This window comes from Chenopodium album, chromosome 6 (assembly GCF_948465745.1).
Source record: "Chenopodium album chromosome 6, dcCheAlbu1.1, whole genome shotgun sequence".
Classification (NCBI taxonomy): Eukaryota; Viridiplantae; Streptophyta; class Magnoliopsida; order Caryophyllales; family Amaranthaceae; genus Chenopodium; species Chenopodium album.
In genome coordinates, this window is record NC_137839.1 from 8,851,519 (window position 1) to 8,923,607 (window position 72,089).

Below are 72,089 nucleotides of genomic sequence, written 5' to 3' on the forward strand. Positions count from 1 at the left end.
TTTGGATGAATAAGGGTCATAAAGTGACTTATGTGCTCATTTCTCTTCATTACTATCCATAGGCACCTAAATTTATTTGATATTAGAATGTCAGAAGAAAGAACAAGTCCATTTGATTGAAAACACCTAAATTTCAGCCATATAGGCAAAATTAGCTTGAATAATCAAGAATATATAAGAAACCTTACCTTATATTGTTGGTTGTTTTTTTTTTAACAATTTTTTTTTATTATCTTCAATATTTTGTAGGAGACCTACCAGAAGAAGCTCGAAGAAACAAGGAGTCAGGGGATTCAGAAGAGTCCCAATGAGTTGTACTGGGAGACGGTGGGTGGGCGCAATAAGAAGGGTCGTGTGAAGGGACTTGGCCAAAGTGCAGAGCTCTACTATGGCAACCGGATGGGTCGAGCTTCCCGTTCTTCACAGCAATACACGCCATCTATCATTTCTCAGATGCAAGATCAGATGGAACTTAGGGTGCAAGCTCTCCAAACTCAAATGGAAGTCGAGATGCAAAGCCGAATTGACTCCCGAATGGCTGAAATAGAGAGGAGATACAAGGAGAGTATGGATGAGATGATGAGTCGTTTCACCAACAACGACTCATGTTCCACCATTCATCCTCAGCATCGAGACCCAAGGGATGACCCGGGTAGTGGTGGAGCAGGCCAGGGTACCCAGGCGATTGCGTAGCTTAGCTTTAGTCTAGAAAAGATCCACTCTAACATAGCTTTTGTTTGGTATCGATACCAAATTATGGACTATCTTTTGTATTAGGACATAATTATTATATATATATGTAAATAAATATAATTTCGTAGGTCGGTAATTAATTTTTTTTAAAGAACTTCAGGTTTTGAAATGCCTTTTTTTTGTCGATTTATTATAAACAAAATTCAGGTTTGGAAATGCATTTTTTATCAAAAATTTCTGGCGGGTTGGAAGGTCGTTCCGACGGAATTTTTCCTCGCAAACTAAAAATTCCGACGGACTTTTTCCTCACAAATATAAAAATCCGTTGGAATTTTCCTCACAAATATATAATTCCGACGGAATTTTTCCTCGCAAACAAAATATTTCGATGGAATTTTTCCTCGCAAATAATTTTTTCCGACGAAATTGTTCCTCGCAAATAATTTTTTCCGACGGAATTGTTCCTCACAACCTTAAAATTCCGACGGAATTTTTCGTCGCAAAATATATTTTCAGACAGTAAATTCCGTTGGAAAATATATTTTCCGACAGATAATTCCGTCGGAATTTTAAGGTTGCGACGGATGTTTTTCCGTCGGAAAATAGCGACGGACCTTAAGTTAAAGTCAAATCAAATTCCGTCGGAAATGAGGTTTACGACAGAAATTCCGTCGAAAAATGATCAATTTCCTACAAAGTGTTTTCCGACGGAATTCCGTCGGAAACCTCATTTCCGACGGATATTGGATAACTTCCGACGAATTTTTTCCGTCGCAATTCTACTGTTTTCTTGTAGTGTGCATTAGAGAACTCAACAATGTATTTAAAAAAAAAACCAACGCAAATCCATGATTACCTCTTATCTGTCTGACATAAAGGTAAATCCAAGGCCTTCATTCTCATCTTTTAAGCCATTCATTAGGCTCTCTAGGAACCACACCTATGTTTCAGTGTTCTCTATTTCACATGTGGCCCAAGCAATGGGAAAAATGTTGTTGTTGTCATCCTTTCCTACTACAACAAGTATCTGGCCTGGGTATGGACCCTTGAGATGACATCCATCAACACCTATTAATGGTCTGCAGCCAGACAAAAATCCCTTTGCCATAGGTGCTAGGCAAACAAACATCCTCAGGAACAATGGGGGCTGAGGTTGCTCAACCCCATCAACTACAACAATGCATTTTGTCCCACGGTTATACTTCAAGAGAGCCTTCCCATAGTCCCACACTCTTGCATATTATTGTGATGCTGACCCATAGATCATTAGCTTAGCTCTTGCCCTTGCCATCCAAGCTTTGCTATAATTGATTTCAATGCCAAGATCAACTAAGACCCTCCTTATGAATCCCTTTAACTTCCACCCTGGGTCAGTTCTCCAATCCTCAATGTACTTATCAGCTAAAAACTCAGCAGTACGATTGAGATTGCTTCTCACCCTTACACACTTGTGCTTCAGATTCATATTCTTAATCTGCCAGAAATCTTGGTTCACAAATCTCCTTGCAACCACCTTAAATTGGCATCTCCTCCCACTAACACATGTACATCTTGGCAGCCTACACTGCTTAGAATTCCATGTGCACTGACACCTCCTCCTACACTGAATGGTTAACTTGCTGCTATCATTGTGCAAATACCAATATTCATACATATTCTCCACTACATGAATCCTCAATGCTTTCCTAATCAGTTTACTGTTGAGGAACTTCTGCCCTTTCAGCAAAACAATTGGTTACTTGAAGTCTGTTGAGGCATGAAACCATGGATACTTGTCTTCCTCATCATCAGAACATTTAGGACTATCCAACTCCTCAGAATCATAAGTGAACTCTCTCTGTAGAGTCACTTCTTTGCTCAGCAATTCACTTTCAAGGGCAAAGTCATTGGTCTGCACCTCATCATCTCTCTTGTCTTGCACACACTCTAAACTTGCATTGACATGTTGAATTATGCTCTTAACAGTGTTGTCCAAATCTTCTCCAAGCTCAGCATCCTCATCCAACCCTTTCTCTTCCCTTATATCCCAATCAGGATCAGTGTCATAGCTGTCAGAGCTGGAGTAGCCATATCCAGCTTCTGGATCCAACTCAACCTCTGTCTCTGTCTTCTTCTTCCCCTTACCCTTTGCTTTACACTTTGCCTTTCCCTTTCCCTTCAATGTATTTCTCCCAGATGGACCTTCTTGTTCCCCTTGCTTCTTCTTCCCTTTCACACTCTCAGAGAACAACTTTTTTCTTGATGATTTCTTCCCTTTCGCACTCACAGTTGGACCTCCCTCTTCAGTCTGCTGCTCAACCTTATCCTTTTCTGTATTTTCCACATTGACCTTAAACCTAGGGCTTCTCCTCACTTCTGTGGGCTTAACAATTTTGCTTTGAGTGTTTTGGGTGGGTTGTACAGTGCTGGGTTCACTACCACAAAATATGCAATAGAGGACGCCTAAATAGGCAATATTGAACGCCTTAGAGGCGTACTTCAAGTGGGGTGCCTTATAAAGTATACGAGACGCATCTTTCGAGCGTTCTATATTATATGCAAAATAGAACGCATATCCAATATAAGCGTCTCTAATTATACGTACAATCTATATAAAAAATAGGGAAAATAGAACACTTGTGTTGTGTTAGACGTTCTATATTATTGCATAAAAGAGAACGCCTATGTCAGCTAACAATTCTTTTTTCCTTACTTTTTTTATAAAAAAGAATAAATCTGGATAATATCACAGTGCAATATAAATACGGAGTACTTACCAAAATACAGAATTACGAGTAATATACAATTCGTATAGTAGTCAATTTAAAATAAAATTAAAAAAAAACCTTACCTAATACTGTATAAAGTACAATTCAAGTAAATTATACGAAGTAATGGAGAAACAAGAGATAAAATTTAAACAAATAGCTAATCTTCATTTCTTCCCAGCTATATCTGCATCAGTCAAAACAAAAAAACAAGAAGATAATCATTATCAAAATTCAGTAGATAAATAAAATTACAAAAACAAAAAATCGAACTCAATATACCAAAAAAAAAAGGTACTAGTCAGTAATGGAAATCAAAGGTCCTTACTAATTTCACTAGTATTAGCATATTCAAAAGCTAATTTGACAGAATTTAAGATGAAAATAAAAAAAAAAATACTATAGTTTTGATACCAAAGATGAACAATTATAATGTGGACAATATTTTCTCCAACGAAAACTCCGAAAGCACATCAACAAAAAAAAACCCAGTCTAATTCAAAGTATCCAATAAAGAATTACACACAATTGAATTGCAAAATCCTAATTGTAACAAAATGCACAGTAAGAGAAAGAGAACGACCTGGGTTGATGTCCGCCAGAAGTAGTTCGAAACCTTTGACTATGCCGTCATAGCAGAAACACGATGGGGCAAGGAGGAATCAAGCACTGCGTCGAGACCGTCGAGAGATTCGAAAAAAAATTGGGGAAATTGGGAATTGCAAAGATGATTATTTGGCCTCAGGACAGTTATGCAAAATCAGATATGGGAAAGGAATTGGGAAAATTGGGAATTGCAAAGATGATGAAGAAAGGAAATTAGTTTGATTTGTGGAGTGTTGATAGGGTTGAGAATTTGCGTGGCTGGCTGTGATGGAGTTCGTGGTCGAGATATAGGCCGGAAAGTTGCTCTTTGTTGTGGCGTGAAATTGAAAAAGGAATTGAACTCTACCAAGATCTGGGGTAAGGAGCGAGAGAGGAAATCTTTGAGAAGGAAGTCATGGGGAGGCGGTTGAACGTTCCAGAAATGGTTGAGACAGAGGAAACGGTGCTAGTTAGGGTTATATTGTTAGCTTTTTTTTATTTATTAATTTTAATAGTATTAAGATCAAATAGAACAATTAACTAAAAAAGGCGTTCTCTATGTAAAGTCAATTTTTTCATTATTACAAAAAATAAAATAGAACGGTTGACTAGGAGAAGTGTTCTATAAGTTTGAATGTACAAAACGCTCATCTTACAAAGGCATTCTATAAAATTCTATAGAACACCTATCCAACTTGACAGTTATATATTACGTGTTACTTATTCCACTTTTTATGGTAGTGGTTGTTGGCTAGTACAATAAACTACAACAAACCCATTCTTAGTCTTTGTATCCAAAAAGCCCTTTACATCATCTTCACTCAGAATCTCCTTTTTGCCATTTGACCAAGTCTTCCCCTTTTGTTTGTACCAAATATTCCACATGTTAGGCACTTTTAAATCTAGCTTCACAAACCCCCAAATGCAAGATTCCCTTACAAACTCCACTGACATATCACTCACTTTGCACTTATACCTCCAATATTCCCAGCCACCCTCATAGCCACACAAAGTCTTCCCTCTTATTTTTTTGTCCACAAAAACACCACCTAATCTAACCTTTTCATCAACTAATTCAACAGAAGCAGCAATCTGTACATGTAACAGCAAAATTTAAAATTTACACAATATTTGATTTCTTTAATAAACCCAATATACATAGCAACAATTAACAAATCCCCTAATTCACTGTCCTACACACATCCATACTTAAACAATTCACCAACAATTAAAGCATAATTGACCTCTATTAAATAATTCATTACAGTACAAATTGAACCCTAAATTTCAACAAAATTGCAATTCTACCATCACCAACCAAAACCTAACAAAATTAAAGGCAAGGACCAAAATTGCTTACCTCAGACGTCGCCATTGCACTCAGCAATTGTCAGGTGAATGAACTCAGCAAGTGGTCCCCAGAAAACGCCCTAAAAATGCCGACTTTCTCAGTCAACTTCCAAGCAAAACCCCAATTACACAGCAGTAACTTCTTTGCTGAACTAAAACTAACTATTTTAGGGTTTTAATCTGCAATTTAGGATTCTAATTTGAAGAGTGGGTGAGAATTTATGGAGATAGGTGGATTTTGCAGAGAGAATTGAATGAGAGATTGGGGAGAGAGTACACTCAATAGCTTAGAATAGAGAAATCGAAAAAAAAAGAAAAAAAATATAGGAGGGAAGTAACGACTGTGGGCCCCACACATCATAATTCAATCGGAATTTTCAAAAAGGTGGTAATCTGCGTAATTAATTAATTTAATGGGTGGTATTTTAAAATAAAATTTTTAACGGGTGGTTATTTACAAAATGACTCTATTTTTGGGTGGTAATTTAAAAAATTTCCTTTTTTTTTTTTTATAAAATGTTCAAAATTCGCGACAGTTTAGATTTTTTTACTAATTGTTCAAAAGTATAGGCGTGATGCATTACGATTGTTTAGATTTTTTAACTAAATGTTCAAAATTTGTTGATGTTCAGATGTTTTTACTACATGTTCAAAATTTGTAATTGTTCATATTTTTTTACTAAATGTTCAAAAGTATAGGCGTGGTGCACCCATTTCTAAGTTCACCATGGTGCATTTTAAAATTTGCGCATGAGGTGTTGTGGAAGCTGCAGCTGCTAACCCCTTCCCCGATAGCTCTAGTATTTAAAGCCCGGATGTGGGTATTATTAATATATTATGTATGGAACCTATGTCTTTAATTATGCTGAAGTGCTGAACTCCTAGCTCCCCTAACTAATACTCCGTACTACTACTAGTATTGCTACTACCAAAAAAAGAGAGAGAGAGAGAGAGAGAAAAGAATGTAGGTTGTTTGACTATTGCGTATAACGAAAGCATGGATTTGCTCTAAGAGCGAGCGAGGAGGGCTATCCTTAAAGTTGCAAGCCTGCAAGGGAAGAGGGACCAAGTGCATGAAGCTAAACATGTTAACGTATGCTACAGATTAGAGAAGTTGTATTTATCTAAGTACTTTTGTAATATAATGCCTAGTTTAGACTTGACTAATTCCGTGCATAGACATGCATAACAATTAATGTCTTTAGAGTCCGGATTCTATTTTGGATCGAAAGTACTTAGAGTAGAATAAAATCGTAGAATTGACCAATTCTAGAAATTTTGTAAAAATATGAAATTATACTAAACTTTTTCACCTATAATTATTTATTCCTCTTCTTCTTCTTTTTTTATTTTTATTTTTATTTTTATTTTTTTTTGGGATGTGAATCATGATATTAAATTCATATTTTAAAATCTAACCTGCCAATAAAATAGACAATGTTGTCAAACTTACCTATCTAAAGCCAATTTTTTTTCACTAATAATGATTTTTGAGCCTTGAATTCAAGCAGCAACAAATAGTGATGAAGTGATTAGCTCATGAACAGATGAATATAAGGGTTAGCAATGAGACGAGAGAGGAAAGACAGAAAGAGGAAAGAGGGAAAAGAGGGAAAAGAATAATTGAAATTAATAAAATAGAAGTGTTTTAAGATGGTGTAACAAACAATTAAATGCAGAATTAAATCAAGAACTAACCAAGATCGAAGAAAAAATCTCTACTAATTAGAGAGGCCTGTTATCATGTTAAACTCAAGGAAATATGGAGAAAACGGCTTGACCTTTGTATTGTTATTACTCACATATATTTATACACAATACAAATCGGAAACATAATTTGCTTAAAACTCCTAACAAGATAAACTTAACATAAATACAATATTAATAATTAACAAATATAACCAAACCGACTCTAATAGATGGAGTATACAACATGTTTATTTTTACTTGTACATGCAAATAAATGTACTATTCCAAATAAGGGTAGAAACAAGGTAAAAATTTGTATACATCACTTTTAAAATTGAAATTATAGATGCAGTATTACTTTATATTAATAAATTAATTAAGAATCATTTAAATTGCATAATAATCTTGATTTTCTTAATATTATTAGAAGCTTATTTCTTATTATTATGTGAGTAATAAATATTAGAAATAGGCTTTTAATAAAGGAATGGAGGGAATATTAAAGTTAAATCTAGCTTCCCTAACAACAACAACAACATATAAAGTATAAACCAATTCTTTTAACTCATAACTTTATATGCTAGTATATATCACTTTCAAATCTACTCTATAAATGCTAGTATACAACAAGGAAAAAAATTAGTGGAGTATACAACATATATACTTTTACCTGTAAACGCAAATAAATGTACTGTTCCAATTAAGGTAGAATAAACAAGGAAAAAAAACTACCGCGCACCCTATTCCAAAGTGTCGGTTGATCAAAATGGGAAAAGAAAAAACAGTATTATAGATCATAGTTTGTTGAATGCTAAACATGGAATCATTAAACCGACGCCTATGGCCAATAAGGCAATAATACAACAATGAATACACATAATTCCACGTACATTTTTACATGATTGACAATATATATAACTTATACGGGAACATATTTATGTACACAACACATCAATAGAGAACATTCAATTAGTGCCGCCAAAGATGCTCTTCAACTTCTTTGCTTGTGTAGCATCAAGTAAAGTAATCTTCTCAATCACGTCCGTAGGTAAGTCATTGGCAAATAGAGAAGTGGTAGTAGTTTGAAAATTAGGGCTTGCACTGTTCAGGCTAACAAAGGCAAGAGCGGGAGTTTTACCAACATTAATTTGAAAGTGAAGTAATGATTGAGGGAAGATCATAATATCTCCCTTGGTTAATGTTTTATAATATACTTGATCGTTTGAATCTATAAAACCCGCAAGTATCTCTCCTTCAATCACAAGGATAAGTTCTGATACCCTGTGTGAGTGGATCGGGACAACACCACCCACACCAATGTCTAGCCGCGACATGGAAAGGCCTAACCCATTTAAAGCGGGAAAAGTCAAATCGATTGCAAATGTCACAGCTACACCAAAGATGTTTGATGTGTTGCCCGCAACACCCAAACCAGAGAAAACAAAGTCATCTGCTGTTAAGTTTATCGGATTCCTACAAGGGAAACCGACTGGCGTACCTGGAAAATTAAAGTCTGCAACACAAAAATCAACAACACTAGTAGCAGACGATAGAGAAACAAAGAGAGAAATGTATAGGACAAATTTGAGAATCTCCATGTTTGAAGTATATAAAAAGGTAGGTTATTGGATTAACAATAGATGGATAGTGTTTTGTTTCTGAATTTTTTTCTCTTGGTTTTAGTAGTGTTGCCTTAAACTATAAAAATTAATGCTCTATAAATAGATCTAGTACGTGAAATTTGGTGGAACTTTTCAATTGAAGGGTTTTTTTTATTTATATGGTAATTCAATGTGATATGAGCTACTGTCACGGCTTACGTGGATTTCCGTCGTCGGGTTAATGTTCAACAGAGATGAAAAATGAATGTATTTTAGGAAATTAGTCACCACAATTCATCTAAATGATCATGCATAAACAAAGTTATTTAATATTAATTTAAAATTTTTAAAAAGAGAAAAATTTATTTACAAGATATAACTTCTTAATGATTGGATGAAAGTTTCAGTTATTCAAAGTTTGAACGATCTTTACAAAGATCTGGTATTGGTCATGCCGTCCTCCATATATAACGCAAATGAAGTTCTTGAAAATAATTAGTAATGAAAAAATACAGCTAGAAAATTAGACTAAGTTAATTGCAATAAAAAAAAATAAATAAAAAATAAAAAAAAAAAAAGTTGATTTGATCAATTAAAGGAAATTGTCAAGATTGATACTGATGTTATAAAAATTACATTTAACCGGATTTCTTTCATATATACTATTATTTTTTTAGATAAGGAGAAAGTGTTTTATCAAACTAGAATCTATCGCAAGTCAATTTAACCTAGTGTTAAACGAAACAATAACAAAAAAAGAAAGAGAAGGTATTGCGTGCGTATGGACGCACGAATTGTTTGGTGCGGGGGGATTGGCTGATATATCTTACTTGTTGGCTTATATGTTTCATGTGTTGGTTGATATGTTTCATTTGTTGGCTGATATGGTTTTTTGTGTTGGCTAATATGTTCTTTTTGTTGGCTGATATCAAACATAATTTGGCTTATATGTTTTTGTAGTTGGCTGATATATTTATTTTGTTGGCTAATATGTATATTTTAATTGTTGGCTTACATGTTGCTTTAATTTTGTTTGTTGATTTCGTCCATTTGTTGGCTGATATGTTTCGTCTCTTGGTTGTAACCCTAATGTTGACTGATATCAGAGATCAATTAACTGATATGTTCATTTTAATGGCTGATATACATCCTTTACTAGCTAATATAATTTATACGTATATTTTATTTCATTCTCTCTCCTCTTTCCCCCCTATTCCTCTCTTTCTTTGTATCTCTTTCAAATGAATAAGCCAATAACCAAATATATCATCCAACAACCAAAAATTTCAAAATCAAACTTGCGTGCTCCCTCACTCTCCACCACCACCACCTGTGCCACCTTCCTGACCCAATTCACCAACCCAACAATAACAACAACTTGCAACAACAATAACCGTACATTCTCGACACAATTCACCAACCCAACAATAACAACAACCTACAACAACAACAACCACCTAAAAACCAACAAATCAACCCACATTGTCACAACCTCCACTACAAAACAGCCGCAATTACCCAGCCACGCACCGCAAGACCGCAATCAACTAACCACCACATGCAAATACCCTACCACCGCAATTATCCTAGCCACCGCAAATACCCAGTTGTCGTAATTAACCGCCACCGCAATTACCCACTCACCACAATTAACCGACCCATCACTACTACAAAATTGGCCAAAGAGACCCGTCCAAATTAGCCAAAGAGACTGCCTTAGAGGCGGTCTCTTTGGTTAAGAGACTGCTTCTATAGAGGCGGTCTAAAGTTTCAAAACTTGAGACCTGTTATCTTAGAAAAACAGTCTCTTTGGATGGTTGAAATATTAAAATTATAGAAGCATAAGAGACCTTTTTTGTCAGAAAAGCGGTCTCTTGTTTTAAAAATTAAGACCCGTGAACTTACAAAAGTAGTCTCTTTTGTGAGTTAAAGAGAGACCACTTAGGTTAGATAGGCGGTCTCTTGCTACATTCTATTTAAAAAAAAAATTACAAAAACAAATATACGATTTCAATTAATTTCATTCAAAAAATAAATACATAATACATATGAAGTATAACATTTACATATTAGATAATTTATAGTATGTACTTCGTATTAGATAATTTATCTAGGTACTATAATCTATTTATCTGTAATCATATAAAAAAAAAGTTAACACTAAAAATGAACTATCACCAACTTGTTTCATTGGAGTGTTTCATCTTCAGCATCCTTTATCATCCCTTGTCAACTTCATATCATCATCTCCATTAAACATTAGCTCATAGATAACCTATAATAAGACCGAACAATAATAAGGTAAGATTTACATCAAACACAAGCAATAAAAAAAATTAAAGATTTAATTACCGTTAATAGAATTTTACAGAGTTAAAAAAAAATTCAAAGTCATAATACAATGTACTAATAAATAATGAAATTAAAAAGCAAAAATAGAAAAAAAAATAAATAAACCAAAAAAAAAAAATACCAGTAAGAAATTACCAGTTTGTATAATCACAAACAATTTCAAAATTTACAATCGAAATAAAATGTTAAAAAAATAACCAAAAAAAAGAAACAAAACTGCGATAAGATCTAAAAAAAAATCAGAAAATTAAAATGAAAACTATTTCTTGAAATCGGAATAAAAACGCAAAAATAAAAATTGAAAAATTAAAATCGAAAACGAAGATTATAAAATCTAAAAACGAAAATGAAAAAAAAAATCTAAAGAATTATTTTAAAGTTATCAAAATTGAAAACAAAAATCATAAAAGAAATTAGATTTCCGTTTTCCTTACTTGTTTCAACCAATTTGGATCTTCCTTCGTCCAGAATCTCAAGTCCACATGATGGGCACCTAATTTTAGTTTTAAAAATGCAAAAAAATTAAAATGATTAAATATAACTCGTATGTATCTCTAATCTAGATGAATAGATCTTAATCAAAAGTTTTTGAAAACGATATTAGAAGAACATAATATGAAGAAGAAAAAAAATTAGCAAAAAATTAATCAGATCTCTAAGATAAAATAGCTAAGACCTAAAAAACATACCAGAAATTTAACAGAATATGTTATAAATGACTGTTAAACCCAAAATTAAAACATCTCCTATGAATGCATGCTCAAATGGAGATGTTGAAAACTTGAAACCCACAAATAGCTTCAAAGGAGAAGAGAAAAGGCTTACAACTGCTTCATTGGAGAACTAAGAGGACACTTCTACAATCGCAACCTCTCCTTAGATTTTTTAGATTGTGAGAGTAGATGGGAAATGGAGAACAATGAAAAGGAAAAATCTGGAGGAGAAAGTGAGGAGGTATGGTAGGTGAAGGGGGCAAATGAGAAGAGAGAGAAAGTGAAGAGGCGGGGAGTTAAAGAGTTAGGGTTTTGATGGTTTAGGAAAGAATGTAGAGAGACTTGTTAACTAACCAAACATGTATTAAATCCGCGAGAGACCTGTTATCTACACCATCGGTCTCAAGTTGTTTTTATCATTAAAAAAAATATTAAAAGAAAATCACAGAGACCCGTTATCTTAAATAACCGGTCTCTTGAGTTTTTTTACCACGTAAAGAAATTAAATGGGAGACACGTTATCAATGATAAATGGTCTCTTGGACCAAAGAGACCTGTTATGTAGATAACAGGTCTTTTATGTTAGGTCTCTTTGGCCAATTTTGTAGTAGTGCATCGCAATTAATCCAGGCCAGCCATCGCAATTTACCACCAATTCGAGCAACTTATGCGTATGGGATCTCAATTCAACCACGAGGAGATAGAAGAAAATGAGTAACTGATGTCGCAATTCGAGCAATTAAAACATCACCGATTCCGAACCATTTGTATGAGATCTCGTGGAAGAGTAGCAGAGCAGGGGAGTGAGAAAGTCCAGTAAAAGAAGAAAAGGGGGATTTTTGTAGATGAAGAAATGGTCTGCCCCACGAATTGTTGGGTGCGGACGTCCGCACCCAATAGTTTTTAAAAAAGAAAAAGAAAAAAACTAACTTAAACTTCACTCACATCATCACGTGTAAAAACTAATTAATAGATAACCCGGGCAAATTTGGCCATGTGCTTAATAGTTTGTATAGATAAAAAATTCATGTGGAAATCTAAATATCAAATTGACTTGGAATTACAGGATTTCAGATAATGCTGATATGGATTGTGTTTTCCGATCAGATTCAGTTGGTAATGACAAGATACCACAGAGCGCTGATATGGAATGTTCGTGGTTTCCAATCAGGTTTAGTTGGTCATGACAGCATTTCAGAAAGTGCTGATATGGAATGTGATTTTAAATCAGATTCAGCTAGTAATGACAGGTTGTAAGTCTTTGCCACCTTTTCGTCAGGAAGCTGAAGTCCCTCGTATGCATGAGTTTGTTTCTTGAGATGGTTTAAATTCCTCTCTTCGGCTTTCTTCCTCACATTTGCAACAGGTTAAGCAAGGCAATGTCATTCATTTCTACCATTCTAAGTCCATGTCGTTAATGTCTATTTGAATTTGTCCGAGTAAAACTTCTATCCAAATAGAGGTCCCCCAAGATGTAACTTCTAGGGAAGTAGAGACCTCTAATTCTACTTCAGTTAAGTTTTAAGTGGATTGGAGCAACAGGCAGTGCCTACTTCAGAGTTCCTGTCAGCTTCTACTTTGTAGTCCACGTATGCTCCGGTTTTGCAATCGTTGTCGGAGAAGGTTACTGTCTCTCTAATGATGTGAAGTTTGGTGTAGCAATGACCTCTACCTTTACTTCACTACAGGTATCTTCATGATGAGGATTCGCAGACGGTGCCCATAACAGAGTCTCAACCGATTCCCATTTTACAGCAGTCATTAGGTGCTCCTGTGGCGCAAAAACAATTCGGAGTGCATGACCGCCCTTTCTGAGGTTGATAGTTCTATAGAAGGGATAAATTTACAAGAATTTGAGGGAAAAGTTTGTGTTTCCAGTTTTCAGTTCGCCACTTTGGATTCCAGTGCCAAGCCTTCAGGTCAATCGTTTCGCCGTCACAGGTCCATTGTTCATCCTCGGTTTAGGAAAAATGAGTTGTGTGGAGGACCGGCCTAGATCAACTGCAGATTGCCAGGTGGTTCGTGTGGGTACAAAGCGTGTTCGTGGGTCTAGTGTGGACTTCAAGTACTCTAACTTGGCTCGAATAAAGTTTGCTCACAAGTGTCTCTTTGGTGTACTGTTTTTGCATAGTGTTTATTGGTTGTCTTTGTTTTCTGTTTTTCTTTATTAGTACTTTTTGTCAAAAAAAAAAAAAAAAAAAAAAAAAAAAAAAAAAAAAAAATGACTTGGAATACATGGTTACAAGCCTATTACAGTCTCTGAGAGTCTAACATTGGCCATATTGGGATTAACTTCAATTCTTCATAAGGTGATTTTTTTTTTCTTTTGATACTGTTTTTAATGTAAGACAACTTACATATAGAATATAAGTGATTTTTCAACCAATTGCATGTTTGAGGTGTGTAAAGCAAAATAAGGTTTGACCAAGTAAAAAGATTTGCATTTCATAATCATGAGGGTTTGGATCGGACAGGCCCAACATAAGGATAATGGACATAATCAAAATATGTTAAGAGCATCATAAAACGGAATAACGACAAATCACAAAAGGTTCATATGACAATTATTCCAATGCAAAGCACTAAGATGAAGAAGCTAAGGCATGTCTTCAAGGAGATTTTCAAAGAGAGTATCATCCGATGTTATACCCTCTAAGTCCGGAATTGGACCCGGAATCATGATTTGAGTTTCCCAGGGATGAGGATTTGATTGCTCAGTTTCAACTTCCACAATCTCAACTTCACTTGGTTCCTCATCTTTTGCTACGTACTTGGAAATCAATTTTGTATTCTTAACCATGTTCCTTTTGGACCTCTTTCTCCTTGGGACCAGACCTTGAGGGAATAAGTCATTGACATTTCCATCATTTTTGGCTGGAGATCTTTTTACAAGTCTTTCATATTTGCGAGTAATTTTGTTAACCATCATGATGCTCTGTTGTAATAATTTCAACAAACGTACAAAAAAAAAAAAAAACAAAGAAATTACATGAGTTGATAGACTCAAGAAGTCTACGCCGCCACAAATCTAATAAGTATTAGATAAAGATTTTGTAAACTTAAAATCGAATCGCAACAAATAAATACTGCAAACGTGTGTAATACATTATTCAAGGTAAGTCATTACCAACAACACGTGACCATATCGATTTGTGCTACTTTTATTAATGCAAATGAATTGGAACAAAAATGTATGTATATGAAAACTGTGGAGACTGAAAAACTATATAAAAATTCTAACATATATTGTAAAAAATGAATCAAAATTAAGCAAGATAGTATGTGGTATATTTTTTTAAAAAAATCTAAATCTGATAAGATAGACGTACATTAGGATATGTTTTTCATTAGGATAAAATACATAGGACCAAATCATTTTAGGAACAAAATCAATGTAGAAAAAAAAAATGGGTCAAATACGTAGCACTAAACCAAACTTGAGTATATATCTCCGAATTAACCTAAATCAAGGCAAAATCCGACTTGATATTAACCATGATATACCTATCAAGATGACCCAATACGATAAACAAAAATTCACAATTCACAGCTTAAACACTTCTACATAAATTGAAGTCCATCATAAAAAAATGTATGCTGATTTTTTTATACATTAATACATACAATCCACAAATATACATTTGTAAATTGTAATCCTTAAATAGTTCATATTCTAAATTTTTAGAACACTAATTAATTATTAGATTAAATAATTGTATTTTACCATCCTTCAAAACGTCCTATTTTTATTTAACCATCCATTTTATCGTTTATTATATTTAACCACCCTCAAAAGTTAGATTTCACCACCTCTTTTTAGTTTATCTATCAACCAAGCCTTTTTACATTGACAAGCTAATAGAATTCAATCGATAAACTGATTTTTTTATTATTTTTTTATTTAAAAGAAAATCATGTTTTTTATGAGTGCTTTGTACAACACTTATCTATAAATTGTTTACCCTTTAATTTGTATGGTTAAAAATGCAATCAGATTGGTTTTAATTTTTCTTTAACAGTAGCACAAAACATTAAAATAAAAGCACAAATGTTGTTATAGAAGGACATTGATTGTACATTATAGCGCAAAGACAACATAAAAAAACTAATAAAAGCATAAATAAATACACATAATTATAAAATCATATAATTTTTTGAAAGCATCATACATAGTTCTTGTACCCGGTTACATGTAGATCTACATATAATCAGGTATAGCTTTTATCAATTGTTAAAAACATATATTTATACAAATTCAAACGATCTCAAATGAATTAATTTTATCTTATAAATGTATGTATATGAATTACAAATGATGATCAAAAGTAAAGTTGGTGAATTCTGAGTAAAGAACTAAAAAAAAAGAACAAAGGTGCTATTTGTAAAAAAGAAACGCCATATATATAATTCTTTGAATAAATTAGATGGCACTTACTTTAAAATAATCTCCTTTGACTTCTCTTCAAACCTGTGAAATAAAAGTATCAAAACTAAGGTCATATAAACTTTGTACTTAATTGAGGAGAGAGAAATGATAGACAGCAAATATTTGACTATGATATGAGTCACAACATTAATTAGTAAACGGTACGTACCTTTAATTAATTAATCATTCCTCTCTATTCTTCCCTACCTAGCTCTAATATTAATGAAAAAACATCTAGATGTAAATAATTTATTTTGGACTCAAGAAATTGGATTTGTAATATTTGCTATTTTTAATTGATTCTCTCTTATTCTAATTCAATTCCTTTGCAACATTATTTATTAACTCCACTTGCTTCTTCTTCAAAAAAAAAAAAAAAAAAAAAAAACACTTGCCTATCAACTCTACTTTGGACTCATTTTGAGGCAATAAAACGATGCCTCAATTGTTACGTGGCATGTATCTAACGGTCCAAATAAGATATGACTTGACAATTATTTGGTATAGCGAATCAAGACTTTAAATGTATGAAAATAAAGGAAATAATCTTCATTGTATTAATAGCAAATTTCTAATTTCCTTTTGTTTTGTATTTAATTCTTTAAAATATAATAAATGTTATCTAATATATTTAATGTAATCATTTTTTTTAAAAGAATTCAATGTACTCCCTCCGTCCCAAAAAGAACGACCCATTTGGGTTGATTACGCGGGTATTAAGGAAGTTAAGTAAAAAGAAGTAAAAGTATATTGGAAAGATAAATTTACATGGAGTTTGTAAAAAAATAGAGAGAGAAAGTAATAAAGTAACATGGAAAATCAAATTTTTATATGGGGAAGCTAATTTTGCACAAATATTGTTGCAAATTGGTGGTGTTTTAATGCAAATGGATCATTCTTTTTGGGACAAAATTTTAGCCAAATGGGTCATTCTTTTTGGGACGGAGGGAGTAATAAATATTCTGTAAAAGTTATATCAGCTTACACTGATTTTTGGACAGATTCAACCTTGTTCTTTTTTATTCAATGGATCCGAGTTGAACGGAAATGAATAAAATTTAATAATAGTAGTAATAATAATATTAATATTGAAAATGTTACACATAGCCCTCTGGGCTATTTATATGCATTAAGTATAGAAAATCGTGACAAAAACACACTAATTACACTGGTTTACACGTGTTTTTGTCATGAATTTCTAATTTTATACAATTTTTAATACTGTATTTAATGCTTATATGTAGTCTTAAGAGTTATGTATAGCATTACCCATTTTAGTATTATTGCCAAAAACACAATTCTGTAATTAAATCCTGATTTCTCCTAAATTCATTACCCTAATCAGCCTAAAGTCTTTTGTCAAAATGAAATTAATTTACTGAAATTAAATTTCTTTTGTTGAACTTTGCTATTTATATTAATCTTAAATTATTTTTAACTAATTAGTAAAACATATATTTATTGATTAATGTTGCATTTACTCTTTGAGTTTACTAATTTTTATTGAAATAAAATTATTTTTACTTAAATGAAAATATTGTTATCTAAACTAAATAATTTTTACTGAATTATTGTATATAGTGATGAGAATAGAACCTAAGTAAAGCCACATTTTTTTTTATAGAACCCACCGTCCACTTATTTTTTTTAAAGTCACTTTTATTGTAAAGATTAGAGAATAAAAAAAAAACTCCTACAAGGCTTTGTTCACTTCACCTTAACTAATTAATATAGAGGAAAAAATTAATTTAAGTTCTTCTTTGATAATTTTAGGTCAGTAAAAATATGGTCATCTTTACTTCACCTTTATTTTTGCTAAACTGAAATTATTTTTTTTTATTGAACTAATATAAATTACTTTTGGCAAGTTTAAATTATTTCTATTGAACTGGAATCATATATACTTTTAAAAAATTATTTTTACTAATTCTCTATTCCCTCCTTTTTTTTTTCTTAAGTGAAATGTTTCTCCTATACATGTATGCATACAATACAAAATGTCGACCAATAATATCTTTGTTTAGCAATAAGTAAAAATTATTACAATTGAATATTAATAAACCGTTCATTGAGATGATTCCAACAAATGCCCACACTCCACAAGACTATATTTAATTTCTTATATATTAATCATTAACATTAGTTAAAGTGGATTAGGTGAATAATGCTAAATAACAAAATATTTCACTTACAAAATGGAGGGAGTATTATATTTGTTTTTTGTCATTACTGATTTTTTTTACTGCATTTATATTATTTTTACTGAATATTATTTAAATAACCTAAAGAGAACTGACTTAAGAGAATTACGGTAAAATTAATCCAAATTTTCCATGCCGCTTTCATTGCAAATTCATCACATTTTCCCCTACCTTATAAAAAGTTTAAGAAACCTCTTTTGAATAGTTTATAGATATCTATATCCCTAAAAATGTTCTTTTACATATTTGCCCCCATTGAATTCCCTAAATTGATTTATTATTGTGTTTGTTTCAATATTTAAAGCATCTTTAGTCTCTCCATTTTTTATTTTTTTTTTATTTGGAATACAAACTCTATTAAATTCAATGTGTTCCAAATGAATTTTAATATATATAGAGTACAAAAAATTATGGAGTATATAATTTTATTATGACTTGTTTAATTTATTTAATTTGTCTCAATAAGTACATAAAATTTATAGAGTATATAATCATGTGATAAACATGTTTAATTTATTCAATTCATCTCAATAATTTATTAAAACTTTATTATTAGACGTTTATATATCTAGAACTCGATATTTTTTACCGTTCCCTTGCTAAAGTAAAATAGATTTTCTAAAGCTTCGAACATTGCACAGCTACACACATCTATCACTTATATGCAAGCAGATATAATAAAATAGCATGCAAATATGCATAAGGCATGAAGGCCACCAATAAGAATTCTTTTCAAAAGGCTGGCCATACCCCGCGCGCGTAGTAATCTCTTGTTTATGAAAAGGTTTGTGTTATTAGTTAACAAGATATCCAACATTCTCTCCAAATGTAAGTTGGTTTTGGTGTTATTTTGAGTAGGGTTGTCAAAAGCTCACACGACATGAATCCAACATGAAATAAGCGGGTTTGGGTCAATAATTCTCGACTCTTTTACATAATTGGGTCGACAGGAACACGACACAAAATTAAACGGGTTGGGTTTGGGTTGAAGTTTTTAACCCGAAATCGACATGCATGCATAACCCGATTATATAAATGGGTTGAACGACAACTCGTCAACCTGAACCCGACACGCTAAATTTATTACTCCCTCCGTTTCATAATGTTAGTCCCATATGGAATCAATCACATAAAATAAGAAAATAAATATATTTGGAATCTAACATTAAAGTATAACAAATTTCATAATTAGTTTACCTTATTAACTTTTTTTTTTATTTTTTATTAGGAAAGCACAAGTCATAATTGCATAATTTAAAGTAAAAATTTCCTTACTTAGAGTCATGTCATCAATCCACAATCAATTAATTCCAAAAAAAATCAAGTCATAAATGAAATATATTCAATATGGGTAGAACTTTTTGAAACGCCCAAAATAGTATATGGGACTAACATTATGAAACGGAGGGAGTAATTAAGTCGTAAAAAAAAACTGAGTTTTTTTTTTTTTTTTTTTTTGAACTTATAATTTTGTAAATTACCTTGACACCATTTATACATTTTTATAATTTTTTGGCAGATAAATTGGCAAAATAATTATGATATTCATCTTTTGTAAATTAATTTTTACTTGGTGGTTAATTTGAGACAATTTTTATGTATGGTTGTATTGTTAAAACTACTAGCTTTAACCTTTGTGGTATCTTTGACTAAACCTATAAACTTTAACCTGTTGTAGTATATTTAATGAATTAATGATGTCTGTCTTTTCTATATTTGGATTGAATATTAATTAATTCATTACATACTATGTGGGTAAAAGGTTACCCGATTAACCCGTTTGATAAGCGGGTTAAGTTTGGGTCAAGGGTTTTCAACCCGTTTAATAAGCGGGTTAGGTTTGGGTCAAGTGTTTTCAACCCGTTGAACATCGACACAAATACGAACCCTACACGACACGACCCTTTTGACAACCCTAATTTTGAGTTTTTATATCATTTTTTAAATTTTATTTGGACCTCTAGCTATCATGGAGTAGTATATATCTTTCAATGCTCATTCCTAACATTTGCATCAAGTACTTAAAGAGTTTATTTGAGATATTACATCAAGTCCTCTCATCACAATGAGACCTTGAACTTAACATCATGAAACCTAGAATTTCAGATATGGAGGAGATGTTAAGAATTTAAGATGCGGATCTCATCACAAGCTTCTAGAATATTATGCCATTTTAAGCATAGCTTAACCGATAGCCCTCCTTCGCCTCCCACAAACTTTGTAAGGGAAATTATAGCCTTAAGAACCCTCGCCTCTTACTGATGCATGGCTTCGAAATTATAGGAGACTTGGCATTAAAAGGGTATTGTGATTGGGCAGTAGTCACCTTTGTTGGAAATAAAGAAAGGGAATTCAAAGGTCAGATATGGGCGCCCGATCGGGTGGGCATCGCCCGACTGTCGTAAAATTCTAGAGTTCCGCCACCCGACCGGGCAAGCTCTGCCTGACCGGGCGATCCCCGCCCGACCGGGCGCAAGAAGACGTTTGGAGAAAGGGAGTGTCCGCCAGATCGGGCGAGCTTTGCCTGACCGGGCGCGAGAGCAACCCTTAGTTTTAATTTTCCTTACTAAATTACACTAGAGTATATCTATAAAGAATATATATGGGGATATACCGATAACTGGTACAGTGCCGTTATCTATTCAATCACAGTCTAAATGGGTTTGGGTTTATAATCATAAAACTCATATCGGAGATATCACATAACGACATAGATATCGACACCTCTTAAGACTCATCACGTGGCATTGATTGATCAACACTTGGCATAAAGTGGTTTGCATAGCATGCAACCACCTGGTAGTGTAAATCATTATAAATCGGTAAGGATATCCAAATTAAAAGGTAGCATTTATTACTCTCTCTATCTCTTTCTTCTTTTCTCTCTCTTCATATCATTTCTTCTTTCTCTTAAACACTTTCTAACTGTATCATCGGAGTGGTTATCTCTGGATTCACCCGGGGTTAGCTATTCCCGATTTCTTGTGTAGGTAGTTAATTGGACGATAGGGTTGTCACAAATCTCGAGTGCTGGTTGTTGGATCCCAACAGGAACATACGGAGGCCCCGTTCTTTAGAGCTGCTTTGCTCTGCTCAGCTCTGCTGAAATCTGCTTTGCTCTGCTCTGCTTTGCTGAAATCTGCTCTGCTCTGCTTCAATCTGCTCTGCTCTGCCCTGCTCTGCTCTACTTAAAATTAATACTTAATATTAAATTATTATAATAATAATTAATATTTAATATTTAATATTTAATAATAATAAATAATTAATATTTAATATTTAATAATAATAATAATAATTAATATTTTATAATAATAATAATAATAAATAAATAATATTTAATAATAATAAATAAATAATATTTAATTATAATAATAATTAATACTTAATAATAATAATAACAATAATTAATTATTGATATTTAATAAAAAAATAAAAAAATAATAATAAATAATTATTAATATTTAATAATAATAATAATAATAAATTATTAATAATTATTAATAAAAATAATAATAATAATAATAATAACAATAATAATTAATATTTAATAATAATAATAATAATAGTAATTATACTAACAGTAATAATAATATTTGTAACTAATAATATTAATTATAATAACAATAATTGATTTTTATAATAGCAATTAATATTAAGATAATGACTAATATTTAAAGATAATACTAATTATTAATTTTTAATAATAATAATTAAATAATATTTAATAATAATTATAATTAATATAATAATAATTAATATTTAACTTTAAAAATTTAATGATAATAATAATAATGCGATAATATTAGTAGTAGTAGTAGTAATAGTAATAATAATAATAATAATAATAATAATAATAATAATAATAATAATAATAATAATAATAATAATAATAATAATAATAATAATAATTAATATTTAATAATAATAATAATTAATATTTAATAATAATAATAATAATAATAGTAGTAGTAGTAGTAGTAGTAGTAGTAATAGTAGTAGTAGTAATGATGATGATGATGATGATGATGATGATGATGATGATGATAATAATAAAATAATAATAATAATAATAATAATAATAATAATAATAAAATCTGCTCTGCTCTGCTCGGCTCGGCTGAAATCTGCTCTGCTCTGCTGAAATCTGCTCTGCTCTGCTCTGCTGAAATCTGCTCTGCTCTTCCCAGAAGCTCAAAAGAATAGGGCCGGAGAATGTTCACATATTCTCTGACAGTCCCCCGCAAAAACTGGAGTAGGAAGAGGCCAAATGCTCAAACTGGAGTTGAAATCAAGAAATAATTGTCGCGAGAGTCCATTGGTGAAGATATCTACATACTAGAAAGAGGAAGGAACATGAAGTACCTTGACTTGGCCGAGATCAACTTTGTCGTGTACAAAATGGATGTCCATCTGTATGTGTTTGGTACGCTGATGTTGTACCGGGTTGCTAGATATATAAACAGTAGAAATGTTGTCACAATAGACTGAGGATGCACTCTGCAACGGACAATAGTGAATATTCTCCGTATATATATAGAGAATATTCACATATTCTCTAACACTTTATCTAAAGAAAAAAAATTGTGTATTAATGCGGCATCATTTTATGGTAGTTTCAAATGAAACACAGATCATGCACCATACAGTGATAGAACTGGCTTTATCTAGCAAGAGTCAATTTGTTCATTTGGCTTAAATGAACAAATTTTGTTATGGTTAGAAACATAAAAAGTTTAGTATTTGCTCATCTCTAATTAAATGGTTAAAATTTATGTTTGTTTGGAAAGTGAAAAGCTTTATTTTGGAATTATTAGGATTATTGGTTGATTTATATTGAAGTATTAATTTTTCTATGCAAGTCTGTAGTTTAGATATAAAGTAAAACGATGGAGAAATTAATTAGATAAATTTGTTCATATTTTAAATGTGCTCAGCTTAGACAAATTAGCAAATAAATAATGCCTCATTTTACAAATGAAGCATAATTATCAACAATAATTAGATGGGCAATCAGGTGATCGAATTATTCAGGTATACTATTACACATAATGATGTCTTATTAAGAAACGGAAATAATTATTACATACACGAAAAAAAAAATGATTTGTAGTAGAATCGGGGTGTTAGTTAGTGCCACCAAAGAGTTTCTTCAACTTCTTCACCTGTATAGCATCCAACAAAGTCATCTTCTTAACCAATTCAGTAGGAAGGTCATTTCCACCTAGAGAAGGAGTAGTAATTTCGAAGCCAGGACTCGGGCTGTTTAAGGTTACAAATGCAAGAGCAGGAGTTTTCCCGACATTAACTTGGAAATGAAGTAATGTAGGTGGAAAGATCATGATATCCCCCTTATGTAATGTTTTGTAGAATGCAGTGCCATTTGTGTCTATAAAACCAGCAACTATTGTTCCCTCGGATACAAGGATAAGTTCTGACACTCTGTGTGAATGAATTGGGACGGCTCCACCAACACCAAAGTCTAGGCGTCCCATGGAAAGGCCTAGACCATTCAAGGCTGGGAATGTTACATCTATAGCAAAAGCGGAACTAAGATTGAAAAGCTCATTAGCTATATTAGTTATATTACTTGGATTACGTAAACCAGAGAAAACAAAGTCATCTGTTGTAAGGCTAGCAGGATTTTTACAAGGGTATCCTGCTGGACCAACTGGATGATTGAAATCCGCAACACAATAATCAACAACTAATGTTGCATAAGAGAAAGGGGCAAGGAGAGCTAAGAGGAAGATAACTTTGAGAGCATCCATGTTTGAGGAAAGTTAGAGATATAAGATAGAGTGGGAAGGAATGTAGATATGTTTTGGTTGGTGTAGTGTCTTTTACATTTTCCCTATTTATAGAATGTAAATGTACTAATACAACCTCGTAGAAATTTCATTGATCATAAAAGTCTTTATGCATGGGATCATGGCTTACGTGGGAGTAAAGATTAAAGTCCAATTAACATCTTTTGAGAACTTTATGAAACCATATATACATTATTTTCAAAGTTTCGCCCCTGGTTTTATTTACTTTCTTGCATTTTCTTTTAGTTTTCAATTCTTTACTCTATATAATCCCTTTAAAAGATTAATTTATTAGCGTAATGGAATTTGGAATTCAAAGGAAGCTTCTGCATATTTACACACGAGGTGTCTAATTTGGCAATTAGCTAATAAACAAATTCATCAACTCAGTAAAAATAATTATTATATCTTTTAGATAATTAATTAACTTATTTAAATGTCTAATTGACTAAGTTTTGTTCTTATACATACACTAATTCAAAGGAAAAAAACAAACCAGATGAGATTTAAATTATTGGATACATGTAAATGAATTTTCAAAATAAGTATTTTCCTAATTTCTTCATTTCAAAATTATAGGTAAAAATAGTGATAAAAACTCGCATATAAAACGAAAAAGAAACTCGACCATAGTCATTACAAATTTTTAACCAATAACCTCAAGCTTTTTCGGTAAATAAACTTAATAAATTCAATAATCCTTAAACAAAACAAAAAAAAAATGCATGTTATTCAATTTTACAAATGCATTCATGTGTGAGTAAACAGTACAAATAAACATAATTTATAAGCTTTTCGAAAATTAAACACATTTCATATCATCCAATTATTACATAGATATAAATTTTTTTACACATATATATATCATCGCAACATAGCATTAATTAGTGCCACCAAAGATTGACTTCAACTTTCTCACCTGCCCAGCATCCAACAAAGTGATCTTTTGAATTATATCAGTAGGAATATCATTTGCAGCTAGAGCAACAGTTGTGGTTTGGAAGCCAGGGTTGGCGCTGTTTAAGCTAACAAACGCAAGAGCAGGCGAATCACCAACATTTACTTGGAAGTGAAGTAATGAATGTGGAAAGATCATAATATCAATTTTGGGTTCCTTGGTACGCCAGTTAGCCCCTATAAGCAATTTGACATGATTGAGTAGTTGGCTTGATTACAATTGCAATAAGTGATCGACCTAATAAAAGATCGTCTCACTTAGCTTAAAAGTGTCTAAACATTGGCTCATCGCAAAGGCACCAACACAATGGTTCATAAACAGCAAAGCACCGACACACTGGTTTACAAGCAGCAGAAGCGCCGACGCACCGGCTAAAGCAAAGTTCAAGCGAGCTTTAAAGATCGACAAGCGTTGGTCTTCGGTAATTTTCTTCAGAATATTGTCGCAACAACTAAGGATGACTTCAAGTAAAGTTATCTTCGACAACATTCGCTAAGATTGTGGAGGTTGTCACCAAGATTTGAGAAGATGGCACGAGATGGGCGGTCTTCGACAGCATTCGCTAAGATTTTGGAGGTTGTCACCAAAGATTTGAGAAGATAGCACGAGATGGGCGGTCTTCGACGACATTCGCTAAGATTGTGGAATTTGTCACCAAAGATTTGAGAAGATAGCACGAGATGGGCGGTCTTCGACAACATTCGCTAAGATTGTGGAGGTTGTCACCAAGATTTGAGAAGATAGCACGAGATGGGCGCTCTTCGACAGCATTCGCTAAGATTGTGGAGGTTGTCACCAAGATTTGAGAAGATAGCATGCACGAGATGGGCGGTCTTCGATAGCATTCGCTAAGATTGTGGAGGTTGTCACCAAGATTTGAGAAGAACGGTTCGTGATGAGGCGGTCTTCGACGACTTTTACTATGATTGGGAAGGTTGTCACTATGATTCAAGGAAAAGGCTCGAGATGTAGCAGCATTGATCGACGGCGTTCCCTAGCTTGTGGAGGGTTGTCACAAACAACTGGAGGTGATTTCAAGAGAAGTTATCTTCGATAGCGTTCCCTAGCTTGTGGAAGGTTGTCACAACGGCAAATGCAACAAATCGGTTACTCCCAGAGGCGTGTACTCGACGGTGCAAGATACGCGTTTCTTAACTCTCTTATCTATTTTAAACTAACGCTATTTTGCAGGTGTCGGCATTACAAGAATGATTTAGGATCGCAGAACTTTCTGAATCATTCTCCGTTCCTATTGATACTTTGACTTTTGTTTTCGAAACTTACGTTTCTCCAAACTCAGTCAAAGTGGGGGCTTCTGTAGACACCCATTTGTGTCTCCCCATAACCAAACCCAAAGATGAGTACCGGTACCTTTCACATCGAATCATAATCGAATGAGGTGAAAGCGTGGAAAGTCTAGTGTTGCGGTTAGTTTTTATTTCTTTTCTTTCTCTCTGTTTTTGAAAACCTATTTTGATAAAATAGCCAATCCAGTTTGGTTTGGTCCATGGCAAGGGTCCAATAATGGTGTAGTTGGGTCGGGTTCGAAAAGAGTTTTCCAACGACATATTATAAGCCCAATTCCGATGAATAATGAGGAAGTTATGGTCAAATTACTAAACTGGGCTCGGTTTGATATTTTTATGCGGCCAATGATCTAGAGGAGGGCCTATTTATGATTTTTCATTCCTAATGCAATTAGGATTGATTATAGTCTTTTAGAATTTTCTAGAAGGTTCTTTTCATTCCTAATTTAATTAGCATTGATAAATTGACTTTAATCAACTTTTAAGAGTTTTAATTAGAATAAAAGAAGTGTTTTTAAGGAAAATACAGTTTTGTCCTCTCGTACGTTTAAATTTTATCAAAATAAGAAAACGCGTGGAAAACTAGTTTGCAGCGCCATATGACAGCTCTGTCGCCTGGCGACAGAGTGCAGCGTCTGGCGACAGACCTGGCGTCTGGCGACAGGCCCGTGTTTGGCGCTGCAGTCGTGTTTTATTATTTTCTAAACTCTGATTCCGTTTTTATCATATCCGGCTGATTTTCTCTATAAATAGCCTCTTAAAATTCTGTTTTTAATCATCAATTTCCATCAATTCTCATCAATTCTGAGGAATTCTCTCTAGTTCTCTCTCATCAAGAATTTCTTGATATCTTCTCCCTCTCTTTTCTAAATTAGCATTTTCTCATACAAAATTCTGCATTCACAAGATCTAGACACACCTAGCATTGTTCGAAGTTGCCTTCTCCCTAGACGTGAAAGGTTTTAATTTCTGAGGGTTTGGTCCAAAATCTTTCTTTCAATTATTTGATTTAATTGTTTTTATATTTTTCTTGAAGTTACTAACGTGTGTATTTTGTTATTAGAAAGAGGTACGAGGCATCCAAATAAGTGCTTTAATTGTTTAATTGATATTATGATATAGATATCATGTCTAGGTTGTTATTATGATTCCTAGTTTCATGTCTAGGGTGTTTTGATCTTCCTAGTATCATGATTAGGGAAAAGGTTATAATATCAAATATGACAATTATGATTCCTGCGATGCTTCCTATTTTCTTTCCTAATATTCATGTTAGTATCATATTAGGGCTAAAGCGTTGATTTTTGATGTTTAGTGACATGCTAGGGTTTGTTATTAATCTTGTTAGTATCATGCCTAGGATCTTGCTATTATTATGCTTTTATATGATTAATTTAATGTTGATTATAATTATTTGGATTATTATGATTTTTATTATGATTGTCATGATTATTATGTTGCTTGATGATATTTATTGTTATTGCTTGATCACACCTTTTATGCATGTTTAAAGGGAATTGGTACTTGTAATCACGCATAATAAGATAATTAATAATCTTGTTTAAGGTTAATATGATTATAATTCAAGTGACCGCCAATAATAGTTTTGTTTGTGCATTAATATTTAATCAACATAGATTAAATAGGTTTAGGGTATGTAAACCAATTGATTGAATGTTAGTCAGAAAGCGACATGAATACGATCAGAATAAAGTAGATGCCTATTATTAGGGCATGTTCAAACTCTTTTATGTTGGATTTGTACCTTCATCCCCGAACTTCCAGTCATGATTCCAGACCTATTGGAGTTAACGATCTCCTGGATCGTTAAGGGGTGTAACCTTCACCTCGTGAACGGTTTACAAGTTCCTAAAACTTGTTGGCGACTCTTTTGCTCTAGCTTCCTTCCCTTTGGACGCCACCATGCTTAAGTGTATGATCACAGTGGGGTTCAAGTTTGGGGTAATGCTTGAAATATTCCCTACAGCGATGGCCCAAAATATACTCATTCAAGAGTCCAATTTCAATTGTCCTTGGTGATTAGAGTGAGTTTAAAATGTCTTTACTAAGAAAAAAGGGTTTTTTTTTTTTAAATATATATACTTTCTACATTTTGTAATAATCGCAACACTAAGAAAGACACATAACTTAATGAAAACAACCTTGTATTCTTGATCTAACCCATTTTTTTTTAAATGGGTGTGGCTCAAAAATGCATTTAACTCATAACTTAATGTTTTTGCCAACTAGACAACAACCTTGTATTCTTGATCTAACCGTCTAGTCGCACTCTAATCATTCTAGACATAAACCATTGTAAAAAAATCAATATCATCTCTAAGCTAATTTCTTCATACTATTCCAAGCAAGGAGAAACAAAGAAAAAAATTTACTATGTATACCATGCCAAAGTCTCAGCTGATTAAAATAAAAATAAATAAATAAATAAATAAAAATAAAAAAAGGTAAAGATGTATATAGTCCTTGCCCTAAAAGTTGTATGTAAGAAGTTAAAAGAGGAAAGAATAGACAATAATTAAATATTTATTACACCGATTTCAATTTTTCACTAAAAATAAATAAATATATTAAATTTTTATATGCAGTCTTAAGGATACTTTCTTTTTTAAAAAAAAAAAAAAAAATTTAACAAATTATAGTTCATTGATTGCTAAACATGGAATCATAAAACCGACACCAAATAATACAACAATGAATACTTGCGGCCGGAACATCTTTTTCTAGATTACATACATAATCTTACATTCTTACATATAATTCCTTGTACATTTTACAAGTTTTACAATATGTATAACTTACACGAGAACAAATTTATGTACACAACACATTAATAGATAACATTCACATATTTATATACTACGTATCAATTACTGCCACCAAAGATCCTCTTCAACTTCTTCGCTTGTACAGCATTGGCAAATAGAGAAGTGGTAGTAGTTTGAAAATTAGGGCTTGCACTGTTTAGACTAACAAAGGCAAGAGCGGGAGTTTTACCGACATTAATTTGGAAGTGAAGTAATGATTGAGGAAAGATCATAATGTCTCCCTTGGTTAATGTTTTATAATATGCTTGATCGTTTGAATCTATAAAACCCGCAAGTATTTCTCCTTCAATCACAAGGATAAGTTCTGATACCCTATGTGAGTGGATCGGGACAACTCCACCCACACCAATGTCTAACCGCGACATGGAAAGGCCTAACCCGTTTAGAGCGGGGAAAGTCAGATCAAATGCTGAAGTCACAGATACACGAAATATATTTGTTAATGGGTCAGCCGCAACACCCAAACCAGAGAAAACAAAGTCATCTACTGTTAAATTTGCCGGATTCCTACAAGGGAAACCGGCTGACGTATCTGGAAAATTAAAGTCTGCAACACAAAAATCAACAACACTAGTAGCAGACGATAGAGAAACAAAGAGAAAAACGTATGGGACAAATTTGAGAATCTCCATGTTTGAAGTATATAAAATGGTAGGTTATTGGATTAACAATAAGATGGATAGTGTTTTGTTTCTGATTTTTTTTTTCTGTTGGTTTAAGTAGTGTTGCCTTCAACTCTGAAACTTTATGCTCTATAAATAGATCTAGTACGTGAAATTTGGTGGAAGTTTTCAATTGAAGGTTTTTTTTTTTTTTTTTTTTCAATGTGATATGAAGTACTGTCAATTTGTCATGGCTTACGTGGATTTTCGTTGTGAGATTAATGTTCAATGGAGACGGAAAAATGAAGGTATTATGTAATAATAGGAAATTAACCACCATTATTCATCGAATGATCTTGCATAAACAATGTTATTTACAAGATAGAACATCTTAATAATTTGATGATGAAATTTTCTGTAATTCAAATTTTGAACGATCTTTACAAAGATCTGGTATTGGTCAGGCCGTCCTCCATATTTCCATATATAACGCATAAGAGAAATTCTTGAAAATGATCAGTAGTGAACAAATACAGCTATATAGTTCGACTAAGTTAATTGCAATAAAAAAAAAAAATAAAGTTGATTTGATCAATTAATTAAATGAAATTAGTCAAGATTGATGGAGTATAAAACATATTCTTAGACCTCAACCATCAACTTAAGCTTTTGGTTTAGTTGGTCCTCTGACATGGTATTGGAGCTAGAAATGACCTTTCATGTGAGAGGGAGTGATAGAGTATAAAATATATTCCTAGGGCTCAAAGCATGAGTTGTTCTCATTGATCTCAAATCATATATGTAGAGTACATAGCTTCCTAAGATAATATCACAAGATGTTCTAAGTATTATCTTGAGTCAATTTAGCCTATAATTAAGGAAACTAATATATATGATAATAATGAATAATATCCTCCTAATCTTTCCTACCAAAGATTGATACTTGATGCTTACAAAAGATTACATTTAATCGGATACCATTAGTGTCCACTAACTGTATCTTGTTCCATCGAGTTGATGAGCGATGGATTCATGCTTTATATCTATATCAATTCAATATAAAATAAAGACACAATTAAGCCTATCTCTAACATTCTTTTACCTTTTAATTATATCTCTAATTGTATATTTGTATAAATTACTCCACCCGCTACTAACTTTGACTATTAGTTCTATGCATTGACATGTGTGTCAAATTTAGTTGTGTCCGTTATAATATGTCAAATACAGGTGTGGGCCACACCCGCAAACTAAGAAAGATAGTCCACTTTATAAGTCCAAATGAGGTTTCATCCCAAAATCATATGGCTATAGGAGAAGTAACCCCTTAATTACCCTTGTAAAGTAATTAACTCTTTCATCTTCAACTAATGTGGGACACTTACATGTGGTGATACTTGGAAGGTCTATTTTTTCAACATAATAGAACAAAGGAAATACAACAATTTGATACTTTGAATATACATATTAACACAAATCTAACAAGACATTATCAAATGACTACATATATCATACATAAGGATATAAATAAACATAATCAAAGTAGAGATCTATACTATATACTAAAGTAATCACCAGAGTTATCCCTTAAGTACACATGTCACATTCACAACAAAAATTTTCCCGCCCAAATATTTTTTAGCTTTTTTTTTTAAATTTCTTTTTTTCCCTTAAAAAATAACATGATAAAAAAAATTTAATGAAAAAAAACTTACAATAATTTATAAAATATTTTAAATAATGTATTTAACATGAGAATTTTAAGGATAGACATGATATGAATTCAAATTCAAAAATAAAAAATGTTACATATAAGCCATTTCATTTAAACTAACTCCATTTTAATTGAATTTTATTAATTAATTTATTTATTTTTATTTTCAAGTCTTATTATTATAAATCCGTGCATTTACACGGGGATAAAACTAGTTAAGAATATAATAATGCCAAAACAGATATGTTAAGAGCATCATAAAACGATGGTACTAAAAATCACAAAAGGTTCGAATGACAATTATTACTGTGTTGAATACAAAGCATTAAAATGAAGAAGGCATGTCTTCAAAGAAATTTTCAAAGAGGTTATCATGTGTTGTTATGCTCTCTAAGTCCGGAATCGGACCCGGAATCATGATTTGTGTTACCCAGGGACGAGGATTTGGTTCCCCAATTTCAACTTCCTTAATCTCAACATCGCTTGGTGTCTCATCTTTTGCTACGTACTTGGAAACCCACTTGGCATTTCTAACCATGTTAATTTTGGACCTCTTTCTTCTAGGTACGACCACACCTTGAGGGAATAAAGCGTTGACATTTCCATCACTTTTGACTAGAGATCTTTTTGCAGGTCCTCCAGCTTTGCGAGTACTTTTGTACACCATGATGCTCTGATACTAATTTCAACTTATGTACTAAAAAAAACAGAAAACGTTAAGTGAGTTGATAGACTCAAAAAATCTCCGCCGCCACAAATCTAATAAATATTATTTATAGATTTAGTTAACTTGAAATCGGATTGCAACAAATAAATACAGCAAAGAGAAAACATCACGTGTGTAATAAATTCAATATAAGTCAGTACCAGCCACACGTGATCATATCTGTGCTATTGTATTAATGCAAATGAACTGGAAACGAAAATATATATGAAAAATAATGTGGAGACTGAAGAATTTGTATAATGTAGAAATATACACGGTTAAAGAGTAAATCAAAATCAAACAAGCTAAGAAAGTATGTGGTACTTTTTTTTTGAAAAATCTAAATCTGATAAGATAGACGTGCATTAGGATATATTTTTGAGCATTAGGATATATTTTTGTACACTAGGATATATACTACATAGAACCAATCTTTTTAGGGACAAAATCAATGTAGGAAAAAAAAAAGTGGATCAAACACGTAACACTAAACCAAACTTGAGTAAGTTTATCTCCGAACTAACCATGATATTGATACCCATCCAAATGATCCAATACGAACAAAAATTCATAATTCACCGTGTAAACACTTGCTTCTGAATAAAATTAAGTAAAACATAAAATTAAAAAAATACATTATTATTGCATACGATCCACAAATATATATTTGTAAATTTTTTTTTTCTTTTTTTGAAAGAAATATATATTTGTAAATTGTAATCCGTAAATAGTTCATATTCTATAATTTTAGAACACTAATTAATTATCGATTAAATAATTGTATTTGTTTTTACATTGACAGCTAATAGAATACAATAGATAGATAAGAATACAATAGATAGATAAGATGATTTTTTAATTAAAATAAAATCATGTTTTGTATGAGTGCTTTGTACAACACTTATCTTTAAATTATTTACCCTTTATTTTGTATTGTTAAAAATGCAATCAGATTGATTATAATTTTTCTTATAAAAGTAGCATATTATATATGACATTAAAATAAAAGCACAAATGTTGTTATAGAAGGGCATTAAAAGTAAATAATAGCACAAAGACTACATGAAAAACAAATAAAACACACACACATATACCGTTATACGTATATTTTTGTGATTTACCCGGTTAAATGCAGATGTACATATAATCAGGTGTAGTGTTTATTAATTGTTAAAAATATATATTGAGACAAATTCAAATGATCCCAAATAAATTAATTTTATCTTATACATGTATGTTTATGAATTAAATTAAAATTAAAGAATTGTCTCAACTAAATGTGAAGGAGTAAAGAACTTTAAAATTAAAAAAAAAAAAAAAAAACAAAAAACAAAAAAGAACAAAGGTTTTATAAAACGAAATACTATAACATTCTTTGAATAAATTAGATGGCACTTACTTGAAAATAATCTCCTTTGACTTCTCCTTGAACCTGTGAAATAAAGTATCAAATTAAGGTCATATTAAATTTGATACTTGAGGAGAGAGAAATGATAGACTTTTTATATTTGACTATGATATAAGTTTCAACATTAATTAGTAAACGGTACCTACCTTTAATTAATTAATCATTATACTTCCCTATCAAAGCTCTAATATTAATGAAAAAAAATAGATGTAAATAAATTATTTTGGACTCATGAAATGGGATTTGTAACATTTACTACAGTTTTCTCATTTGTCTACAATAATTGCTTTTTTTTTTTTTTTTGAAAGCACATTAATTGTTTTATTGATTCTCTCTTATATTGATTTTTGTATGATATTTATTAACTCCACTCGCACTAAAACCTTATTCTCTTCACCATATTTTTGTTTAACAGTAATCATTTTTAATTACTGAACTGAAATTATTTGGTTGAACTTATTTTTTTTTTTTTTGGGATTCACAATCTATTATATATTATTTTTATCGAAATTATTTTTACTAAATATTTTTTAAGGGGAAGAAAACAAGACCTATTCTTTAGGAAGAAAATAATAATAATAATAATAATAATAATAATAATAATAATAATAATAATAATAATATCGTCATCGGAAGCGGGTTAAGTATGAAGCTCGATGTCAGGCGATTGGATATGGTTTCATTTCCTTCTCCTTTTTTTCGCTTGGGGAATTAGAGAAAGAGGTTGTTGCGTTACTGAAGCGGATTCAGAGGTTCTCGATGACGCAAGACATTGGGGCTCGTGTTGCAGCTCATATCTTCACTAGGGTAGGATTTGCAATAGCTAGAGGAGTGGGGGGCCCAGATTGTATCTCGGCTTCCCACTAATTTATTGTAGGTTGTATGACTTTTGTTTTTGAGATAATAATAATAATAATAATAATAATAATAATAATAATAATAATAATAAAATAGTCTATCAACTCCACTTTGGACTCAATTTGAAGCAATAAAACGTTGTCTCAATATGTGTGTATCTAACGGTGCAAATAAGACATGACTCGACAATTATTTGGTGTAGCCAATCAAGACATTGAATGAAAATAAAGGAAATAATCTTCATTGTTTTAATAGCAAATCGAATTTTATTTCCTTTTGTCTTTTATATAATTCATTGAAATACAATAAATTTTATCTAACATATTTAATGTATTTAAATACCTTGTAAAAGTTTTATCAGCTTACAATTTTTTTTTTTTTTTTTTTTTTTGACAAATTCAATCTTGTTCTTTTTTATTCAATGGAGTCAAGTTGAATTGAAATGAAGAGATTCGTGCTTGTGTGTGCTTGTTATCGGTTATTATTGTGTGTTGGAGTACTTAAGTTTTGTGTGCATCTAGTCTAGACTGTAGACATTGTCTAAACGCCATCACGTACGGGCAATCAGCCTACAAAAAATGTTCATTAATCTATGATAATTTCGTGACACATATGGATTTGACCTTATTTCCTAACTATTTTAGTCTCTTCTCAGTAGTACACTTGCTTTAGGGTTATTTTTGAATAGGTGAAATGACTTTAGCTTATCAATTCTCCAAAAAAAAAAAACATATCCATCCCTTCTGCCACCGATAACAAAGTTATATCACTCATTCCCTAAATTTGTGGTGTATTATTTATTAATAACACTACAAAATTGTTGTATCGAAGCAAAGTGATTACAAGATATGTTTTACGTAGTCTCAAATAGAAATTCTTTAAAATTTAATGTCATTTTTTTTGGGATTAAATCTAGGAAATTTGATTTTTACCACCTTCAAATAACTATTTTATTGAATTTATCACCTCCAAAAAAAAAAAAAATTACTTTACCACCTCATAAAAAAAAAATAAAACATCAGTTTTACCACCTAATCCTAACTCCGGTGACGGAAACCGCCAGTGGGGCCCACCATAACATGCTAGTTTTTGAAATTATCCCCAAATTCTCTCGATTTCCCTTCTTCATTTCCACATCAAATTGTTGAAGATTGAAGTTTTTTTTTTGCGATTTTCTTCACAAAACCTTAATTTGGGTGATCCCTAACAATCCCACATCCTCAAATTATTCAAGATTTGTACTCGGCTCTGATTCAATTGGAATTTTCGACATTAAACAACAAAAAGGTAAGCAATTTTCATGAAGTTTGTTGTAATTTTTTGCAATTCGTTGGGTGATTGTGTTGCAATTGTTAAGTGTAATTGAATTTGCACGTTTTGTGTTATTAATTCAACCCCAATTTCATTATAAATAATTAGGGTTCATGTAAGTGTAAATTAATTTGGGGCTTTTTTGATATTTCAATTGGGCAGTAAAATTAGGGTTAAATTATGATAATTGTGTTAAAAAACAATTAATTTCAGTGAAAAATTAGCAGTTGGTACATTTATTTGATCAAGAGCACGAGTCAACTGTACCATCTCAAGGAGCTTTTCGCCCCAAACTCTCCCAGATTATGACTGAACTTCTTTCCTTCCTCAATTCCAATGGTTCTCCATTTGTTGTCAACATCTATCCCTTTTTAAGTCTCCATGGAAATTCAGATTTCCCCCAAAACTATGCATTTTTTGCAGGGACAAACCAATGAAAAATGAAAAATGTTATAAATGGATGTGGGATTGTTAGATATCACCCAAATTAAGGATTTGTGAAGAAAATCGCAAAAAAAAAAACTTCAATCTTCAACAATTTGATGTAGAAATGAAGAAGGTTGGTTTAAAAGGAATGGAAATCGAGAGAATTGAATATGGGGATAATTTCAAAAACTAGCTGTTATGGTGGGACCCACTGACAGTTTCCGTCACCGGAGTTTGGATAAAATTGATGTTTTATTTTATTATGAGGTGGTAAAGTAAATCTTTTTTTTTTTTTTTTTTTTGAGGTGGTAAATTCAATAAAGTCGTTATTTGAAGGTGGTATAAATCAAAATTTCCTTAAATCTATCTAAATTGAACTGGAATGTAATGAACTTAAATGAGCTAGACTATACGAATGATAAGAGAGCAATAGTCAGAATATGTGTTTTTCAAGAAAATTATTGAAGTCTTTTTAGAGCCTAATTTATCTTTTATTTATTATTAACTATTAGAAATTTTGTCTATGGGCGAGTTTTTACCTTTTACTTGAAGAGGTTTTTCCTATTTTTAGGCTTTAAGATTTTTTATTTGTTTTAAGAAATTTGTTAGGCTTTAAGGGTTTTAGTTATTAGGATTTATATTTATTTGTTTAATTTGTTTATGTTAGGATAGAATTAGTAATTGGTTACAAATATGATTAAGTGATAAATTAAGATTAGGATTCTTATCATTGGTTTAGGGAGTTAAGCCAAACACAAAACTTCAACTTTTGTGCTTCTTGTTGATTGCGATTGACAAGAAACCCTCAATTCCTACGGGAGTAGATATTATCCTTTTAATTTTCGTGTAATTTCATAAGTTCTTACTAAATTTCAAAAATTCAATGTTATTATAGCTTGCAATTCTTGTGATTCTTGAGAGATCCACATCAACTGAACTGAAAATGAAGCTAAATTTAAATTGAACTGATCTAATCAGATTTGAACTAAAGCGGTTGAACTTAAATAACATAATTTAAAATAATGCAAATTTCTATATTTTTAATGTTATAATGAACTGAACTAATTATATATTTGAACTGAAATGAAAATCTAAAAAGTAATTCCAAGAAAACTGACCTTAGACCTAAGCTAAGATGTGGTGCCTCATTATGGCCTTATGGGCTCCAAGGGGCATAGTAGGGCTTTCTTGGGCCAAAACTACTTTAGAGTCTAGCAACTCAACTATAGACATGTCATTCACACACCTAGGTACCTTATACTGATTGATAGATGCTCCTCTTGATATAGCATAGTCCATCAACTCCTCAAATGTTCCATTCTTTACCACTCGAATCTCTAATGGCCCGACTGATAAGTGTACAGCCCGACTTCGTCGATATACCGCGTTAAAGGCCTCCTCAATGGCTAAAGAGCACTGGCCCAATACCTCATGACCTAGCTCAGTTACAGTGTCGTTAGTCAATTACGCATTCAAAAGGTGACTTTGAGGTATAAATTTTTTTACACGGTTTACAAAAAAGAAATAATGTATTAACATATAAAATTTTACAAGTGGCGAAAAAATAAAATGTAAACAATTTAAATAAAATAACAGAGGTACTCCATATTATTTGTTAGATGATAAAAATTGATTTCCGCGTGCGTGTGTGTGTGTATATATATATATATATATATATATATATATATATATATATATATATATATAATTTCGAGTAATGGCGATGATAGAGATCAATTTAGACCTTGTTTGGTTCAACTTAATTTTACTTATTTCAGAAAAAATAAGTTAAGATTTGAAAAAATAAGTTCAAGTGACTATCGTTTTATGAGCAACTTTTTATAGCTAAATATCTTTAATTTTGTAATGAAAAAAAATTATAAAATTACATATTAATAAATTACATACTATTACGAATCTAACAAGACTCACTCAGTGACGGATCCAGAAAATTGAAAATGGGTCCTAAATTTTTAAACTTATATAACCCAAAAAATTGGAAACGTTGATATTATTAATGTTTCAATATTGCATAATGTTTTTACTTTCTAATTCATCTTTAACCCGTAAGTTTACATACATATTTTTTTCCTTTAACATTGCAACATGGGGTAGTAATCACTCTTTTCATTTTTTCTATTCACAATTTTAACCTTTTAAAAAAACTTTTATTACGAGTATGTAACAGTAACAATAACAATAACCCCAAGTGATTATTTTTCCTTACGTATAAACCATATAGAATTAGAATGGGAAAGCGCAAACGTTGCAATATTCTAAATCCGAAAATAATATATTATTTGCAATTTTATATGGAGAAATAATGTACTTCGTATGATTTATCTTTTAGGAAATCAACTTTTTAGAATGGAAGAGCAAAAACTACAATATGAAATAGATTTTTAAACACACCTTAAATTTCATAATTCTAATGCAAAAATATAATAAAGGGGATGCAAGTGCTCCCCTTGGTGGCCACATAGATCCGCCAATGGACTCACTTGATAAATTTTTTCCTTATAGATTATCATACACTTAAGATTAAAGTTTGGTCAAATAAATCAATCAGATCTGATTAGATCAGACCAGATTAGATCAGACTAAATTAAATCAGATAAGACAAGATCAAATAAGTTTAGATAAGCGAAAATAAGGTAAACTAAACAAGTTCTTACTCATTCAAAAATGACATGTATTGGCTGTGAAGCAGCATCCTCAAATCCTTATCCTCAGCAGTTGTTGGTAGGGGTGAACACCGGTCCAGATCCGGACCGGACCGGACCTGAACCGGATCAGACCCGGACCGGTTTGGACCGGCCTGCGTGGACCGATATTAGACCTGTCACTGCCGGTCCGGTCCAGCCCTGAAAATTCAAGTCCGATCTAGGTCTGGACCTGTTTGGACCGGTTTGCTTTTATCCTTTATAAAGGCCTTTTTTTAGACCTGTTTTGAACATGAATTTGGACTTGTTTTGAACTTGATTCTGGACCTGTTTCATGACCTGTTTATGGACCTTCTTTTGGACAAACTATTGACCTTTTTTTTAAGTCCAAAACTTAGTTATATAAAACATATTTAACAAGTTACATAAAGTCCTCCCCTCAAATAAAGTACTTAAAGTCCAAACTAGATTATATTAGATTGTATGCTTGATCTTGATCCCTTATCTCCCTTCAATCACACGCTTCAAACGAATCACACCAACGAGTCTACAAATACGACTTCATTGTCTACGTTGCCACATTGCACATCTAAATCAAAACGAAAATAGATTATATTAGATTGTATTGATAATTAATAAGTAATAATAAAAAAAAAATAAGTAAAAGTGCTTAATAACATAACTACCTTTCTCGATTTCCTTTAAGTAATAATAAAAAAAAAAATAAGTAAAAGTGCTTAATACGACTTCATTGTCTACATCGCCACATTGCACATTTTTATCGACTTCATTGGCAAGCTTCGAACCCTTTTCTTTTCCATGCATATCAATTAGTGACAATTCAACAAGTATGAACTTGCAATGAGGGTCAAGAATAGAAGCAACATAAATAAGCTTGTTCATTTTGTTCACATTCCCCCAATACTTATCAAACTTTTGTTTCATTGCAATAGTCATAGCTTGAAAGTTCAAATCCCCACTTTTCTCCCACTTATTCAACATATTATACATGGAAGCAATCTCACTCAAACCTTTATTACTTGTCACATAATGAGAGCCAGAGATACGTTTAGTCAAAACAAAGAACCCCTTCAAAAACAAAGTCAATCTCTGTACTTTTTTCCAATCTTCTTCTTCGGGAGGTCTTTCATTATCATTCAAATCCTCTCCATAGGGAAGAGATAACCTACTAAAAACACGCTGAAATTTCAAAGCCGTGTCCAACATTGTGAATGTAGAATTCCAACGAGTAGGGACATCAAAAGACAAGGAAGCTTTGGAATCTATATTTGCTTTTTGCACAAGATCTTTGAACCTAGATATTCTAGCAGGAGAATTCTTCACATGTTTCACGGCATTTCTAACTCTATCAATGCACACATCGTGTTGTTTGATTCCATCCCACACAATTAGATTAATGATATGAGCCATGCATCTAACATGAAGATTTTTTCCATCATTAATACATCCGGTTCTTCTAACCATTCTACTTAAGTGCATACAAGCAACATCATTTGAAGAGGCATTATCAACAGTGACAGTAAAAAGCTTATCCTCAATACCCCAATGCTCTAAACATGCCTCGACGGCTTTTCCAATAGTCTCTCCTTTATGACTAGATATTGGACAAAAATTGATTATCTTTTTATGCAATTTCCACTCACTATCAATAAAATGAGCCGAAAGACACATATAATTGATTCGTTGTATTGAGGTCCAAGTATCAGTGGTCACAGAAATTCTTTGACAAGCTTTAAACATTTCTCTCAATCTTTCTTTCTCAGTATAGTAGAGCTTTACACAATCACGAGCAATGGTCACACGAGAGGGAATAGTAAATTGTGGACATGCAACTTGCTTTAAGTGCTTAAAACCCGGTTTCTCTACATGTTTAAAAGGTAACTCATCAACAATAATCATGTAAATCAATGCTTCCCTAATCTCTTTTAAGTTAACATTCCCACACTTTGATTTTCCACTATCATTTTCTTTATCAGAAAGCAATTTAGTTTGTTTATCTTTGCCCTTATTTACATTGGTAGGATTACTCTGACATGATTCTGCATGTTTTTTTAATGTTTTTTGAGCCATTAAGGTTTCCATCAGCAGCATATGTTTTGTCACAGTACTTACATTTGGCTCGTAGTCTCCCGCCTTCAACTTACTCAATGAAGTCTCCCCAATAAGGTTTTGTCCTCTTGCTCTTTCTATTTTGTAGATACTCCCGCCCCACTTTTAACTTTTTACCCGGAGGCAAACTAGCATACAATTCTTCTACATCCACTTCACTAAGTGATTGTGTCGTGTCTTGAGAATAAGCGGGCGTTCGTTTGGATTGGGAGCTCTCCGCCTACATTAAAAAGAGATAGGTTAGGAATTAGATATAATAGCAGTAAGAGCTTGTGACTTTTTTGACATCAAAACCTGTTTATAATGGTATCTATACTGTTGAACACTTGTACATGAGTATGCTTTGGTAAGTGAGCTTATTTGTTTTCTTAAATCAGGGAGAAATGAAATGAAACGAAACAATAAGGCCACTCTCCACATCCCCAATTCAACCCCATATATAATTGATACAGAGTATCCTTTTTTTTTTGGGGGGGGGGGGGGGGGGGCTTGTTAACCTGTTTAACATGTCTTGGTTGATGAACAGGTTGCTGACTTAAACTTACTCAGAGCTGAAACACACAAATTTGAATCATGTGATCTTGACAATCTTACTGCTATTATATCTAATTCCTAAACTATGCAGTCAAAAACCAGTGATCTTTAATTTTTATTTATTTATTTATTTATTCTTCTTTGTGCAGTGATTAAATTATACTTGTAACTAAAACATGGTTCAACATTCGATCCACCTTAGAAGAACCCAACTTTGTGCTTAAAACAACATAATAACCAAAACCCAGATTGAAATCAGAGTCAAATCAACAAATAACTTCACAATTACTAACTACCAAATTATTTCAGAGCTTAGTAGCAAATGTTGTAATTTTATCGAACAGGTGGTGGGCATTGAAAAAACAAAAACCCAGAATCAAAGCTATTGAAAAATCATAAACCCACAGATTCAAAGAAACCCTAAAACCCATACAAATGCACTCAAAAAATGTAATACAATTCAAAAAATCAACATGCAAACATCAACCAAGTAAATGTAATTGAGAAAAAAACACTAACCATGAATGAGGAGTCGCAAAGAGAGATTTGATTCCAGTGAGAGAGAATCGCCGGTGAGGGAGAACGCCGGTGAGGGAGAATCGCCGGTGAGGAGGGAGAACGCCGGTGAGAGAGAATTGAACTTAGGGTTTTTAGGAGAGAGAACTGTTTGATAAATTTCTGGTGAACGTTGAGAGTGAAAATGAACTGTTTGATTTGTTTCTTGATTATACCCAAAAAAACTTTTTTTTTTTTTTTAAAAAAAAAAAAACGGGTTTTCGGTCTGGACCGGGAAATTCCGGGTTAAACCCGGACCGGACCGAAAACCGGAATAGACCTTTTTTAAGGACCGGGAACCAGACCTGAAGGTTCCGATCCGGTTTCCGGTCCGGTTAATTTATGTACACCCCTAGTTGTTGGAATCAATTTTGCTTTTCCTGCTGAAGTTCCCGTGCTGCAATAATCTCAATTTAGAAAATTATAATTTTTTTTTGGTGTAAATAGAAAGTGATAAATATCCGTTAGGTCATAGGAATTAACAATGGAAATATCAAGCACAATCAGGTACTGCTCCAATCAATCCTCGATTATTATGTCCATATTCAATTCCTAAATTAATGCAATTCTAGTCCCTCCATATATTTTTAAGTGTTTAGGAAGGCATGTTGAATAGAGTAAAATGTTTATGATGATGGAGATTTTTAATATAGATGGCGAGTTAATATTTTATTAATAAGTAAGGAATGTGAATATGTGATAGAAGTGTAATATAAATGTAGGAGTTAACAGATCTTGTGGTGGTATAAAATTCAGAGCTAGGAGATTATGTATAAATCATAAAAGGCTAAACGTCTAACATAAAACAACTTATACTCCATAATTTAAAAATGCGTAGCTTGTAACATGTTAAAGGTACAAACTAAATAGTATAGAAGTGTCATTAATAATTTTATACAAAAAATTGATTCCATCCAAGACCTTGTCTAAGGGTTTTGAACTAGATTGGGCTGAAAATTAGTTCTTTTTAATTTTTCGATGATCTAGTCGATCTGATCCAGTCTTGTTCCTAACTGGTTTATGAATATCCCTAGTGAACTGTGATTTTTTGCACCGTTAAGAAATACGAAGTAAATAAATAAAGTGACGTAAGTATAAAAATTAAAAACAACGAATGATGAAAATTACCTAATGAAAAATTCAGTAATTGGTTGTGCACAAAGAATTGGTGAGGAATCTCCATTAGCAATACGTTGGATATCCGGCTGAATATCCTCGTATGTCACCACCAGAACCTTGCTCTTAAATGTCTCAAAATCAACACACCCCTTCATCCCATGTCGTTTTAAGTACTCGGTGTCGGCGTTTTGGCTCAAAATCCTAGCCAAAACCTCCCTTTGTTGCTCCTTACACTTGCTCGTCACCTCCTCTATGAATTGCAACATTAGAACCGCAACGTCTTTCTCTCTACTCGCCATTGTCGTCTATTGTAATTGAAATAGTGTTGTAAGAGAGTGCAATAATATTGCAGGCAGCTTGTGGTAGTAGCTTAATATAGGAGCTCTTGTTTGCATTGGAGGGATAATAGATTAATAGTTAATGGCAAAAGAACGGCATGTTCACGTTAGAAGTTACGTAGATAATGCTCCACTTATGTATAAACAACAACGCGTTTATATGATTAATGGTTACTGATTAACCTTAATTGATTTAGGGTCTGTTCTCTTCAGCTTAATTTCAGTTCAGTTTAATTTATTTTATTTTAGCTCCTAATATCTTTCTCTCACAAATAATTCAATTCAGCTCAATTCAGTTCAATTTAGTTCAGTTCAGCTTAGTTTAGCTCCAATCAGTTCAGTTCAGATCAGCTTTGTTCAGGAAATCAAAACAGGCCCTTAATATGTTGTATTTCAATGCAATGTGGTTTATTATTGAAATTCTAGTGACTTCTTTCTAGTTATTCGAATATTTTGTTATGGGCTTTTACGTGGTTATTAAGCTTTGATTCTTTGGCTTAGGTAAATTGAAGATGTATTATTAGAGAGTAGGTAAATATTTTGAAAAATACGAATACTTCTTGACTTTAAAAGTATTTAATTAAATAGTTTGGTACTTTGTATGAATGTCTAATGGGTCCATCCTAAAAATTTTGGGCCTTATTATTCTTCAAAAATTTAGGATCTTATGTTAATCACCTTTATGTAAAATAGTGTAATTCTCCTAAATTGAAGTATTCTCATTAACTGAATATATATAGGTGTGTACAAAACCTAATAGGAGAGGATACAATAATTACTAAATTACACTAGAGTATATCTATAAAGAATATATACGGAGAATGTTCACATATTCTCTAACAGTCCCCCACAATTATTGACCTGAACCTGCACCAGACCCGATAGTAACCGTCAACTAATTTAATCGAACCCGACAACAATCTGAATCCGAACTAGCTTAGTACCCGACCATATTAGAACCTGAAAATGTTTATAACCCAACACAACTTGTTATTGAAGCGAGTCATGGACGGTTTTACAAAAAAAATTATATACCTTTTGTTCAGCTTATATATTGGTATAATTTGTTCAGCTTGTATACATTTTGTTCTCTCTTAATTTGGATATAGGTTTAATAAAATCTTCATAATGTTTGAACAAATTATGCAGGGCGTAATTATATGAATTCAGCTTGACCACATCGAATTTATTCGAATTGAACTTGAACCAAAACCAAGAATGATCCAACTATAAGATTATCCGACCAAATAATTTTCTGACCCAACCTTAACCCGAACCCGAATATACCATCTATTAACCTGACCAAACCCGACTCAATACAACCCGAATCTGAAATTGAACCCGTTATGAATTTGACTCAAATCGGACTTGGCCTACACCCGAAAGGGTGAACAACCCGGAATAGCCTAAACCGAAATTGACCCGACCCAAATCTGAAGCTGATCTGAGGCTAGATTGACCCAACATAACCTGATCCTGATTTGACCCGAAACCTAATTTGACCCGACCTGAACCCAACTTGAACACCTGAATTGATAGCTCTAGATACAAATGGCCTTATCTAACAAGAGACAATTTGTACATTTGGCTTAAATGAGCAAATTTTGTTATGGTTAGAAACATAAAAAGTTTATATTTGCTAATCTCTAATTAAATGGTTAAAATTTATGTTTTTTTGGAAAGTGAAAAGCTTTATTTTGGTTGAATCTTTTGGAATTATTAGGGTTGTTAGTTGATTTATATTGAAGTATTAATTATTCTATGCAAGTCTGTAGTTTAAATATAAAGTAAAAAGATGGGGAGTTTTTTTTTTTTTGGTTAAAAGGCTTTCATTTAGTCATTCAACTTAGCATCATAAGGATTACAGGAGTTTTCAGGGGCTATCCTTTGACAAAATAATTAGTACAAGTTAGACAGGGGATTAGCAGTTTCATGTACAAAACACTGGAGAAATATGCTGCAATCAGCTAAAAAAGAAATTCCCTAGATTGGACAGAAGCTCTTCCCGACTATATTTCGGGACTATCCTACAAAAATCAAATGAAATCACCAGCTTTTGTCTAGCCCCTCTTGCTACAGCATCAGCTTCCTGAACTTGGTCCCGTTTCCCTTGCTTTAAGGATAGCCTCTGAAGTTGCTGGAGGAGTTCCATGCATTCATTATATACATTAGTAAGTTCATCCCAGACTTTATCCTGCAAATTAATCCCTTGGACCACCCTTTCACAGTCAGAAAACAGCAGACCCTCAGCAAACCCTATTGACCTAGCCCACTTTAGGGAGAACAGGACAGCAAGTGCTTCCCCCCCCCCCCCCACCGCAGAGGTGCAAGGGATGTGCATAGCCATACCCTCACACCACACCCCTTGATAATCCCTACAAATGTATCCTATGCCAGCTGACATAATTATAGAGGAAAAGGAGGCATCAGTCTTTAACAACAATTGGGGAGCTGCAAGGAAGGTAAAACTAGGCAGTCTAAATCTTGGGGATATAGACTTAGGCTGGGACAGGATCAGGTTCTCATCTATCATCCAGGTGGTAGCTTTCCACCAAGACTCAGTGGGAATGTTCTCTTTATCAAATACCCATCTGTTCCTTCTTATCCAAACTCTCCAACAAATGACAGCAAAGCTGACATTCCAAGGCTTTCCCATAGGGTTATCAGTAGAACAGCTACTCAGATTGACACGGATCCATTCAAAAACAGATACAGTTGATTGGGATAAGAGTGGGTGGGGCTCCTAGACTTCAGATGCTCTAGGGCAGTCTCTCAGGACATGCAAGATAGATTCCTCTACCCCTGGGCAAAGGGGGAAGGAGGCTGAGGGAATGATGTTCCTAGCAGCAAGATGGGAGGAAGTAGGGAGTCTTTCCCACAAGGTTAGCTAGAGGAACATTTTGACTTTGGGGAGTAAGTTGAGATCCCAAATAGTGGCCCACTTGCCATCCTCCTGCGAGTTAGGATGCTGGGATCTCCAGAGGGAGTTATAAGCAGATTTTGAATCAAAGAATCTCCCATGGACAAAGGAGCTGACAGGGAAATCAAACCCCCTGTTAGGAAAATAGGTAGCAGTGATCTGCTGGGAAATGTGAGGAGGCAAAGGAAAGGATAGATGTTAGAGGGACCAGATCGAAGTTCCCATCTCTGGCCAGATGAAGAGTCATATCCAATTCATGGTGAAGGAGAGGGCCCTGGATCAAATTTCTAAGTGGACCAGGCCCTAGCCAGTTATCCTGCCAAAATTTGATCCTAGTCAAATTTTGGCAGAATAACTGGCTAGGGCCTGGTCCACTTAGAAATTTGATCCAGGGCCCTCTCCTTCACATTAGATAAATTTGTTCATATTCTAAATGTGCTCAGCATAGTCGAATTAGCAAATAAATAATGCCTCATTTTACACATTAAGCATAATTATCAACAATAATTAGATGGGCAATCTGGTGATTGAATTATTCATGTATACTATTACACATAATGAATTCTTATTAAGAAACGGAAATAATTATTACATACATGAAAAAAAATGATTTATAATTAAAATAAAAGGTTCACACGATATAAGAAGTTGACGGCAGGACTAAGGTAGCTGAAATACCATGCACGTAGTAGGATCGGAGTATTAGTTAGTGCCACCAAAAATTTTCTTCAACTTCTTCACCTGTATAGCATCCAACAAAGTCACCTTCTTAACTAATTCAGAAGGAAGGTCATTTGCACCTAGAGAAGGAGTAGTGATTTCGAAGCCTGGATTCGGGCTGTTTAAGGTTACAAACACAAGAGCAGGAATTTTTCCGACATTAACTTGGAAATGAAGTAATGTAGGTGGAATGATCATAATATCCCCCTTATGTAATGTTTTGTAGAATGGCGTGCCATTTGTGTCTATAAAACCAGCAACTATTGTTCCCTCGGATACAAGGATAAGTTCTGACACTCTGTGTGAATGAATTGGGACGGCTCCACCAACACCAAAGTCTAGACGTCCCATGGAAAGGCCTAGACCATTCAAGGCTGGGAATGTTACATCCAAAGCAAAAGAGGAATCAAGATTAAAAAGCTCATTAACTGTGTTAGTTATGTTACTTGGATCACGCAAACCAGAGAAAACAAAGTCATCTGCTGTAAGGCTAGCAGGATTTTTACAAGGGTATCCTGTTGGACCAACTGGATGATTTAAATCCGCAACACAATAATCAACAACTAATGTTGCATAAGAGAAAGGGGCAAGGAGAGCTAAGAGGAAGATAACTTTGAGAGCATCCATGTTTGAAGAAAGTTAGAGATATAAGATAGAATGGGAATGAATCTTATGAATGAAGATATGTTTTGGTTAATGTGTTAGTGTCTTTTACATTGTCCCTATATATAGAATGTACATGTACTAATACAATCTCATAGAAATTTCATTGATCATAAAATTCTTAATGCATGGGATCATGGCTTACGTGGGAATAAAGATTAAAGTCCTAGTAACATCTTCTGAGAACTTTATGAAATCATATATACATTATTTTCAAAGTTTAACCCCCGGATTTATTTACTTTCTTGCTTTTTCTTTAAAGGATAAACTAATTAGCGTAACGGAATTTTGAACGCAAAAGAAACTTCTATAAATTTACTCACGAAGTGTCTAATTTGGCAACAAGCTGCCGTAATAAATAAATTCTTTTGTCGAATGATATTTTGTAAATAAATAAAAAATAAATAAAAAATAAAAAAAAATAAAAATGGTGATATGGGGAAGACAAATCAAAACCTCGCTAAGGTTAACACGATCTGGTTTACCAAGTACTACTTGATAACCATCCTATCCGTCAAAAAAAAGAAAAAAAAAATGATAACCATCCTTACCAATGTTTTTAGGGAAATTCTCAATGGTAGCCTCCTGTTTTTGCTTATTTCCAATGGTAGCCAATTTTTTTTTCGATTATCTTTGGTAGCCCTCTACTGTTAAAAACTTACATCCGTAACCTTATTAAGCCTAAAACCGTTAACTAACCGTTAACTTTAACCATGGTCAACTTTTTTTTGTCTCTATTCAACCATTCTCTTTCCTTAGCTTCCCTTCTTTCATGGCTTCCTTCCAGCCTGCCACCACCCAACCCCAAAACCCCCACGACAACAAGCCAACCACTACCCCTATCTTCTATCTATCCCTAAAAATACCACAACAGGCAGCCGCCGACGCCCGTCGTAGCCAGGCCAAAGCCCAGCCACAACCGCGACCAATTGATGGCTTGATCGATGCCCAACCACGGCAGCAGCAACCCCCTGCCCCGCCCTTAAATTTGCCGACTTGCTGCTAGTTTGAGCGTCGTAGTAGATTGACTGAGCACCCTGACTGAACATCGTGGGGTCTGATTTGGATTGCCGGCATGAGGGGATGTTTCGAAGGTGGACGGAGGGATTGGGGATGTTGGTCGACGGTGGCCAGCGGGATTCTGGTCGGTAGGTGGTTCCTGGGATGCTTGTCAATGGAGGTCAAGGCTGGTTGGGGATGGGTATTTTATTTTCTTAATAATTTAATTTTTAAAATTAAAATAATTAACATTTTTTTCCTTTTTTTTTTTTTTTTTGAATAGTTTAACCTTAGTTGAGTAGTAAGTTAGATTTAACGGAAAAATCATCATTAAGGTCACGGTTGTAAAATAATGAAAGTTTAGGGTTACCAAAGATAATCGAAAAAAAAAATTGGCTACCATTGGAAATAAGCAAAAACAGGAGGCTACCATTGAGAATTTCCCTTTTTTTTTTTCTCCCCAATTGCATATTAGAACAATAAAAAGTAATGTTGGGAAATCTAATCTTTAGTTTCCAATTTCAAATTTATTAAACAAGGGTATTTATGTTCAAAGCAAAATATGTTACAGTATTAGTGAAAATTATCGTATTCGAAAGAAATTAATGGCCAGCCACACCGTGTGGCCAACCATTATGGTGGCTACTTTGTTATTGTTGTATGAGTTACTCACTCGATCAGGGGTTACTAAGTCGGTCAGAGCCTCAAAGGTTACTAGTCGATCAAGGGTTACTCACTCATCGATCAAGGGTTACTAAGTTGGTCATAGCCTCAAAGGTTACTAGTCGATCAAGGGTTACTTGGTGTGTGTCAGCTGGCCAAACGATGTGACGAGCCACACACAAAAGTTGTTGGAAAATAAAAGAGGTTGATTAAGGACCTATTCTGTTCAGCTTAATTTCAGTTCAGTTCATTTCAGTTCAGCTCAGTTCAGTTCTTAATTTCCTTCTCTCATAAACAATTCATTTCATCTCTTTTCAGTTCAGTTCAGTTCAGTTCAGCTCCAATCAGTTCAGTTTAGTTCAATTGTTTTCAGTAAATCGAAACTGATCCTAATTATCTCTCATTCTGAAACTAGCTTTTTCTTAGGAAAGATTCTTAAAACTATTTAACCAGCAAATTTCAAAATATCGAAAAAAAAATTAAGTAACAACCAAGACTAATACTTTTTGGGTACGAATTAACATAATAACATGCACTTGCTCGACCCCTTATGATATTGATTTACGTTACACTCGTAGTACTCATAGTCTCCTAGATACCACCTTCAAAAATCAATTAAAGTTAAGCAAATTTAAAGTACGTAGTAAACTACAAGTATAATTAAATAATACTATAGATTACAGAGTGACAGTGTTAAAATAGTCGACCATCCACAGCGATTGAACATAATTAAAATAATGAATATTCTAATTGGACGGAGATAAAGTGTAAGATCAAGTAGATTAAAAAAAGACTAAAAATTTAGCCAAAAGGTTTTGTGTGAGACCGGACTCACGTGAGATCGGGCTCAATAATAAAAGGCCAACAAAAAGGCACGGGTAAACTAAACCCGATCGCGAGGCCCGCGACACCAACTCTGCCTTAGTACTACTTCTTCCTCCATTTTTCTTGGATTGTTTTTCGTCATTGTTGATACTCCGAAGAAGAAGGTTGAGCTTTGAAGATCGGCTTCCGAGTCTAGATCGAGAAACTATCGATTCTTTGATACTTCAACCTTTCTCTCTCCTACAAGAACTAAAAATGAAGTTATAGGAGAGAGAAAATCGAATCAAAAATCTGGTTTTTCATTTGATTTCTGAACTATTTACTTCATTATACTTTCACCATTCGAATTTATCGATTCCAAAAAACCTGTTTTGTAAATAAATGTTAATTGTTACCTAATATAGTTATGAAGAAATTGCATGCCTGGTAAATCTTTAGCTTTCTTGTTATTTCAGAAGATAATGTCGGTGGGTAACTGGGTACTCACATAATCATCAACTTCTCCCCCTTTTTGCTAAAGCTAAAAACAAATGATGAATGAAGCTGTAAATGTCCTTCAGATGTGTTAATATCAAATACATGACACTAATATTTTAATATCTGACAATAATATTATAATACATGACACTAATATTCTTATATCTGACAATAATATTCTTATACATGACACTAATATTCTTATACATGACACTAATATTTTAATATCCGACAATAATATTCTAATACATGACACTAATATACTTATACTTGACAATAATATTCTTATACATGACATTAATATTTTAATTAGACAATAATATTTTAATATTAGACAATAATATTCTAATACATGACACTAATATACTTATACCTGACAATAATATTCTTATACATGACACTAATATTTTAATATATGACAATAATATCTAATACATGACACTAATATACTTATACCTGACAATAATATTCTTATACATGACACTAATATTTTAATATATGACAATAATATTCTAATACATGACACTAATATACTTATACCTGACAATTATATTCTTATACATGACAATAATATTCTAATACATGACACTAATATACTTATACTTGACAATAATATTCTTATACATGACACTAATATTTTAATATCGGACAATAATATTCTAATACATGACACTAATATACTTATACCTGACAATAATATTCTTATACATGACACTAATATTTTAATATCTGACAATAATATTCTAATACATGACACTAATATTCCTAGCTAACACCTAACCATACTAATCTATTACCAAACAAAAGATTCCTAACACTTGACCATACTAATTTTTTACCAAACAAAATAAACCTAATACCTGACTATAATAAACAAACATCTGACATTAATTACTTAATATTTGACATTTAAAATATGTCTAACAATATATTATAATATCTGACAATGATATTCTAATATATGACAATAATATTCTAATATCAAACCTTACAAGTTTACTATCATGCAAACATTAAAAGTTTAATGTCTGACATCAAAAGTTTTATATTTGACATTATAAGTTTTATATCAAACATTAAAAGGTTAATATCTGACATTTCTTGTAAAATATGTTACTCCGATACTACATACTCTAAAAAGCTTGATCAGATAATGAAATTTTACTGCACATTATGCAATTCAAGTTGTATGAATGCTTTTTAATGGACTATTCTTGTAAAATACATCTATATATGTATCGGATGACTCAGAGTATATTCCGCTTCATATTGCTGATAAAGCAGCCGAGCTTCTATTTGGGAACATCAGTGCAGAAAATTAGTACAAGTCATATAAGTTCTTGACAAAGAATAGAATTTGAGAAGGTCGCCGCCATTGTTGAGAGTCCTTTTATGGTTGAAGGTTTGCAGAAGAAAGCAATAGAGATGAAGAAGAAGAATAAGAATTGAAGAAGAATATAAAATCGGGCCGCGCGCGGGCCTATTAATAGAACGGACTCACGTGAGTCCATTCTAGCTACACAATATTTTTCCAAATTTAGCAACGTGAAAAATGTACAAAAATTAGTACAAGTAGTCAAGTATATTACACTTTACACTAGCTTAGCTAGCTAAACTGTGCTGTCTACTAAAAAAAAAATTAATAAAAGTAAATTTTGTGAAAAACTACCTATTATAGTCCAAAATTTGCGAGAAACTACCTATTAAAAAAAATGTTGTAATTGACTACCTAACTTTTGAAATATGTTGTAATTTACTATCTTATGCCGGATTATGAAGTTTGACTAAAATTTTACGGCGTTGACTTGGTCACGTGACACTTAGTGACCATCACGTGGGAAAATTGTGAGAAAATTTGGAAAAGAAAAGGGTCATTAAGTGTCACGTGACGCCGGAGAATTTTGGTTAAACTCCTTCATAATCCGGCGTAAGGTAGTAAATTACAACATTTTTCAAAAATTAGGTAGTCAATTACAACATTTTTTTTAATAGGTAGTTTCTCGTAAATTCTAGACTATAATAGGTAGTTTTTCACAAAATATTCATAATAAAACCAGTACATTATTGTTGTTACAAGACGCGGAATTAGTTTTAAATCCTTTATGAAATAGAAGAGGTTGTGTTGTGGTTCTAATTTGTATGTTTTCTTCCTGCCAATTACATATTAGAACAAAAAATAATAATGTTGGGGAATCTAATGACTAGTCTCTAGTTTTCAATTTCTTTTTTGACATATAAATTATAAATAGATAGTTTTCATTTTCAAATTTATTAGATAAGGACTATATTTCTGTTCAGAGCAAAACTAGTTATGAGTGAAAATTATCTTATTTGAAAGAATTTATGAAAGTTCCGTACGGAAATTATAGGAAACAAAATAAAACGGAAAATATGTTTGTTAATGGTAGATTACGGGCCTGTTCATATTTACTGAAATGAGGGTAATTGAACTGAACTGATTGGAGTTGAACTTAACTGAACTGAACTAAACTAAACTAAAGTACTAAACTGATTGGAGGTGAATTGAACTGAACTGAAATGAAGTTGAAGTGAACAAGCCATACGTTTATCAAAAGGTTAATAGTATCATAATTTATCGGTGTAGGCTATCAAGCTATGGACAAGCACGCACAAAATCTTTTGAATGAGTGAGTATTAAGCTTAAAGATTTTAATATGAATACTCAAAAAATGTACTGTAGTAGCATTTGTTGAGACAACCTCCTTTGTTTAGGGTCTAATATTAAATAGTTTGAAAATTATTGTTCTCCATTGAACAAGGTGTTAGAGTTAGACTAACACTCGTATAAAAATTGGATGTGGGTTGACAAATTATCTCACATTCCGAACTAGACCTAGCATTTTGACCCAAACCTAATGACATGACCCAAATGACCCGACCCATAATCCGAAATTGACCCAAAACATCGACCTGAATTTGACCCGATCCGACCTAAATCCGACTCGAAAATGGAGTTTACCCGATCTTGACCGGATACTCGAACTGACTCGATTTGAATTTGACCCGAACACGAAATGACCCAACCCAAAAATGACCTGAAGTGTTTGACCCAAATAGACCTGATACTCGAAATGATTAGAACTAAAAATTACCTTATAATTGAACTTAAATTGTCTAATGCCAAAATAACTCAAGTTGTTGATCTTCAATTGTAGCCAATCTTATAAACCAAATTAATAGATCTTATTATAGCAATAACAAAATATTAAATTATCGATTTGAGCTTGATTTACAAATGACAACCCGAAAATGACCACCCGAAAATGACCCGATCTACTGATATTGAAATATGACCCAAACATACTTGACTTGAAAATAACCCGACCCGAACATACCCAACCTGAAATTGACTTGACCTAAAATTGACACATGACCTAACCTGAAACCCAAATCAACCCGAAAACCAAATCAACCCGAACTGTACTCGACCAAATTGTTATTGACCCGAACGACCCATTTACCGGGTCGAACCCAACTTTTCCTTGCGAAAGATTCTTTTAATTATTTAACCAAAATTTCAAATTATTTACATAAAATCAAGTAACAACCATCAAGAGTAGACAATACGGAATACTTTGTGGGAACGAACTAACATAATAACATGCACTTGCTCAGTTGCTCGACCCCATATGATATTGAGTTTGAGTTACACATGTATGTAGTCTCGTAGATACCAGCCACCTCCAAAAATCAATTACAGTTATACAAATCTAAACTTAACTACTAGTATGATTAAATAATGATATAGACTAAAACATGATTAAAATACTGCATTCTGATTGGACAAAGATCAATTGTAAGATCATGTACATTAAAAATAGATTTCAATTTAGCAACGTTAAAAATGTTCAAAAATTAGTAAATTACACTAGCTAAAATGTGCTGTCTAGTGTCTACTAAATAAAAGAATAAAACGTAGTACCATACATTATTGTCGTTACAAGACATGGAATTAATTATTTAATCAACTACCCTTTTTTAACGAACTAAAATACTTCTTATTATGCAATGAACTCAATAATTGCTTAGTGAATTAAATACTTGTTTAGTGAATTGAATAATTATTTAATGATAGTTTGATCCACAACTCCATAAACGTCGGTGCCTTAGTATTCACACTTCAACACGTTAAAATATCTATATATAAACATATGTCCTCGTTTATGTTTCTTTCATTAAAGAAACTAGATTGAAATAACAAAAATTAACAGAAACAAAAAAAAGGGAAGCTAGAGAAGATGGTTGCAGCAAGGATGGGTATGAATATGGGCATCAAATGTATGAAAGATGATCTTTTTACTCCTTACCAATTGGGTAATTTCAATCTGTCTCACAGGTTTGTTTCTTGTACCACTTCGAGTCGATTATATATATATGTACTATCTTACAGATATATTGTAAACATTTTGGCTAGCGCAGTATATATCTGCATATAGTACTAAAAAAAACACTAAATAAATCTTATTAGATTCGTTTCAATGTGTACTTTCATCATATTATATAATCTAATTGTCAAGTAGTTTATCGATAATATTGATACAGGATAGTATTGGCACCGATGACAAGATGTCGAGCAATAGATGAAATGCCAAATGAAGCACTAGAGAAGTATTACACACAACGATCTACTTCCGGTGGCTTACTTATCACTGAAGGAACTCTCATCTCGCAAACTGCCGGAGGGTAATCAACTAAACACACTTTCCATTTCTTTTTGTTTTATCTGTTTTAAAATGTTTTTCCAGTGTTTATGGTTTGTGTTAATTAACTTTGATTGTCACGAAATTATTTAAAAATCCTTCAACGTATCTTTTATTTCAGCACGAGGAACACTTTTGTAGGTGTGAAACTGTGAACTGAATAAACATGAGTTTTATTTAAAATTAGGAGAAAGACAGAGCAAACCAGATCATTTTAGATAAGAAACATCAAGCGTGGACTAATAAAAAGTGTTAAGTCGCCTTTTAATTATCAAAAAAAATTGTATATACTCGATGTAAATTAATACTACCTCTGTTATAGGTTATGTGCAACGATTAGACATTTTTCCTTTCTGTTTTATGTCAAATTGTTGCACATAACCTGTAACGGAGGTAGTATTACTATATATTGAGGTAATTTTTATTAAATTTAAAGTAATTTTTATACTTTTTTGGGTAACTTTTATCAATAAAGCATAGATTATTTTTATTTATATCAGGATAACTTATATACTACGTATATGGAGTAATTAACTTTTATTTATTATAGAAATACATTCAGAGTGTGTATGTGGAGGTGACTTGGTAAGCTTAATGGGGGAAAAGTTAGCTGATTTGACCAACATTAGTAGATTTACGAATACAATCAGCGAAAGTAACTCTGCTTCTTAAAACTCTGCAATCGTGCCATAGGTTCGCGCATTGCCCAGGAATCTACACAGAACATCAAGTGGAAGCTTGGAAGAAAATAGTAGACTCGGTTCGTGATAAGGGTGCTATCTTCTTCTCTCAATTGTGGCACGTTGGACGAGTTTCTAACCAAGGTAAATGCCTATAAATCTATAATCCTCTTCAACTAATCTTTAAACGTTCATCATTGTATACGTACTCCATGTACTTGTTTTAAAAAAATTGTAGCATATAGAATTTTATTAGCTTACATTCACTCTTAACAACGAATCACATTTTTGTACGACATCAATTACAACTTAAATATTAATATCTTGCCTAGTTAATAGGTATACTCAACAACAACTGCCCAATTTGACGTGTCAAGTTCATCATGTCAATAATTTCATTCTGCAATAGTGAAATTTCATATACAATACTAGTAAGAAAATAATAAATTAATAGTTTAGACAGCATATATAAAGAATACTCAGTACCTTGTAAATTGTATAAAATGATCATAGATTCATAGGGGCATCTTTGACTCATACTCTCATGTATGATTGTTTGATGCAGTATACCAACCTGAAGGACGAGCGCCAATATCATCAACAAACAAAATATTATCGGATAGGTGGCGTATATTGATGCCCGATGGTTCACACGAAAAATGCACCCAACCCCAAGCCTTGACTCAGCCTCAAATATTAGAGGTTGTCCAACACTATCGCCAAGCAGCTCTCAACGCCATTCATGCTGGTATGTATAGACTACTTTTTTTCAAAAAAATTAGTTCAGTAATAATAATTCAAGTTCGGCAAAAAAATTCCAATTTATTACTACCTCCGTTAACTTTTAGTTGCAACTTTAGGGTATTATTTGTGAGACATAAAATATTCTAAATTTGCAACTAAAAATTAATTGAGGTAGTATAACAATATCAATTCCGCAAAAATAAGGTGAAGAGAACAAGACCTTAATTACCACAGTTAGGTTATGTCTTAACATTAATTGTATTTTTGAATATTTATTACAGGTTTTAATGGAGTGGAGATACATGGAGCACATGGTTACCTAATAGACCAATTTCTCAAGGATGCAATCAACGATCGAACCGACGAATATGGTGGTTCATTGGAAAACAGAATTAGGTTCTTATTGCAAGTAGTACAAGGCGTTGTTGAAGCCGTAGGAGCTGAAAAGGTAGCCGTAAGAATCTCACCAGCCATAGATCACTTCGACGCCCTTGATTCCAACCCGCTAGCCTTAGGCCTAGCCGTTGTCAATGGACTCAACAAGCTACAATCCGACTTGGGATCAAAGCTCGCCTACCTCCATGTAACCCAACCCAGGTTCACGGCCCAAGGCGTGGTTGATAAGCCAGCCGAAGAAGCCGAAGCTGATGCTCAATTGTTGAGGAAATTAAGGGATGCATATGAAGGGAGTTTTGTGAGTAGTGGTGGGTATACTAAGGAGCTTGGGATGGAAGCTGTGGCTCAAGGGGATGCTGATTTGGTTGCATTTGGACGTCTTTTTATCTCTAATCCTGATTTAGTGCATAGATTGAAGATTGATGCACCATTAAATAAGTATGATAGGACTACATTTTATTCTCATGATCCTGTTTTGGGGTATACGGATTATCCTTTTTTAGAAGATGTCAACTAATAGTTTAATTGATCAAAGATTAGGGTAATACCTACCACTCTGCTATCTAAGATCAAATCCCGGCTACATTATATGTCATTAGCAAATCTTAGCTTATTCATTTTTCTCTACCTTATTGTCATTGTTTTGGCTTTTTATGAAAAAATTAATCCCTTTTAATAACTTAGCAAATTTTATATTTGCAAGACAATCGGAAATATTCTTTAGTACAAATTTAAGTGCACCGTCTCTTACGCTTTTTCTAAGTTGTAAACCTGGCCTTCTTATCATTGGAGTTTTTTATATTAGCCATTTATACCTCCTCTTCAAAGTAACAAGGGATTGAGTCATGAGCAGCTATGAGGCAGGATTTGACATTTTTGAACCATGGAATGCTCTACTTCATCTCCCTCCATAAATATATATATATATATATATATATATATATATATATATATATATATATATATATATATATATATATATACATATACGTTTCACCTTCGTAAAAGATTATGCCAAAAGCAAATGAAACATACGTTAGTTTGGGAACAGAGAAAGTGAAAGAAACTGTAATTACTCTATATATGCATTTCACAAGCTAGACTCCTGTCTTTTCCTTAAATTAACACTATGTTTGGATAATAATAGTAAAGGGAGAAGGAGACCTATTTTCCTTCAAAACCTCGTTTTTTAAAAGGAAAAGGAAAATGTATTATTCTTTCAATTCTCTCCCCTTCACTCTTTGAATTTAATATCCAAACAATGGATGATGCTTCCTCCTTTTCTTTTCCCTTCCTTTCCTTCCATTTCTTTTTATCCAAACATAGCGTAAAAGACAACTTTAGTTAAAAATACAAGATTCGGGGTTAGTTAGGCCTGGCCCATGGTTTAGCCAACAAGTTTCGTGCCACACTGTGATGGGCCGAAGTTTTCAAAAGGCTGGCCCGTGCACGGCCCAGGCACACAAGAGCCCACATGCCATCGTGACAGGCTTGTGTGCCTAAGTGAAATTGTATTTATTTTAGCATGTTTTATTGTGCCGTGCCTTATCGTGTTTCTCCCATATAAAGATGGCTCAAGCCCAACTCATGACCTACACGAACAGAACTGTGCCATGCCGTGCTTTTTCGTGCCCGTGTCGTGCTTTTTTCTTGTTAGCCCGTGCCGGGCTTTGGACCAGCCCGACCTAATACTATCTTTAGTCTTGAGTCACCCATTGTGGGTGCTCTGAAAGTTGCATTGAAAATTGAGATAGAGTTGCAGATAACCGGATACCATATGAATGTAAAATGTACATTCGTATGGTCTCCGATATCATACAGAATATCAAAATGAGTAAAGTTAGTATAGAATTTATAGTAACGTAACAAATATGGAACAAGTAAAATAACTAACGGCTATTTACACATACACAACAACACAAGTCGACATCTTAATTTGTATGTATATGCAACATTTATTACCAGAATGTCGACTTTAACAATCAAACAAACTATGTGATAAATATCAAATCAACTCTGATGTTGAATTTCCCCATATCAATTAGCGTCGTATGATTTCAACGACATAAATATTGTCAACATGTGCCATTTGCTTTCACTAATATAACTACCGTCAACATCACCCTCAAAAGGTTGAACTAATTGTCAATAAGTTACGGTGATACACTTGTACGTATACACTTAATTATTAGTCGTGACTCGTGAGTACGTAAAAATGGACACTGGTGCAATGCAACCACCAAAAAAGAAAGTTAGACGTTAAAGTATGTGTCGAGTTGTGGCTTGGGAGTAATGCGACTTGAATTTACCCTTCTTTTTCGGAAAGGCACAACTAGAAGGCAATACAAGGCAACATAACAAAAACTTACCTAAAAACAGCGCATAAATATGGTATGACATAGTATAGAACGGAAAACCAAACGACTTGCTCCATATTTCGGCCACTAGCACACAAAGCTAATTGGATAGATTGGGAGTTAGGCGGCTTAGCTCTAATAGAACCGAAGACACATGGGTTTTTCACAACCAAAGCCCTTTTAATCATAGTCCTCTCATAGTATAACCAAACTTTGAAGAGTTAGTTAGGGCATGTTCATACTTACTGAACTGAGCTGAACTGAACTGATTGGAGCTAAACTGAAGTGAACTGAACTGATTGGAGCTCAACTGAACTGAATTGAGCTGAGCTGAACTGAGTATTTTGTGAGATAGGAAAATTAGGAGTTGAACTGAACTGAATTGATTAGAGCTGAATTGAACTGAACTGAACTGAAATTAAGTAAATGTGAACGGGCCCTTAGAATCTAATAGCCTGCAAATAATCAAGAACCCTAACATTCCTAACAAAAGCAGCAAGGGTCTTATAATTACCAAAAATTCCAAATGGACGGTCAGAGTTAGAGATAAAAAAAAAGTCGTTAGTAAAGAACAAGGAAGATGGAAGCTTTTTGGTACGATCAAAGATACGCCTAGAATTAAGCGGATCTGGACCTCATATACAAAACAGTATTGAGCCCACATGATTTGAAGTCGACATGTCCAACAAACACATACCATAATTGGTATGATATGGCCCACATTTATAATGGCCCACAATAATATCGTAGTATCAATGATGGTATCATGCTACCTTATATTCGCTAGTAGCCACTCGGTTTTTCTAGTTGTTAACAGCTATACTCTTCTTCTTTGGGGTACCAATATTATTACACCCAACTTAGGAATTGGACAAATTAAACCATGCTCTAAATTATTATTGTGACATAACGCGCATTAACAGCTTGATTTTGATTTGTAACGTTTAATTATATTAGTACCTGGAAAGGAACTCAATAAAGGGAAGAGAGTTATTGTTTGGTTTAAAGGACATGATTAGGTGATCGATAGGATTTTTTTGTTTGGTTGTTTAATAGGAAGGCTATAAAAAAAATACGTTGTCTAATGTAAAAGTAGCGAGTATTAATTTATTGAAGGTATGTATTCGTCAAAAATTAAACTTTATGGTTGTGTTTGAAGTACTACTTTTGTTTCTTATTATTTAATAGAGACAGTAATAGATATTACGCAAAGTATTTTGCATTGGTTGATTGGTAAAAGCAATCAGGCAATGCCGCCACAAATGTTTTACTACAATTGTAATACAAGTACATGATAGCATTGATAAGTGCATTTGTTAGTAGTTTCTATTCTTCTTTATTGATATAATGATATTAGGCACAGATGAGGTAGTAAAACTATTGGTAAACTATTGTCGGCTAGGCTTTTAATCATTGATTCCTCATAGTCTCAAACACCTAGAAAACTAGAAAAGTCCATTCTTTTGTTTGCAAAAGTTACACCTTTAAAAAAACAAAGAAAATTTGGTGAAAAAAAGGGATTTCACCGTAAATAAAAGGCAATATAATATGCCTTAATAGAGTTACCACCATCCCTATTATCTTTGGCTTTGGTAAGAAAGTATAGCAAAAGTAAATGAAATTGATACTAGTTATACAAATAAGAACTTTTCTCTTTGGAATGAATAAGACGTTTTAATCTAATTTTTATTATGGTAAGAGTTAGGCCATTTGGCTTGCTAATCCATTACATATACATATATTTGGTGTAAATTTAAATTTAAGAAATTATCCTAAAACTAGCCATTATTAAAACAACACATCTACCTTATAGAGTTAAGAAAACAACAAAGATTGTCAATCATTAATTCCTCATAAACCTAGAGAATTCTATTCCATCCCATGTTAACATCAAATAAATCATAAAGAAGTAAAAGCCAATATATGCCTTACAAGTTACAAGTTCTTTTGATCTTTCAATATATAATCCCATCATCTTTAACTTTATTTTATAGAGAAAGTATATTAAAAGTAAAGAAAATAATGATGTAATGTATTAATAAGTATTATCATCCTAACAACATTTATATCTTTACAAAAAAATCTCATTCTTTGACTATAGGAATTACAACAATATTTATAACAACACATTTTAACCTATAGTATTATCAAACATATAAGAATGAACAAATCAAAGTAATAAAAAAATAAAAAAAGACAAATTACCTTTACAGTAACCTAATTATATCAATTATCAAAGCCTAAGAATTGGATCCCCTTTTCATATATCATTTAACCCCCCACCATCCTTGCACCATCATATCTTTGTCCATTACTATGAATCAATGATCACCTATAACAAACCCCCTTCAATTTCTCACCATACATCACAATTAGCATGGGTCTAAAATTTCAACTTTTCACACCGGTGTTAGCCCATCCTTAGCCTCAGGAGTCAGGACCATTCATGTACGCGGTCCCCACTATCAAGCCGTATATGGCTGTACTTAAGGTGTATGTCATAAAGGGAGCTGGGAAGTTCCGAGGGTTTCATGTTCAAATTGCTTTATGGTATTGGCAAGTTGTTTCATGTTGTCATCATAAACGTAAGGCAGTTTATCGTGAAATGTAATCTTTTTCTTGGCCGAAGGTGGGAGTAATACACGACATGGCTCACCTACGACTTGGATGGAGTTGTGGTAGTGGTAGTATCGGATTTTAGCCTCTGTGTGGTGAAGAGACTTCCCTACAATGTTCTCTGACATGTGAACGCCGGTGGCTAATACATTCCTTGCTTGGATGGCGTATTTTCTATCTCTTCGGATTTTAGTCCTCCAGTCCCTGAACAGCAGTTTCTCAAAACCCCATTCCCTGGCAATTTATAAAAACCACAAAATATGAGCAACAGCCAAAAGTTGAAGACTTTCTAAGATAGAGATGGGAGCAAAGTATGGGCATAGATTTTGAAAAAAAAAAAAATCAGGAAACTAGAGACAAACATTGTTCTAGAATTGGATCACCACATGATCAGCATCAATATGGGGTCACTAGAATATTTAAAGCATAAAAACATTCATGAAAAAATTAATTTCAGTTGACCACATTAGAGCAAAATAGCATATTATAGATAACAGAGGAAGGTTAAGCAAATTAAAGATTGACAATTTGCCTCTCCAAAATGCCCCCTTACATTTCTATGCAACATGTACCATCAACTAAATTGTAAGATTGAGGTAAAAAATAGCAAAGCAATACAGCAGCCACAGAAAGTCCGGAATCTGAACTAGAATAGCTATCGGGTCACCTAAATTAGAACACCTTTCAGTTCCTAATAAACCATCTGATGTTCGAAGAAAACAGCACATCACAGCTTAGCAAAAGCCTTAGTGTCGCCTATTCAACAGTAATCATCATCTCAACTCTCAACACAATTGAAAGTTCACGGAACTTTTATCATTATACAGAGTAACTATGTAAATTTCTGTTTGTAAAATGTTAATTAATCCTCTTTACCCATCAAATAAATGTAAAAGAACTCCTAGAGACAACAGAATATCATTATGAGTCCTGAATCCTTTTTTTTTTTTTATCTTTTGTTGTGTCTATATGCATTTTCTAATGAACATTATGTTATCCACTTTCAACTTTAGAAAGCATTTCTTTTCTTCTAAAACAAAAAAAGGGTTGCTTTCTTTTTCCTTTTTTCCATATTGTAGTAAATTCCTATTACCTAGAAACAAAGGAAAAGTAATGGTGCAACTTTCATTGCACCACCACATGGGGTTTAACATATCTTTATAATGATCTCTCAACATCGATTCATATGCTTAAATACTCAGAATTATGGATTGAGTATGAGCAAAGTTCTCATGCACCCCGATATTGGCATCATATACGCACAAGCTCTAGCACCCAAGACACATGATTCCTAAGCTCGAACTCCATGGTAACAACAGATCTAATTTGACCTCCATCACAAGTAAAGCGAATAGATCCAGCATAATGATGCTTCCTATTCAAGACACCGATAATATAATAGTGCTTACTGCTAAGTGCTTGGCAGCTTGACATCTCCATATATTGATGCCTTTTTTACACTTTCCACAAAAAAGAATGTCAATAATTTTGTATATTCCATTTCTAAGATTCTCAATTTCTCACTACCACCATCAGAGGACAAAATCGAAGCAAAATGCTAGTGGAAGGCCGGTGGAGATCAAGTTACAAACTTACAGGTAAAATACTCATAAACCATAGAGGACAGAGTGTTACAGAGTAGCATCAACTTAACAACAATAACCAGAGAGCATAGTAATTCAACTTCATCTATAACTTAATCCGAACAGTCAATGTTTCCTCACTAAATTCGTCGGTGATTGATTTCAATTATGCACCAGAATATTAAGACTTTGGACCATCAACATCAGGGTATCGAATCACTTTCCATTAGACTACTTTTGCCACATTAGTCATCGCGAATATTGCATTACTTAGAAGAACGTTTTGCTCGATTATTGTATAATTAATCTCTTAATAGAAAATTGCACTTCGCCTAATAATCAATAATCAAATAAAAAATACACCGCCCTAGCTTAAGAGCCTTAACTAACAAACAAACATTAGTCCTCCTATTGTCAAATCTAAGCAATTAATAATTAACCAAACACCTGCATCTCAATTGCACCAGATCTATTTAGTATATTTAACCCTCTAATTAGCAATCAAAACCAACAGAGAATGTTTCCCAATACTAAGGAGTAGTACAAAACATTAATTAAATTAACACAATCAAACCCATAATTATAATTAATCAATAATTCTCTCTATTAAGAAACAAATTTAACAACTATAACAAACAAACCCAAAATTATAATAACACTATCAACAAGAATTTAACCCAGAATTAATAATTACTGTAAATGACCACAAAATCAGAAAATAATCAAATCATAACCAATCAAGAATCAAAAAACCCAAAATTAATCAAAACTAACCCAGAAAAATACACAAGTAACCAAAATCAACCCAGAAAACCCCAGAATTAATCAATGAAAAAAAAAAAAAAAATCCCAGAATCACAAAACAAGCTAATCATATCAATAAACACACAATCAATCAAAATTAACAGAAAAAATTTAAAAAATACCTGGAATAATCTTGGGATGAATCATTCTTGAAGCAAAGAGCACTAGACATAGGATTCTGCTCAATAGTAATCTGAGTAAATTCATCAAACTCCTTCATAACATTCTTCAATGAATTTCCTTTTGGAACGTAAATATACTCATCAACATCAAAATAAAACGTCCATTTAGCAGCAAATCTATACCTATGTAAACAATCATTCACCACCAAAAATTGATTATAATAATACCCATCATAATTTTCTTGATCTCTAATATTTTGAATCGTTACTCTCCCCTTCTTCACCCACGGTTCTAGAACCTTCCGAACCTCATCGGAAACCCCACCAGCGTCATGAAACACGAAATGCGACTTCTCCCCAAAGCGCCAAGCATGGTACGCAACCCACTCACGAATTCTCGACGCACTTAAAGTGCCGTAAAGTGAGGACCCACAATAGAGGTAGTCTAGCTCTGGGGGAGAACTGTAGAGTGAGCTGTTAAAAGCGCCGGGAAGTTCTTCAAGCGCTGTAAATTTCTCGAAAAAGCGTGGGGAAAGAGAGTAGTAAGCGTAGAGAATGAGTTTTCCGCCGGAATTATCGACGTTTGGGTTCGTCGGAAAAGTGCAGTTTACGACGACAACAGTGTAGACTCTTCCGTAACCCCAATCAGGGAGGATTTTGAACGCTTTTGCGCGGGTAGGTTGAAGGGTCCGATTGTTTGGGACCCACTCACACTTGTACCATGGTTGACCGTATACATGGATCGGTTTCGACGCTAATCCGACGACGGAGAATGTCGCCGGTCCTCCACGGTAAGCACCCATTTGAACGAAGAGTGCAGCGGCATTTCCATACGGTTTGAACTCTCTCTTATTCGGGTCTTTGGGTTGGGTCCGACCCGGAAGAGGGAGGTTTCTGGGTTTGTTGATGGAGGAGAGAGAGAGTAAGTGGGTGGTTTTTGCGGCGGTTGTTGTTGTTGTGGTGGTGTTGAGGAGGTGGTTGAGAGGAAGAGGGGAAGTGCAGTGGCAAGAAGAGGAGAGAGAAAGGAGGTGGTCGTAGTAAGGTTGAAGGTTCCAAAGGAGTAAAACGAGGGTGAGAGTTAAGAGGGTGGCGAGAACTGGTTTGGTTTCGAAGCAGAGTATGAGTTTTCCGACGGGTTTTCCGGTGACTCCGCCGGTGAAAGGTGACGAGTCTTGTTTCTTCATTGTTGGGGGTGTGAAGTGTGAAGGGTGAGGAGAGAGACAGTAGGAGGGGGTTTTAAAGGTGGGAAGTATGGGAGTGAATGAGTGATGAGGTGGAACTTTTAAAAAAGATGGTGGAAACTGAGGTTGTTAAAAAGATTTTCTATTTTTTTTTAATTAAAATTGTAACGTTGAAAATTTAACTCATGTAAAATGCACATCTGAATTTGTGTATGTGTTCACCTTAATATATGTATAATAGAGTATATTCTCATACGATTATTTTAAATTCAGCTCAGCTCAGTTTATTTCAATTCAGTTCTTAATTTCCTTTTTTTATAAAATATTCATTTCAGTTCAGTTCTAATAAGTTCAGTTCAACTGAGTTCAGTCAACGAGAACAAGGCCTAAATAGACATCTTATATTACTCCAGATTTAAACTATACATAATTAGTTAATTACAAAATATATATAGAAAAAAGTTATTATATTGAGACTTTCAAAATAATAAGATGTGACATGATATTGCTACATGGTGAATACTGAATAGCGTTTTAGAACTGGCAAATGTGTCGTGCTTGTATTTGTATTCAAATAAAAACGAGTAACCATACGTCGATAAGTATAATTAAACGTGTCTACTTGTAATGATGCCTTGATTAATATTTAAACGATTAGAAATCCTTGATATAAATTCATTAATTGAGTCCAATTAGATATTGTGTTGAGTAAGATGTTATAAACTCTACTCTTTTTTTTAATGGTGAGATATGGCATATGGGAAAGGCCCCCTCCTCCTATCACCTGATGGGGATTACATTGAACCCTCATTACTTGTGAAAAAATGCTCTCTTGAACCTACATCTTCTATTCTTCTTATAAACTTTGGTCATAAGTTAAAAGGATAAATAGTTTGTAAATTTGGGCAAAATAACGAAAAAAAAAAATAGAGGAAGAGAGAGAAAAAGAGGAGGTGAGCTGGGAAGAGGAGGTGCAACCGACAGGGGTCTAATTGGTCTAAAGGAGACTGCATGTGATTTGCTGGCAATTAATCATTTGTAAGTTTGTTTTTGATGAAGAGAGAGAAAATTAACATTCTTCTTACAACCAAAATACTGCTATTTTGTTATTATTATATTTTGGGCTTCTTCACTTTTTTTATATTCTTTTTGACTTTGCTTTCACTACAGAATTGCTCTATTCATTTTCATTGGTTTAATGTTTTAAGATTTTGCTTAATTTTGGAGTTGGACTAAAATTATTCTATTTCTTGGATTCTTTTAAGCAACTTTCTTTGTTATCATTATTAGTTCATTGCTTGTTAAAGCTATGATTTGTGTTGTGCGATTAATAGGTCTAAAGTTGATGATGAATTGGGAAATTATTAATCATGATTCTTATGGAGTATTTTACTAGTTGTAAATTATATCTGCAAATTAGAATTCATTTTTGTTGAGTTTATAACACATAAAATCCAAGTATTGTTATAACGTTATTAAATTTCCTGATTAATATGGAGTGTATTTAATTTAATTTTGTTATAAAGTTACTATTTTTTTTCCTGATTCACCCTTGTTTAATGTTTTATCTTGTGTCAAAAAAAAAATTGTTTTATCTTGTGTTTTCTAGACTATATATATATATATATATATATATATATATATATATATATATATATATATATATATATATATATATATATATATATATATATATATATGGTAATGTTATATGTAGCTCTATGGGCTATACATAAGCATTAAATATACTCTTGGGAATTGTATAAAATTAGGAATTTATGACAAAAACACGCGTAAATCAGTGTCATTAGTGTTTATATTTAGATGATTTCTTAACTGTTTATGATTTTCAAGTGTAAATTTAATGCTTATATGTAGCCCTAAGAGTTATGTATAACATTTTCTAATATATATATATATATATATATATATATATATATATATATATATATATATATATAGAGAGAGAGAGAGAGAGAGAGAGAGAGAGAGAGAGAGAGAGAGAGAGAGAGAGGATGTAGAGTATGTACTTTCTACATGTCATTAATAACGCTTAAGTGTAGCTTGGTGTATAGGTGCTAGTTTATACTTGCAAGTATTACAACTATAACACGTCCAAAAAAAAAAACAACTATAATGCCTTAGATATATAGAGTTCAATAAATATGTTTGATACTTGTAAAACAGTTAATATTTTTATTGTTATTGCCTACAAATCAGTGGCGTATCCAGGATTTTCGAAGTGTGGGTTCGAAATTGTGAAAAAAAAATGAAGATATTTTAATTAAAGATTTAATATATAAGTTCAAATTTCAGATTGCATTTAGATAAAATAAAATAAAATAAAAATAAAAAACAAAAAAAAAAATCTACTTATAAAAGCATTTTTCATATATTGGAATTGTGTCAATACATCATCACTAAATCTAGCACAATTCATATGTTTACTACTAATTATTGTTGTATGATTTTTGTAAAAAAAAAAAAAAAAAAAAAAAAAAAAAATATTGTTGTATGAGTAACATTCTAGTAGTTTTTTTATACAGTAAATGTAAAATTGTAACTCAATAACTTTTATCTCCAAATAATTTAACATTCTAACTTCTAACTCCAAAATTATTACACACAGATTAAAAACCCCAGCTAATATATATACAAATGAATTAAACACTGCCAATTATATATCAAATAAAATATGTCAAGTACGAATCTAACTCCGCAATTAACTATAAGTATTTAATTTGTCAATTATTTATCAAATTAGGCAATTAACAATCATCAAATATTAATAATAAGTTAAAGGAAATTTTGACAATTACCACCTTCTGTTATGTCCATTTTAGCAATTACCACCTTCTATTTTTATTTTTTTTCGAAAATTACCACCTTCTATTTTCAGAAACATCAAAAGTTACCACCTTCTTGCCTCCCAACTACCACATGACGTCATTTTGGGCTCATTCTTTCCCTTTCCTCCCTATTTCCCTCACATTTCTCATTCCTAACTCGATTCTCATCCCCCTTTCACTTTTTTTCCCCCAAACAATCAAAAACACTTCAATTCACTCCTCCAAATCAAAATTGACGAACAATTATTGGTGGTTTGGGGGAAAAAAGTGAAAGGGGAGATGAGAATCCACATAGGAATGAGAAATGTGAGGGAAATAGGGAGGGAAGGCAAAAAATGGGCCCAAAATGACGTCACGTGGTAGTTGGGGGGCAAGAAGGTGGTAACTTTTGATGTTTTTGAAAATAGAAGGTGGTAATTTTCAAAAAATAAAATAAAAGGTGGTAATTGCTAAATGGACATAACAGAAGGTGGTAATTGTCAAAATTTCCTAAGTTAAAATTTTAAAATAAAGAGTTAATTAAAACTCCTAGAGATAAGGGTAGGATTGGAACCCTTGATCTACAACACTGGTTCAAGATAAAAATTACCATTGTGTTGCACTTCAATATCTAGGATAAATGTTGCACAAATAATGATATAACCATTTTTCCCAAAAAAAACTATGGGTTCAATGAACCCGTTTGAACCCCACGTGTATCCGCCCCTGCTACAAATTAGTCCCCCACCCCAAGTCCCCAGCACCCTTTGCATTGTTGCTTATATATATACTCGGGGCATGTTTACATTTACTGAACTGAACTGAACTTAACTGATTGAAGCTGGTGAACTGAATTGAACTTAACTAAGCTGAAATGAATATTTTATGAGCTGAACTAAAGTGAAATAAAATAAATGTGAACAGGCTCTTATTCTCATCACCACTAGTGAGCCAATAGCGAAAAAATTTATAAGCAATTTGTGTGTAGAATGATGATAAAGAAGAAGTGGTGGTATGGTGGTAAAAGTGAATACAATTGTTATTTTGAGGTCTCGAATAATTTGTCACGTTAAATGTGTAAAATCTCTCTTAGAGCACTCACATTAGTGAGCAAAAAAAAATTTGCTCATTTTCTTTCTAGCCACTTTCTCTCTCTTCCCAACCAAATTTGCTCATAGGCATTTTTGTGAGGAAATTTATCCCACTAATGATAAAAAAATAATTGATTTGCTCATGAATATATTTTATTTTGCTCATCGATGTAGTGACATTTCAGCCATTTTTGCTCATCAATTTGGGATGAATACTGGGGCCCACGAATTTACTGTTCATCTTCAATTTTGCAAAAAACCACCTTTTAAATTTTTTTTTTGCATTTAACCACCTTTTAAAAAAAATGTTGCAAAACACCACCAATTTTAAAAAACTTGTTGCAACTTACCACTCATTCAATGTAAAACAATTGATAAATTTGGCTAAAAAAGTGGTAATTTGCAACAAAATTTTTAAAATTGGTGGTCTATTGCAACATATTTTATAAAAGGGGGTTATATGCAAAAAAAAAAAAGATTTAAAAGGTGATTTTTTACCTAATTTTAAATATCTAATTTTTATTATTTTGACTAATACATGTAATAAGTAAACAAATATAATAAAAATCAATCTAATTTACAAGTATTCCCGTTTTATACTTTTGACTTGATATGATTTATACTTCGTAAGTACTCCCTCCGTTTTTAAATACTTGCTTCATTTCTATTTCTTGCACTATTCATTTGTCATATACTTTTACTAATGTTTGTGACTTATACATAAGGAAAAAAATATAGTCTTGTGGGTACTTATTGGAATCATCTCAATGAATAGATTATTAATTTTCAATTGTTATAATTTATACTTATTGATAATTAAAGATATTAGTGATAAAAAATTAGCATCTGCATGCGTGTCTAAGAGAATTGGAGCAAGTATTTAAAAACGGAGGGAGTAATAAGTAATGATACATTAAAATAAGGTCAAGAAACATAGCCTTACGGTGGGCTCTTCTAGGAGTGTTGATTATTGTGCAACAAATTTTCTTTAAAATAATCCCAATAATTTAGGAATAGGATATGCATAAACCAAAATCCAAAATCAAAGAAATACAACATATGTTAGGGTTCACAATTATTGAATACTTGTACATGTTTTTTTGGGTGCATAAATATCTAGTTGATCATAAAAATAATGTAGTCGACATGAGAAATGAAATAACGATAAGATATCCTTGCCAAATTTCAATAAAGTAGAAGTGTTGAACCTAATTATTATGATTGAATTGAAGTTCATTAGAAAAAACCAAAACAATTGTGATTGATAAGGATCGACGAAAGATGAGGTGTTTCTTCCCTTATTAAGACCATAATGCATGTTTGAGCTAAAGCATAGACGTGTAGTCTTTCTTTTCCACAAGCAAATTTCTAGTAGTATATTATTTTAGAATCGACTAAACAATTTACTTTTAAAATTATACTCCTTGAATAAGATGACTTAAAATTAATTAACAAGTTTGGAAGAGACTGATTTCATATTGTAAACATGTCAAATTAAGTCATTGATTTGCATCCAAAAATTAATTACAACCTACTCCTTTTAGTGCCCTCACTTGGATTCTGAATGCTTAAGACACCTCTTATTTATAGCGTTTGTACCTTGGATACATGAGTACATGACTTACTTCTTTTAGTCCTTTCACTTAGATGATTAGTTAGTCCGATACCCCTTTTATCTATATAGTTTGTACATTGGATCATATATCCTACTCCTTACTTCCTTAGTTCCCTTGAATCTCTAAATAGTTAATATGACACCCCTCTTATTTACAAAGTTTGTACCTTATATAACATGAGCATATATATAGTATATTCGATGATGGATAATCCTAGTCAGAGCTTATCATTATTCAGATTATTTATCAACGCTATAAATCAAGACTATCTCAGTTTTAATAATTAAACCAAAATTTATTGATGATTTTTGTAATAATGTACTTGTTACGCTGTTTAATTTCTTTATGACACTAGTTAATAGCAATATTCGGGAAGGTCTTTCGGTTTGGCCTTACATCACAAATTTAGTTGTTAGTACTTAAAGCCTGTTCTCTTCAGCT

The 72,089-nt window shown here is 32.8% G+C and overlaps 6 protein-coding genes and 1 long non-coding RNA gene across 7 annotated transcripts; 1 reads left to right on the forward strand and 6 right to left on the reverse strand.

Moving 5' to 3' along the window:
• Positions 1 to 3,484: 3,484 nt before the first annotated feature.
• LOC145634524 (uncharacterized) lies at positions 3,485 to 4,762 on the reverse strand. Its single transcript, XR_014113426.1, has 2 exons — positions 4,024 to 4,762; positions 3,485 to 3,627 (listed from the first exon to the last, which is right to left on the reverse strand). It is a non-coding gene; the product is annotated as an uncharacterized LOC145634524 (long non-coding RNA).
• A 3,072-nt stretch (positions 4,763 to 7,834) lies between these two features.
• On the reverse strand, positions 7,835 to 8,795 carry LOC145634525 (auxin-binding protein ABP19a-like). The gene has a single exon (XM_081685947.1). It carries the CDS (start codon positions 8,660 to 8,662, stop codon positions 8,030 to 8,032), a length of 633 nt encoding a protein of 210 aa, XP_081542073.1. The 5' UTR covers positions 8,663 to 8,795; the 3' UTR covers positions 7,835 to 8,029.
• A 14,672-nt stretch (positions 8,796 to 23,467) lies between these two features.
• On the reverse strand, positions 23,468 to 24,141 carry LOC145634526 (auxin-binding protein ABP19a-like). The gene has a single exon (XM_081685948.1). It carries the CDS (start codon positions 24,126 to 24,128, stop codon positions 23,484 to 23,486), a length of 645 nt encoding a protein of 214 aa, XP_081542074.1. The 5' UTR covers positions 24,129 to 24,141; the 3' UTR covers positions 23,468 to 23,483.
• A 5,175-nt stretch (positions 24,142 to 29,316) lies between these two features.
• LOC145636632 (auxin-binding protein ABP19a-like) lies at positions 29,317 to 29,968 on the reverse strand. Its single transcript, XM_081688199.1, has one exon. The coding sequence runs from the start codon at positions 29,908 to 29,910 to the stop codon at positions 29,317 to 29,319; it is 594 nt and encodes a 197-aa protein (XP_081544325.1). The 5' UTR covers positions 29,911 to 29,968.
• A 17,296-nt stretch (positions 29,969 to 47,264) lies between these two features.
• On the reverse strand, positions 47,265 to 47,915 carry LOC145634527 (auxin-binding protein ABP19a-like). Its single transcript, XM_081685949.1, has one exon. It carries the CDS (start codon positions 47,907 to 47,909, stop codon positions 47,265 to 47,267), a length of 645 nt encoding a protein of 214 aa, XP_081542075.1. The 5' UTR covers positions 47,910 to 47,915.
• Positions 47,916 to 55,127: 7,212 nt separating this feature from the next.
• Positions 55,128 to 58,056, forward strand: LOC145634528 (12-oxophytodienoate reductase 3-like). Its single transcript, XM_081685950.1, has 5 exons — positions 55,128 to 55,266; positions 55,473 to 55,613; positions 56,324 to 56,454; positions 56,876 to 57,058; positions 57,336 to 58,056. The coding sequence occupies exons 1-5, from the start codon at positions 55,169 to 55,171 to the stop codon at positions 57,965 to 57,967; spliced, it is 1,185 nt and encodes a 394-aa protein (XP_081542076.1). The 5' UTR covers positions 55,128 to 55,168; the 3' UTR covers positions 57,968 to 58,056.
• A 3,755-nt stretch (positions 58,057 to 61,811) lies between these two features.
• LOC145635815 (galactan beta-1,4-galactosyltransferase GALS1-like) lies at positions 61,812 to 66,184 on the reverse strand. The gene is made up of 2 exons (XM_081687175.1): positions 64,933 to 66,184; positions 61,812 to 62,657 (listed from the first exon to the last, which is right to left on the reverse strand). Exons 1-2 carry the CDS (start codon positions 66,114 to 66,116, stop codon positions 62,306 to 62,308), a joined length of 1,536 nt encoding a protein of 511 aa, XP_081543301.1. The 5' UTR covers positions 66,117 to 66,184; the 3' UTR covers positions 61,812 to 62,305.
• Positions 66,185 to 72,089: the final 5,905 nt, after the last annotated feature.

Excerpts from the sequence above, each read along its gene's own strand:
- LOC145634525 (XM_081685947.1), bottom strand. The coding sequence starts at position 8,662 with ATGGAGATTCTCAAATTTGTCCTATACATTTCTCTCTTTGTTTCTCTA.
- LOC145634526 (XM_081685948.1), bottom strand. The coding sequence starts at position 24,128 with ATGGATGCTCTCAAAGTTATCTTCCTCTTAGCTCTCCTTGCCCCTTTC.
- LOC145636632 (XM_081688199.1), bottom strand. The coding sequence starts at position 29,910 with ATGGAGATTCTCAAATTTGTCCCATACGTTTTTCTCTTTGTTTCTCTA.
- LOC145634527 (XM_081685949.1), bottom strand. The coding sequence starts at position 47,909 with ATGGATGCTCTCAAAGTTATCTTCCTCTTAGCTCTCCTTGCCCCTTTC.
- LOC145634528 (XM_081685950.1), top strand. The coding sequence starts at position 55,169 with ATGGTTGCAGCAAGGATGGGTATGAATATGGGCATCAAATGTATGAAA. Across the intron at positions 56,455-56,875 it reads TGGACGAGTTTCTAACCAAG|TATACCAACCTGAAGGACGA; the intron begins GTAAATGCCTAT and ends TGTTTGATGCAG. Across the intron at positions 57,059-57,335 it reads TCTCAACGCCATTCATGCTG|GTTTTAATGGAGTGGAGATA; the intron begins GTATGTATAGAC and ends TATTTATTACAG.
- LOC145635815 (XM_081687175.1), bottom strand. The coding sequence starts at position 66,116 with ATGAAGAAACAAGACTCGTCACCTTTCACCGGCGGAGTCACCGGAAAA. Across the intron at positions 62,658-64,932 it reads TCATCCCAAGATTATTCCAG|GGAATGGGGTTTTGAGAAAC; the intron begins GTATTTTTTAAA and ends ATAAATTGCCAG.